This window comes from Brienomyrus brachyistius, unplaced genomic scaffold (assembly GCF_023856365.1).
Source record: "Brienomyrus brachyistius isolate T26 unplaced genomic scaffold, BBRACH_0.4 scaffold43, whole genome shotgun sequence".
Classification (NCBI taxonomy): domain Eukaryota; kingdom Metazoa; phylum Chordata; class Actinopteri; order Osteoglossiformes; family Mormyridae; genus Brienomyrus; species Brienomyrus brachyistius.
The window spans coordinates 1356514-1428602 of record NW_026042318.1 but is presented as its reverse complement, the minus strand read 5'-3'; positions in this window follow the sequence as shown (position 1 = coordinate 1428602).

Here is a 72089-nt window from a genome sequence, read left to right as displayed (position 1 = left end):
TTATAACAAGTTAGGCAAGCCACGGATTCAACCATTAAACTGCATTTTCATTCCACATTTTTTAACAGTTCTGTCCAAAATCATATTCCACCAAATCAGCCGTTACAAATTCCAATAACTTCAACCTTCAAATGTATTAAAGTTGATCTTTTTCAGTGTGTTCCTAAATCTTACGGTATAAGCAAAAGGTATAAATAAAAGATTAAGAACAATTTCCATTTGAATAGTGGAGAAGAGTCCTCATCTTTTGTACATGTCTCATGCTCAGAGTCCATCAATCGCCTGAGGAGAGAGGAGACGTGAGGATTGACTGAGTTGTTCTTCTCAGGCATCGTCCCACTTCTTTGGCTTGCAGTCTTCATGCTGCTGGTTGGATTGATTCCAATGAAACAGTTTAAACCGCAAAATCACATGAATAAAACTTACGCTGACCCTCACTGAAGCGGCCTGGTATCTGTTTCATACCTCACTTTACAACACACAGGACTTTTTTTTTAAAATTTAAAGGCACAAGTTATTTTACGTCATGGCCAACCCACGTTTGCTAGTTTAATGGCAGAAAAATAGTCAAAGCCAGGCGCCTGGTCCACAAGGGTGTACTCAGTCACTGCTGTTTTTATGGTGTAAACATGCTATAAACTAATTTTTTCAAACATTTTCTTTAAGAGCTAGGGGCGCTAGGTGGATTGCTATTATAATGATGGATTTGCCAGGCAGAAGAAAAGAATGCTTCTCTGCAGAGATACAAAAAATCTGCTTGTGCACAATGTGAAAGCGTGCGAGCAGACCATCTACAACAGCAGCAGGATTACACCAAAGTAGAGGTCTGCATTCCTGTGGAACCCACGGCAATAAAGTGCAGTGCAGGACAAACTTTCATTTTTGAATGCAGGAGCAGGAGGGAAGTGACTGATATGTTCGCAGGTAAAAAGAATGAAACAAGTGTTTTTGTTATCAAACAATTATTTATTTGCGTGAGTAAATACAAAATTATACAACAAAGTATAGCACGTTATCACAACATTACATTGTGTGAAAGCGCTTTACAGCATCCCCACCCAAAGCCCCCAGTGAGTAAGCCATAGGCGACAGTGGCAAGGAAAAACTCCCTAGAAGGAAGAAACCTTGGGAGGCACCAGACTCAAAGGGGAAGCCCAAACCTCCAGGGGCCGGCAGGGAAAGTCAAAAACACACACACCAGATAACTGCAACAGGTTCTTCTACATATCCTATACAGGGGCGTGGTACAGTGATGCAGTGGTTAAAACTGTTAACTCACACCTCTGGGGACATTCATCCATTTTCTGAAACCGCTTCTCCTGTTCAGCGTTGCTCCAGCTGACAGCTTTTGCAATTCATCTGTATCTGAATGAGGAAAAACAACATACAGGCAATACAATGGAGCTGTCAGTCACTCCTGGCACATGGAATACAGTTCTGCACTGACACCTCCGCAATGAACAATTGCATTATAGCATAGGAAACTAGTTAACTTTCACATAAAATTTAGATATAATCAAAACAGAAGCCTGGAACAATTTTAAATTTTACTAAATGGCAATATACTGATTTTAGTCACCAAACAAACTTTACAGGACTTGCTTCACTACTTTTATTTGTGTTTCTTACAATACATCTGCCCTCTCCTGGTCTGGTGGAATATCATTGCTGTAGGCAGCACCGAGCGAAACCACCCGCATCCGCAGTAGAATGCAACGTGAAAGCGCACGCGGAAAAGTAAAATATCACCTAGACTTTGCGGCACAGGAAACTAGCCGACTTGCACATGAAATTTAAATTTAACCAACACAGCACCCCACAACAATGTTCACTTTATTTAAAGGAAATGAACTAATTTACTCACTAGCAAGCGCAATAATGTACTTAAACGCAGGAAAGCGCACGCGGAAAAGTTAAATGTCAACTACACTTTGCGCATAAAATTTAAATATAATTAACATAGTAGCCCGGAACAAAATCACTTTATTTAAAAGCAATATACTGACTTTACTCATCAAACATATTTTAATATACATGCAAATTTGACAAATACTAAATAATAAGATAAATTATCCGATAAAATGGGAGCAGAATGGCAACCCACCTTGGTGCAGAAAACAAGTGAAGCCGCGTCTTTCAAACCGGCAGCGTCCCACGTGCCGAGGAGTCAAATGTAATCAAGCAACACGGCCCACACATTAAATAATAACATCATAATAATTATAGTTCTTGTATAATTATTCTATACATTATTCTATAATTAGATGAACAGACTTTTATAAGTTAAGTTGTACACCGAGAACAGTATACAACAGCATAAGCATATAACCCTTAAAGGTTTATTAATTAAAAATCACACATTCATCCTGCTTAACATAAAACAATGACTTAAAGAGACTTAATTGTGAAATGAACGCTACTGTCCGAGGGTATTTATCTCCACAAATCGCTATGGAACATAATGTCTTAAATACTCAGATTTTCAGAATGACAGAATCTTAACATTTTAAATTTTGTTTTGCGATACCGATACGTAGTGATATTGGTATGTGGAACAACGTTAAACTGTAGTTAGATTAAGTGCGTATTCACAATTTACCCGTTTGCCTTTTATCGTGACTGAGCACAATCCCCCACCCCAGCTGGTCTGCACTCCCCACATTGCAATTAACGATCCAGACCTCAGCGCTTTTGTTACCGTGGGACTTTGTTGCGTTGAAGAAAACATTAAAATGAAGTCTGAGGAATGTTACATGACACAGCTAAAATGCAAAAACTCTCTCTGGTGTAATTCACTGCATAAAACCAATAGTCTTAAGTGTGGTGCCTTCTTCATAACACTCCCTGACTTTTGTATTCGTGACCATGAGATACTGTGGCCTTTTCTTCCTTCATTTGACTAGTGTTCCTCCCTTTCCTCCCAGCCTTGGTTGGTGGTTCAGGCAGCATCACCTTCTTTTAATAGACCCAGGTTTATCCATCCATCCATTTTCCAAACCACTAATCATACTGGGTCGTGGGGGGTCCGGAGCCTATCCCAGAAGCAATGGGCACGAGGCAGGGAACAACCCAGGATGGGGGGCCAGCCCATTGCAGGGCACACTCACACACCATTCACTCACACATGCACACCTAGGGGCAATTTAGCAACTCCAATTAGCCTCAGCATGTTTTTGGACTGTGGGGGGGAAACCGGAGTACCCGGAGAAAACCCCACGACGACATGGAGAGAACATGCAAACTCCACACACATGTGATCCAGGCAGAGACTCGAACCTGGGTCACCCAGGTGTCATTTATTTTGAAATTCGGTTCAAGTGCAGAAAATGTTCTAGCAGAAGTCTTGGACAATCTCTGAATTACACAGAAATCTGACTTCTTCTGAAGCTGTGAGAAATTGTTCTTCTGTAATTGTTGCATTGATATTTGTTGATGTGCGTGTGCCCTCCTTGAGCAGTAAAGGGGAGATCACATGCAGAGCTGATTTTCTGTAGTTTCTTAGTCTAAATAAAAATTAAATATTCTCTTCATATAGGCTGGACATTTCTAGAAAAGAGCCAATTAGTTATTTCTAGAAAAATATATGGAGCCAATGAAAGGACCTGACGTCATAGTAGCACAGATCACTGTCCATGGTTCTGAATACTCTACTTGTTGGGCTGGCGCTGAACAAATAGGATAACCGGCCACCGTGTCCGTGTGCCTCCACTGATTGGCCCCCTGACATATAATTATTTTTAACACTGAAGGGGAGAAAGATCATACAGGAAATTAGTTAACAGTAATTAGCAATCACTTATAGTTCTCATTTATAATGATGTAAATAAAAAAAAAATAATATATATATATATATATATATATATATATATATATATATATCATTAAAAACAAAATATAATCCTGATTTAATGTATCCCTTCTGCTCTTAAAAAAGCACAATATGTCTGAAAGACAAATATGTCTATTACTCTACATGTTTTAATAATTTTGTTAATATTACCTAATTTGCTTATCTTATTTTCTGTAATCACTCTGCATTAAAGCAATTTTTAAAACTAGCTGTGAAATTGATGATTCTGTTGTTATTCTGACTGTTGTTGCCCTGGTGCCTTAGGATACGTCTGTCTAAACATAAGTGAGGGGATGGATGCACTATTCTATGGAGGCCTCTGAAGAGAATAAATGATCCCAATATTATATTGAGAGAGATGGTTAAATCAGAGCTGGATAAGATTTTAACAACGCTGAGCTATTAGTTAAGTTCTTCCCAAACGAGCTTGATGGGCCGAATGGGCTCCTCTAATTTGTAAATTTCTTATGTTCTAAGATATACAGTACTGTGCAAAAGTCTTAGGCAGTCCAAAGAAATGTTTAAAGCTGTTTATCTGGGTAGCAAGTGTACTTTGGCTTAGAACAAATAACACAATTTAACATTAGAACGTGTAAATTAAGAGGAACACAATAAAAACTATTAATAATTTCTTCTCTTTTCTAAAAAGATACTGATATCTAGTCGGATGGCTAGATGAACACCGCTTCAGTTCCCAAACTTCTCCTCAGGGGCACCTCAGCCGTTCCATGATTTTGACAGATTGACTAGCTGTATGAGGTGTGCTAGTGGCCAAGTCAAAAAATACATGGCTGCACTGGACGGTCGCTACAAATACTAGGATGATGTTAGCAGAGGTTCTGAAATGGCTAAGCTGAGACACTTTGACAGGCATAATATCATAGTTTTACACCAACACGAGGACAATCTAAACATTGTTTTCTTTGCCTGCCTAAGATTTTTGCACAGTGCTGTACATGGAAGTCTCAATTCAACCCTATCCTTTCCTAAGTGCCATACTTCTGTTGAAAAAAGAAAATTACAGATTGGAAACCTTTTAATAAAGAAACTGTGATAGAAAATTCTTGATTATGCTAATCAGTAATCAATAATGGAATATAGATGATTATGCAAAATGCATTACCTAATCAGTAATTAACAATTGAGTTTACAATGTGTTGTTGATTTACACATAGTGGTTGAAACAATGTAATTTACTTGTCATTAATTGAATGTATCAAACAAGAATGCAAATCTGCTTAAGTAAGAAATTTCTATTTTCTATAGAGGAACTAACATGTTTGCCATATATTGCTTGTTCGGCAAGAGGCCCAGGTCAAAGCAAAGGCATGACCTGAGAAGTAAGCTGTTGCAGAAGATATTATAAAATGAATGCATGGTATTGGATAACATAAAATGTAGAAAAAGAGAACAACGAGTCCTAGAATAATATAGCAAAAGGAAAAGTCCCAAATAGATAGACTTGTTCTAAGCTGATAGGTGGACCTTGAAAACGTAGAAGAAACTGGTATCTCCAAATGGCCAAACTTTCTTTGAACTGCCTGGACCTTGAAAGGCAGAAGTAACTGGAACGTCCAAAAATCCGATTTGTCCTTGATTTGTCAGATGACTGTCGCATTTTAGGCCATAAAAGATGTATGCATTTGTTGCTCAGGGAGCAGAACACAAGACGCATGATTGCTGAGTGTCTGTTCCCTATGAGCTCATCGAATAATAAAGTTCTGTCAAACACTTAAACATCGGACTTCGAGAAATTTCTTCCACAAAACACTCTGTTCTCGTTAACAATTTTTCAGTTATAAATTCCATATTATACACTTTCTTTCCTCTTTCTTTCCATTGTACTGTCGTGGGTGTCTGGGGTTTTAGCCAGGAGATCGTTATCATCCTCCTGGCAATTACAAGAAGAACTCTCTGTAATACAACCTTATTTTCATGCACTATATTCTGTGGCATAATTCCTAGTATGAAATGAGCTGGTTCAAGTGGTAATTTTATGTTCAAACATTTTTTTTATCTCTTCCTGTATATTTTGCCAGTACTCTGACAGTTTTGGACAATCCCAAAAAATGTGGGTGTGGTCTCCTACCAGGTCACAACCCCTCCAATAAACCCCTGATTTGAGGTGTTGCCAAACGTAGAGGTGAGAAGGGGAGTCTTAAAGTATCTCATCTTAACTTTCCAATCAAATTCCCACCATGTAGGACTGTTTGTTATTCTGTGTCCTTCTTTACATGAATGAGTCCAATCTTCATCATTAATGATAGTATTCATCTCTAGTTTCCATTTCTCTTTGATATTAACACTGTTGACTCTTTTTGTAATATTTTATAAATATATGATATAAGGTTCTTTTTAACCAATCCTTTAATTGTTAATATAAACAATATATTTGTTGACTGTAGGTATCTAAAACAGTTGGGCACTGGGAGGCCACATTTGTTTCTAAGATGTTCGAAGGACATTAGATCTCCTCCATTACACAACTGATCCAACTGGTTAAACCTCTTTTCTCCCCATGTCTTAAACCCTGTATCTAATTTATATGGTAGAAAATCAACATCATGTGCAATTTTCATTGCTCTTGATATTGATGAAGAGCGTCCCAGCCTCTCTCTCACTTTTCAGAGTGTTTCCTATCCAAATGTTAATCATTTTATTTACTTTCCATGTATCTTGATTAAAAATAATTGCTATGTCCAGCGGCAAATTTGGGCAGATACTCTGTTCCATTCCCACCCACTGAGCCTCCCTGTCCTGGGTTATCCATACCACTACTGATATAAGTTGGGCTGCCAAGAAATAATTTTTTAAATTAGGTAAGTCCAGACCCGCGTTCTCTTTTGGGTTTAACAGTCTTTTCAGTTCAATCTTGGGTCTTTTGTTTTCCCAGGTAAATTTGGATAACCATTTATTGAGTGTTTTGAATGTGGATATAGGGACCCCTATGGGCAGGGACTGGAACATAAAGAGAAGCCTAGGTGGTATGTTCATTCTAATGCTCTCCACTCTCCCCAATAAGGATAGAGGGAGGATTTCCCATCTTTCGAGATAATTCTTTATTTCACATAGTAATTTACCATAATTAGTTTTGTATAAGTATGACATACCAAGGATCCCTAGGTATCTAAAGCCATAACTGTGGAATCGAAATTTAATATTTGCGAGCTTTAATGCAAAAACTTTCTCTGTAGTATACGTGTGGGTAGGTTACTGTAAAATTTGGACGAATCTTAAACTTAAAGCAACAGTAAGGTGTAGCGATCAGGGAGTTCAGTATAGGACTAAACATGCAAGGGAAGAAGTAGATAATTAGTGAAACTTTTGACCGGGCTGGAGATCTGAGGATTCATACACAGATGTATGGCACAGCAGATATTTTTGTCTGCTTTTGAGATGGTTGACGTGACATATTTTCCGACGCGCGCTCTCTGTCCACTGGTGGGAGTGTGCTCACCTGTCTGCATCGGGGCGGAAGTCCGCCATGCGCAATACAGAGAGCAGAGGAGAATTGTAAAGGCGCGACCATGTAGAGACAAAAATGACAAGCTTTTGCGTAAATAAGATAAATAGCATAAGGCTATTTAGTTTGTTTAATAAAAGGACAATGTATAGACTTGTTCTATAGGAAAAGTAACCTTAAGAACATAAGAATTTTACAAACGAGAGGAAGCCATCCGGCCCATCAAGCACTTTTGGGGAAAACTTACCTAACAGCTTAGAGTTGGTAAAATCTTATCTAGCTCTGATTTAAAGGAACCCAGGGTTTTAGCTTGCGCTACACTAGTAGGAAGACTATTCCATACTCTAACTACACGCTGTGTAAAGAAGTGCTTCCTCAAATTCGTTTTAAAATGTTCTCCCGCTAAATTCCACTTGTGGCCACGAGTTCTAGTATGTCATGTCACTCGCCATCCAGACCTGTTAGAATCTTATATACCTGGATCATGCCCCCACTTAGTCTCCTTTGCTCGAGGCTGAACAGATTCAGCTCAACTAACCTGTTCTCATAAGACATTCCTCTAAGACTGGGAATCATTCTCATAGCCCTACGTTGCACCTTTTCCAAGGCAGCAATGTCCATCTTAAGGTATGGTGACCAAACCTGCACACAATATTCTAGGTGGGGTCTTACCAAGGAATTATATAATCGTAGCATCACTTCCTTTGACTTAAACTCCACACAGCTAGAGATGTAACCCAACATTCTATTTGCCTTTTTTATTACTTCCCCACACTGACGAGAGTGGAACATGAAAGCATCAACATACGCACTGAGGTCATTCTCATAATCAGCTAACTTTATTTCAGTGAAACCCATAAAATATCTGTACTTTATATTTCTGCTCCCTGCATGGATAGCCTTACATTTATCTACTTTAAATTTCATCTGCCATGTATCAGCCCAGTTGCTAATTAAATCCTATTGTAGTCTCTCCGCTGATAGATCAGTATCTGCTACATCACTCACCTTGGTATCATCAGCAAATTTAACCATTTTACTGTATGTACTGATGTCAATATCATTGGCGCAAATTAGGAACAATAGTGGTCCTAAAATTGAACCCTATGGTATCCCACAATGAACGCAGGTCCACTGTGACATTATGCCTCTAATAACTACCCACTGCTTCCTGTCTGTAAACCAGTTTTCAATCCAGGCTGATACAGTTTGTAAAAACCCTGTAGCTTTGAGCTTAAGGACTTCTGGAAATCTAATAATTCAATGAATCTACATGGTGCTGAGTTATTTGTGTTCTCTACTGTGAACACCCGTGTAAAATAATCATTAAATTCATTTACTATATCAATTTCATTTTTAATTATAAACCCCTTACTATCCTGTAAATTAGTGATTTCAGCTTTTAGACTCTTTTGGAGATAAAACATCGGAAGAAACTTTTAATGTCATTCTTAGCTTCCAATTCATTCCTTTCTACATTCCTCTTATTGAGTCTAATGTTATTTTTTAACTCAACCTGTAGACTCCTGCTTTATTTTGCCCTTCTCCTCCGGACTTTATTCTTAATTTCCTTAGTAAACCACCTTGGTTGTAGTTTCCTAGATTTAGTGTTGCTGGAAACAGGTATGAAGTCCTCTTGCACTTGCAACAATGTCCTTTTACAAAATTCCCATGCCTCTTCAACCGTTTTGCTATTTAACTTGTTTACAGTTTCTAATTTCAGTCTCATACCATTAAAGTTTGCCTTCCTCACAATATATTTTTTTCTTTTGGATTTTGCTCTTCCGACACGAAAATTAGCCTGAAATTTAACCATGTTATGCTCATTACTGTCCAGTGGTTCTAAAACCTCTAATTTTCCAATCCTAACCTGGTTATTAGAGAAAAGAAGATCTATAATGGCTTCTCCCCTGGTAGGGGTATTAAACTGAGTAAAAAAACAATCCTGTACCACTTCCACCATCTCGAGTTCATTTACAGAAGAGCCAGAGACTGTGTCCCACTGTATCCCTGGTAAATTAAAATCACCCATAACCACCACATCATTTTTATTACTCATAATCCTGATGTCGTCATATAACATTTTGCTTTCCTCTGCAGCTACATTAGGTGTCTATAACAAACACTGACAATTAGGCCATTTGAGTCTTTAGCATCTATTTTAGCATCTGTCATTTCCGTACTGGGCATCTTCCCAGTGGGCTGAGGGCTACGGGGACCTTCAGAATTCATTATGCCCCCCCCCCCGCTCCCCATTATGTACTGGGGATCCCAAAGTGGAGGGGTGGGTTTGAGTCCCATCTAGGATGACTCCTTCTCTTTATCATATTGATTGTTGCGATGAACCAAGGCAGTAGAAAGTGTAACAGGAAGCTTCATCACCATACCAGGTCTGAGGCTTAGAACGGCCATGTCCTCTGCTGGGTCTCACTTTGTCTATGGCCAACAGCTTTTACCTGCTTGTCATGCATACATTAGGCATCGCTTGAGGAAGGCTCATGCTGCACCTCACGGGGGCTTTATAACCTAGGGTCTCTGAAAAGAAGCACTAAGTACCATTATGTGTGTCCAGAGCCCCTTTGCTGTTTAAAGTTTGGCGCAGAGGAAGTGAGCTGGGCCCATAACCCAGAGGTCGATGGATTGAAACCATTCTCTGCTATGTTGTCTGTCTTTTCTTATGCCAAGTTTAACTAACTTGTTTAAGTGCTTCACACCAACTTGCTGATCTTTCCTTCATTAAGGCTCTTATCCCCTAGTGTTCAGAGGTTTTCAAAGGGGGGTGTTTTCCCCCCCTTTCCTCAGCTCTTCTTTGAAACTCTGCTTCTAAGGTCAGCATCCCAGACACCTTTTCACTGATGTTGATGACACTGATAGAGATGGTGAAACATGGCACCAAGATAGAAGAATGAGTGAAGTACCAAGTACTCTAAAGTGTGTTATGATACCCTTTGCTATTTAAAGTAGAAACACTGAGGAAAGACTCAGCTGGTCATTGTTCTACTACCTGCAAGCCGATCATTAGTGCATCTCCAGCCAACCGCCTCTGCTGTTTTACAAAATTCACAGCTAATCAGTTCAAAAATTTGTCAGACTTTTTCATTTTCTGTTGGGATTTAAACCCCTGACCACTAGATGGCAGTGTTGTCTTCTATCTTCAGCCATCTGACTCATCCACTCCAACGTAAACAGAGTCAAAAACCAAAACGGCAGTGCATGCAGAAACAGCGGCCTGGAGCTTTTCAATGCTACGCTGTTGTTGTGTAATATCTAACAATGTGCTAGTGATGGGAATTCCGGCTCTTTTAAGAGATCCGGCTCTTCTGGCTCGGCTCACTTAAAAGAGCCGGCTCTTTCGACTCCCAAGTGGCTCTTCAGATTTTCTTTGGTGCTTAAATGAATTTATTACCAGAAATAATGTAAAATTATTAGTGAAATGAATTACTATGGTTGGAAATCACACACAATCATTTTAGACAATTCCTCATCAATTGTGTTCTGTTTGCAGAAACTGTCTCATAGAGCTCTAGGTTGTAGGTCTAGGTGGTTGTGGTGCTGTACTGGATGACGGTGTAGACATTGACAAACTGCAGTAGACAAACTGTCACTTTCCTTAGTAGCAGGTTCACTTGCTTGTCTTTTTTCTTCCCACTGCACTGATGGATGTACAGTTCTCATGTGCCAATGCAGGTTATTTGTAGAACCTGTTTGATATGAGATTTTAACCTTGCAAGCTCTACACTCTGCCTTTGTATTATCAATGCAATTGAAATGTATCCAAATTTTACTTTGCGTTTCCTACAGTCACTCATTTTGTCGCGCACATCTCCTTCCTTCCTGTTTCTCTCTCAGTGCATGTGATTGCTGTATTTGTCTATGGGTGCGTTCGACTTCACACAGCCATTTGCAGTGCTTGCTTAAAGCAGTGCATTGTGGTCCCAACGCAATGCATCATGGTTAGATTTTTTTGTCCGACTTCAGCCGGCGCTGCAAAATGTTACCATCCGTGACCATGTCACATGGTACAAAAACCTCACGAGAGCAAGACGACTTAAGACTTAAATCCCAAGTCGAACGCACCCTGTAGCACCGCCCCTCCCCCCCCTGCTCAGTGCAGACACACATCGTGTAGTTGACCAATCCGTGCGGGTGGAAAAAATAGAGAAAGAAAAAAAGCGGCTCTGACTCCGGCTCACAGGCAGGAGCCGGCTCCGATCGTTCACTTCGAAGAACCGGCTCCGAGAGCCGTTTTGTTCGCAACCGACTCATCACTACAATGTGCTACTGGTTTCTTTGCTTCCAGCACCAGAATTTTTTCTTTATTTTTATTCTTTTTTATTTTTGGTGTATGTATCTTTAGCCTTTAAATGTATTTTTTCTGTATTTATGCTCTATAAGTGTTAGTCTATAGTTTTATGCATACTATGGCGTCTACAGGCTTGCTCCAAATGACATCTCATTGTATTTTCAGTGACAATAAAAGCATCTCACTTTATCCAAGGTTGGAGGTAGGGTAAGGGTGCACCGATAAAGTTTAGCTTTAGCAAACCTAGCAAAGAGTGCTTCGTTACAGGATGCAAGACGGCCAGGCCCACGGGCAGCCTGGCCCACTCATTTCTGATTGGTCAGAAATTACACTGTCTCTCAGATCTGATTCGTTGACTATTTGCTCTATGTATTTCTCCATGAAAATTAGCAACACTTGAGTCGCTCGGGCTGGCCGTGGCAGGGACCATGACCTGGCCGTATTGCAATCTGCAATGAGGCATCGTTGAACTCTGACGCATCTGGCGCGAGACTCAGGCTGTCAGATCATATGCAGGGGACACATAACTGGTATGAGAAATGTCTTGTAGCAGCGCAAATGAGTATTTATGTTATGTGCATTCGCGCTGTTATGACAAAGAATCACTGTGCATTCTAGCCTTCATGTCCAGAACGAAGTACAAATTAGCCACATAAATGTTAACATGCACGGTAATTTTTTTGTCGTTACGTGAATGCACATAAAACAAATACGCATTTGCGCTGCTAACAAGGAATTGCCGCGCGTGTACGGGGAATGCGCCATGCGCCCCTGACTGTATGTATAGTAGGCCTATATTGTACAATGAATTATATATTTAAGTCGGGCAATACAGGTAGCGACTCCAATGACAGGACTGGGGAAACATACTTTGATGTGGAGTTAAATACATAGGACTAATGAAAACAAGTGGAAACTGCTAATAACATCGGGATTTCACACGAGGTTAACGAGGGAGCGTGGCACACCGGAGGAGCGGACAAGCGGGGCATGATAATTGTAAGATAGTCCAACAATTCAAGGTGGTCTGTCACTCAGTACTGGAAGGCAGAACACAGTTCTGCATGCAAAGGTCGGCGTCAGTGGACCTGCAGCAGCATACCTGTAAGTTTACATAACTGCAAGCTGCCTGTAAACCCTGCTGACTTGTTTGTACAAGAGTCTATGACAGGTTACTGGTGATTTAATATGACATTACTAGGAATACAATGCATTGTATATGAAATAAAGTTACGTCAAAAAAGCAGACATACTGGAGCAAAACTAAATATACTAAAAATGTTTGTTTATGAAGGGTGTTTGAAAAATGTCATTTGATATTATTCACCAAATTTGATGTCGTTAGTGTAATTTATGTTGAACTTTAATTGTAAATTGTGACAAAACCAGACATGTGGTGGCAAATTGGAAGCCATATTCTGAAACTACAGAAAAAACTGTAGAACATGCACTTGTTTTTTGTTAAATCACCTAACAAAACATTTTAAAATGTCGCCCAGTGTATTATATGTCTATATTATATCTTTATTTAGGCCATATGTGCTCTTGATGTGTTATTTCTCAGTGAGCTGGAGGGATTTGACAAATACATCCTTTTAGAAATGTGTGAGGAAGTAAGTTCTTTTCTTTTTGAAAAGTAGTGTATCTGTAAGGTTTGTGGCACAACAGAGAAATTAAATATTTTATTTGACTCCTTAAGGTCAAGACTCTGGTCTCCAGCTCACAGCTCTCTGTTACATTTCCATGGCCATTTTGTCCGATAGTATTATTGGATTTTTCTGTGCTATATTTGTATGTGTAGTTATTGTCTGCTGTATAAATCATTATAAATAAGTTTCTTTTCCTTGTGATGTCTCTGCTTAATAGTATTAAATAGGAGTAAAAGAAACCGCAGTTTTCTCAGTAATGTATTTCATGATATTTTCCCAACAAAACCCATGTTTGCATTCAAGTTTCTGTCACAGTTTGTACATAATATTTGCAACAACCATTATAAAAATTTTGCTGAATTTGTACTACAAGCCTCTCCAGTCCCAAATCCAAATTCATATATGATATCTTTGTATATGTGTGTATCAACATTCCTACAAAACCATGAGTTACATAATATATCCAAATGTAGGGAATTTCAGTGTGAGTCCTGACGTCCTATGCGTACTGCTGTACTTGCCCTACACAAGGTGAGTTTATATTAGTCACAGAAACATCTTAGCCAGTCATTACTGTGTAGTCGTCACATGTTGAACCCCTTGTTTTTGGTCTGTGAGGGTATAAAATGTCTCTCCTTTGTTACCTACAGTGAGGCTGACATTTGGTTAACTGAAATATACATTAATATAAATTTAAAAGGAAGACATTTTTATCCAAATCCACATTAATATGATGGGGGGAAAAATGTTCTAGTCATATAGGTGTAATGAACTTGTAATGAATGTTGCAAGGCTGTACTTCAGCTTCCCACATACAAGTGCGTAACTGATTATACATTATAAGAGGTATGAATAAAAAGACGTACATGAAGACTGTAATCTCAAGTGATCAACAGTAAACCTTCCTTAATGATATAACGGCATTTAACACCTCTGTAAGATAAAGACAAAGTTTCAGACAAGGCTGGAGAAAGTCAGGCAAAATCTTTCACTTTTACCTTTTTATTTAGATCATTCATCCTAAAGCTCTTGACTTGATAGGTTATTCAGATTATTTTCTACAGATTAGTATGAAGTCTCTCCTGTATTTAATTTGGTACATCAGAGTGAAGAAGGATAAACCCTCGTGTTTAATGTATAGAAGTGGCAATGGTTTGTTAGATTGCATATGTGATGTATGTGTAACTGAAGGCAAGCAGAAGTGCAGCTTTCTGATTGGTGCATGCATGTATATCTCTGATTGGTGGATTACACTTCTAATCAAACATAAGTCTTAAAAAGCGTCATTGACACAGCTGTGTAATTGATAAGGTAGGGTTACTGGGTTACTGACACAGGGGCGATTTCTGCCGAGTGTGTGTTAGGCTTTGCTAACTCTAACATGACAAGCGGAACATTCTGTCCTTCTCTTTTTCACTGTTTTCACTCTTCCAATTAACACTCTTTCCCTCTCTCACTCTGTCGCAGTGACTGCTGGGGGTGGATGGGGCGTGTGAGAGTGTGCGGTAGCCACTTGTGGCTAGTGCGAAAGCTCTGTGTGAATTTCACAGCAAATTTGCCAGTGTTAAATTAACACTGCATACTGTTTTTATAATTCTCACCTAATCAGCGTTACATTTAACACTTTGTAGAGTGCAATGCGTGTTGTTGTATAGTGTTAAATTTTATTAGCTCTTATAGTGTTCATTTGACACTATAGAGTGTTAGATCACTGAAACTCCACCTCTTCCCAGAATTCAAGCCCATATAAGTGACACACAGGTGCATAATGGGTGGCTTATGTCTGGGGCAGCTAAGTACTGTGTTTGATTAACCCACCGTCATGAAAAAGAGCAAAAAAGCAATAAGGTCTCTTGGTATGTAAACTTTAAATAATGTTAACTTTGATTTTTCTGAAGATCAGCACACTGTGTTTTGGTAAGCTGAATACATGCTTCTTCTTGATTCTTGCCTTACATGTGCTATGAAGTTGGGATTGGGTTAGAGAATGAATGTTTTAAAAATGTAATTATTAATTTCCTTTTTAAGCATGTATTAAACAATTTCCTTGCACTGGTATAAGAGTAAACTAATTAAGCTTTCTTGCAATCATCTGCAGTATGCAAGTGAATAAAATGTATGGTACCGTTCTTGGGGAAAACCAGGGAGAATCCACTGTGAAACAGCACTCTGCAAATTCTCTAAATGTGTTCCTAATGATAAGGCCAAGACTGGTAATCAAATTAGTCTCTCAGCAGGAGTGTTAGTGTAAAAGTAATGCCTATTAAAACAGATTATAAAGCTTGTTAGAATGCATGACATAATTATTAGCAGGGCTCAGAGAAGGTGAGGGCTCCCCTAGTGGCTACAGGAGTGCATTTTCCCTAAAGCAGATATAATGGGTGGTGGCCTTGTTGCTTTTAGACCACAACTTTGGATAGAAGAACAAATCAAATTATTTTGCTCATTTAATATTCAGATTGTTTATTGGGCTTAAATTTTAGAACACACCATGTTTTAGGATGGTATGTCATGGATATTAGTCTCTACCACATTTTAATGTTACAAATCTAGACCTTTTCCTATGCTTGAATTGATGTGTGCCAGGTGGTCTGAATAGTATAGTACTTATGATAGGTGTGTGATCCCAGAGGAATTTATGTGGATTCTGTTCAATGTGGCAAGTACATACAATACTGACATTTTTCCTGGGAGATGGTTTTACTCAGATTTATCATCCATTAGTATTTGCCTTATCATGGTATTTCTATCTAGCTCAAGAAAACTTCTTCAGAGAGCATCAATCGCTCACTAACCTACCAAAGCAGACCCCAGGAAAAATAATTCTAATAACTGCCCTACAAGCTTTACTAATATTTCTTATACTTGCTTTATTGAACACCATCATGGTGGATAAAAAAAAAATACAAATCTGTTGAAAGGCTGTACCATACCATGGTATGCAAATAAACATCCAGCATCATTACAGGGAAGTGGGTGGTACCAGGAGCTGCATAGCAAAGGTGTCGCAACTCTTGTAACATGTTTCCACATATAAAGCCCATCAACCAAGGTCAGAATGGGTGACCAAAATCGGCTTAGATCAACAAATACACCACACCTACAATTGAAAGATACAAGTACAAACTTTTTTCTGACAAAAGACTAACGTAAAAACCATACGCAATAAAAAGCAAGGTGCCGCTTAACAAATTAACACATGGGTCTTTGGTTTTCAAAAACAATCAGCACTGAGCTATAAAGACTTTGATGCACAATAAGAAAAGGCTGAGGGGGCCTTTTTGGTCAGAGTCTTTCTCATGATGGTTGGTAAATAAGGACAGTTCGTGCGGGCAGGCAAACAAGAAACAGGCTGGAAGCCACAAATCAGGTCAAACGAGGGGTTTAATGGAAACGAAGGCACGGACATTCACTAACATCAGGTAACATAGGACGCTAACTTACATCAATGACGGACAAGGGGAACAGGTCAGACCAGGACTTAAAACACACAGAGACTAATCAAAGTAACAGACAAAGCTGGAGACGATCAGGGAAGCACACATGGGTAATCAGGGGGCGTGGCACACATGAGGAGCGGACGGGCCGGGCATGACATGTATGATCAGCAGGGTTTAAATATGAGTACAGTCGAATCTATTTCAATACATCTATATTGTACAGCACAATACGTTATACAGCACTATACACTATATACAATATCTATATAGTATCTAAGTAGTATTGCATTTGTAAAATCCAACTAGAAAACCCTTTGTCTCATGCTGTCTTGCCATGCTTCCCTGAAGATAATACTTGTCAAATTGGAACGAGTGTCTTCTGTTCAAGTAATTTAGCTGTATATAGCTTGATGAAAAATGGCAGGACCACAATTCCTGTCAATTAGCATAGCACCGCGCTAACAGACCGTCGCTGCTCTGGGTAAAATTGTTCTGAAACGTGTAGGAATTATTAGCTCAGGTAAATTTTTATATCTCCACCAATATGTTTTAAAATTAATTAACTTTAATTATTATTGAATGCTGATTATTAACCCATTGTTATGCTGAATGGTCGGCTCCTCCACACTCAATTTGCGAATCCCCGTGAGTCTGTTAGTGTGCCACTTAAATGGGATTTACTAATTACCAGTATCGCTTAGTAACCTGGGTTAGAAGGCTTGTCCAGAGAGCTGCATCACCAGGCAATGTAAACATTGCGAAGCTCCCCTGATGGTCGTGGAGAGAGAGTCTCGCGATATTTCAGGCGAATTTGAGGTTTCAGAGCTTAGTAGCCAGATCGCACATAGGCAGGGACTATTGTGAGCATTCAATGAACGGAGGCAGAAGTTGTGTAAAAGACATGCATTTATTCCTAGCTAACACTACAACTAACATAAGACAGACATTACACTTAACACAAACAACAAACACGAAATAACGGAATAGAAACAAACAGTGTAATTATGGAAATGCAATGACCAGATTTAAATGAGTAACCTTAAAAGGGAAATACTGTTCTGCAAAGCAAGCACAGTTTGTGTGAACACGACCCTAACGTCATATAGCAGGTTAAAAACAGCTTAGGTTGTTAGAATAAAAGGAAGTTGGTTTACTTGTTTGCAGAGTGGGGGGGGGGTCTTGGCAGTTGGTTGCAGAGACTGATGAGCTGACGGGTGATGGCACTCAGGGAGCCGCGGCGTTTGCAGCAGTTGTTGGAGTGGAGCCCCTTTGATCTCTGCAGATTTGCATTATTGTTTGATACATTCAATTAATGACAAGTAAATTACATTGTTTCAACCACTATGTGTAAATCAACAACACAATTATAAACTTAATTGTTAATTACTGATTAGGTAATGCATTTTGCATAACATCTATATTTCATTATTGATCACTGATTAACATAATCAAGAATTTTCTATCACACTCCCCCCTTTGATACAATATGTCAAATTTTGTATCACACCATCGTTTCACTGTCAGTATCTTCCTCAGGGAGGAACAATTCTTTAAAACCTATGTAGTCGCCGCCATCAGTGGAGATTGTTGTCTCCTCTGAGCACTGCACACAGTCAGCCCTGGCAGGGAGTGCCGGTGGAGCGGCACCAATAGTATCAGTCCATTTTCCTTTGTCTTCCTCATTTCTCCAGCGGTGGTGCAGTGCGTCGACAGTGAGACAGATGAGCCCATGCAGTCACTCCTTCAACTTTCACAGCGTGTGGGGTGGCCAGCAGGACTTGGAATGGTCCTCTCCAGCGGGGTTGGTTCCAGTGGTTGCGTCTCAGGTCCTTGATCAGCACCCACTCCCCGGGTCGGACGAGCAATGTGTTCGGTCCCGCTGCTGGCTCAGTAGCGGCTTTGACCTGCTGATGGAGCTCCTTCAGAGTCTCCTGTAAGCTAGACAGATAGGTTAACAGATCGCCATCTACAGTTTCTAAGTTCACCCGTCCCCCTGGATACGGGACTGGCATTGGTCGTCCTGTCAATATTTCATGTGGTGCCAATCCTGTCTGCTGGTGTGGGCGGCCTCTCATTGCCCCCAACACAATCGGCAGGGCTGTCACCCAATCTAGTCCCGTGTCACTACACAGTTTTGCCAATTTTAATTTCAGAGTCTGGTTTGCTCTTTCAACAATCCCTCCACTCTGCGGGTGATAAGCGCAGTAGTGTCGAAGGTCGGTTTGGAACCACTCAGAGAGCTTGTGGACCACCTGATTAGAGAAATGTGTACCATTGTCAGTGGTAATACGGGCTGGAACACCCCATCGTGGGGTTATCTCTTTTAACAGATTTTTCGCAACTATCTGGGCCGTTGCTTGCTTGGCCGGGAAGGCTTCCACCCATCTGGAAAAGAGATCAACAACCACCAGACAATAACGATAACCTCTACAGGGTGTTAGTTCTATGAAATCCATCTGCAAATGTTGGAAAGGACCCTCAGCTGGAGGAGTTGTGGCAGTTGGTGGCTTCAATGCACGACCCATGTTGTGAGTCATACATGTGGAACACCTGGAAATGAAAGTTTGAGCATAAGCCGTGAATGAAGGGGCGGCCCAGAGTCTCTGGACCAACTGAACCATTGAATCGCGTGAGGCATGGTCCAATCCATGGGCCACCTTTGCCAGTCCTGGAAAGGCAGACTTTGGGAGGAAAGGAAGGTTAGTTGTTTGTTCCCTCCAGTCCCCATCACTCCCCAACACTCCAGCTTTCCGTTTCCAGTGTCCTTTTTCCTCCGGCGTTGCCCCTGTCTGCAGGAGAGAAAGGTCAGCAGGATTAGTAGTAATGCACATCATCAACTTAAGTTCATATGCTAACTTTTTCTATTCCATCCTATCTTACCCATTCTAATCCTACCACATCCTATTCTATCTTACAATTGGCATTCCTATCCTACCTTATCCTACTCTATTATATCTTAGCCGTTCCTATCCTATCTTATCCTATCCTACACATTCTTATCCTACATAATCCTATTCTATCTTACCTTAGCCATTCCTATCCTATCTTGGACTATTCTATCATACCTTAGCCATTTTTATCCTACCTTATCTTATTCTATCTTATATTAGCCGTTCCTATACTACCTTATCCTATCATATCTTTGCCATTTTCATCCTACCAAATCCTATTCTATCTTAGCATACCCGTTGCTATCCTACCAAATGCTATCTTAGCCGTTCCTATCTTATACGATTCTATCATACCTCAGCTGTTCCTATCGTACCTTATCCTATTCTATCTTATATTACTCTTTCCTAACCAGCTTATTCTATCATATCTTAGCCGTTCCTATGCTACCTTATCCTATTCTATCTTACCTTTATCCATTCCTATCCTACCTTATCCTATCCTATAATGTCTTAGCCGTTCATATGCTACCACATCCTATTCTATCATACCTTAGCCATTCCTATCCTACCTTATCATATTCTGTCTTATATTAGCCGTTCCAAACCAGCTTATTCCCTCATATCTTAACCGTTCCTATACTACCTTATCCTATTTTATCAAATCTTAGCCATTCTTATCCTACCACATCCTACTCTCTTACCTTACCCGTTACTATCCTACCTAATGCTATCTTAGCCGTTCCTATCTTATCCGATTATATCATACCTTAGCCGTTCCTAACCTATCTTATCCTATCTTACACATTCTTATCCTACCACATCCTATTCTATCTTGCCCTAGTCATTCCAATCCTACCTTATACTATTCTATCTCATATTACTCTTTCCTAACCAGCTTATTTTATCATATCTTAGCCGTTCCTATGCTACCTTATCCTATTCTATCTTACCTTTAGCCATTGCTATCGTACCTTATTCTATTCTATCATATCTTAGCCGTTCATATACTACCTTATTCTATTCCATCCTATCTTACCCATTCTAATCCAACCACATGCTATTCTATCTTACAATTGGCATTCCTATCCTACCTTATCCTATTCTATCATATCTTAGCCGTTCCTATCCTACCTTATTCTATCTTACACATTCTTATCCGACCACATCCGATTCCATCTTACCTTAACCATTCCTATCCTACCTTACCCTATTCTATCATATCTTACCCGTTCCTTTCCTACCTCATCCTATTCCATCCTATCTTACCCATTCTAATCCTACCACATCCTATTCTATGTTAAAATTGGCATTCCTATCATACCTTATCCTATTCTATTATATCTTAGCCGTTCCTATCCTATCTTATCCTATCCTACACATTCTTATCCTACCACATCATATCCTATCTTACCTTAACCATTCCTATGCTACCTTATCCTATTCAATCTTACCTTAGCCATTCCTATCCTATCTTGGCCTATTCTATCATACCTTAGCCATTTTCATCCTACCACATCCTATTCTATCTTAGCTTACCCGTTGCTATCCTACCTAATTCTATCTTAGCCGTTCCTATCTTATACGATTCTATAATACCTCAGCTGTTCCTATCCTACCTTATACTATTCTATCTTAAATTACTCCTTACTAACCAGCATATTCTATCATATCTTAGCCGTTCCTATGCTACCTAATCCTATTCTATATTACCTTCAGCCATTGCTATCCTACCTTATTCTATTCTATCATATCTTAGCCGTTCATATGCTACCTTATTCTATTCCATCCTATCTTACCCATTCTAATCCTACCACATGCTATTCTATCTTACAATTGGCATTCCTATCCTACCTTATCCTATTCTTTTATATCTTAGCCGTTCCTATCCTACCTTATCCTATCTTACACATTCTTATCCTACCACATCCTATCCTATCTTACCTTAACCATTCCTATCCTACCTTACCCTTTTCTATCATATCTTACCCGTTCCTTTCCTACCTTATCCTATTCCATCCTATCTTACACATTCTAATCCTACCATATCCTATTCTATCTTACAATTGGCATTCCTATCCTACCTTATCCTATTCTATTATATCTAAGCCGTTCCTATCCTACCTTATCCTATCTTACACATTCTTATCCTACCACATCCTATTCTATCTTACCTTAACCATTCCTATCCTACCTTATCCTATTCTATTATATCTTAGCCGTTCCAATCCTATCTTATCCTATCCTACACATTCTTATCCTACCACATCATATCCTATCTTACCTTAACCATTCCTATCCTACCTTATCCTATTCAATCTTACCTTAGCCATTCCTATCCTATCTTGGCCTATTCTATCATACCTTAGCCATTTTTATCCTACCTTATCTTATTCTATCTTAGCTTAACCGTTGCTATCCTACCTAATTCTATCTTAGCCATTCCTATCTTATACGATTCTATCATACCTCAGCTGTTCCTATCGTACCTTATCCTATTCTATCTTAAATTACTCTTTACTAACCAGCATATTCTATCATATCTTAGCCGTTCCTATGCTACCTTATCCTATTCTATATTACCTTCAGCCATTGCTATCCTACCTTAATCTATTCTATCATATCTTAGCCGTTCATATGCTACCTTATTCTATTCTATCATATCTTAGCCGTTCATATGCTACCTTATTCTATTCCATCCTATCTTACCCATTCTAATCCTACCACATGCTATTCTATCTTACAATTGGCATTCCAATCCTACCTTATACTATTCTATCTTAAATTACTCTTTACTAACCAGCATATTCTATCATATCTTAGCCGTTCCTATGCTACCTTATCCTATTCTATCTTACCTTTAGCCATTGCTATCCTACCTTATTCTATTCTATCTTGCAATTGGCATTCCTATCCTACCTTATCCTATTCTATCATATCTTAGCCGTTCCTATCCTACCTTATCCTATCTTACACATTCTTATCCTACCACATCCTATTCTATCTTACCTTAACCATTCCTTTCCTACCTTATTCTATTCCATCCTATCTTACCCATTCTAATCCTAACACATGCTATTCTATCTTACAATTGGCATTCCTATCCTACCTTATCCTATTCTTTTATATCTTAGCCGTTCCTATCCTATCTTATCCTATCCTACACATTCTTATCCTACCACATCCTATTATATCTTGCCCTAGTCATTCCAATCCTACCTTATACTATTCTGTCTCATATTACTCTTTCCTAACCAGCTTATTTTATCATATCTTAGCCGTTCCTATGCTACCTTATCCTATTCTATCTTACCTTTAGCCATTGCTATCGTACCTTATTCTATTCTATCATATCTTAGCCGTTCATATGCTACCTTATTCTATTCCATCCTATCTTACCCATTCTAATCCAACCACATGCTATTCTATCTTACAATTGGCATTCCTATCCTACCTTATCCTATTCTTTTATATCTTAGCCGTTCCTATCCTATCTTATCCTATCCTACACATTCTTATCCTACTACATCCTATCCTATCTTACCTTAACCATTCCTATCCTACCTTAACCTATTCTATCATATCTTACCCGTTCCTTTCCTACCTTATCCTATTCCATCCTATCTTACCCATTCTAATCCTACCACATCCTACTCTATCTTACCTTACCCGTTACTATCCTACCTAATGCTATCTTAGCCGTTCCTATCTTATCCGATTATATCATACCTTAGCCGTTCCTAACCTATCTTATCCTATCTTACACATTCTTATCCTACCACATCCTATGCTATCTTGCCCTAGTCATTCCAATCCTACCTTATACTATTCTATCTCATATTACTCTTTCCTAACCAGCTTATTTTATCATATCTTAGCCGTTCCTATGCTACCTTATCCTATTCTATCTTACCTTTAGCCATTGCTATCGTACCTTATTCTATTCTATCATATCTTAGCCGTTAATATACTACCTTATTCTATTCCATCCTATCTTACCCATTCTAATCCAACCACATGCTATTCTATCTTACAATTGGCATTCCTATCCTACCTTATCCTATTCTATCATATCTTAGCCGTTCCTATCCTACCTTATTCTATCTTACACATTCTTATCCGACCACATCCGATTCCATCTTACCTTAACCATTCCTATCCTACCTTACCCTATTCTATCATATCTTACCCGTTCCTTTCCTACCTCATCCTATTCCATCCTATCTTACCCATTCTAATCCTACCACATCCTATTCTATCTTAAAATTGGCATTCCTATCATACCTTATCCTATTCTATTATATCTTAGCCGTTCCTATCCTATCTTATCCTATCCTACACATTCTTATCCTACAACATCCAATCCTATCTTACCTTAACCATTCCTATCCTACCTTATCCTATTATATCTTACCTTAGCCATTCCTATCCTATCTTGGCCTATTCTATCATACCTTAGCCATTTTTATCCTACCTTATCTTATTCTATCTCATATTAGCCGTTCCTATACTACCTTATCCTATCATGTCCTTGCCATTTTCATCCTAGCAAACCCTATTCTATCTTAGCTTACCCGTTGCTATCGTACCTAATGCTATCTTAGCCGTTCCTATCTAATCCGATTATATCATACCTTAGCCGTTCCTAACCTACCTTATCCTATCTTATACATTCTTATCCTACCACATCCTATTCTATCTTGCCCTAGTCATTCCAATCCTACCTTATACTATTCTATCTCAAATTACTCTTTCCTAACCAGCATATTCTATCATATCTTATCCGTTCCTATGCTACCTTATCCTATTCTATCATATCTTACCCGTTCCTTTCCTACCTAATCCTATTCCATCCTATCTTACCCATTCTAATCCTACCACATCCTATTCTATCTTACAATTGGCATTCCTATCATACCTTATCCTATTCTATTATATCTTAGCCGTTCCTATCCTATCTTATCCTATCTTACACATTCTTATCCTACCACATCCTATTCTATCTTGCCCTAGTCATTCCAATCCTACCTAATACTATTCTATATTAAATTACTCTTTACTAACCAGCATATTCTATCATATCTTAGCCGTTCCTATCCTATCTTATCCTATCCTACACATTCTTATCCTACCACATCATATCCTATCTTACCTTAACCATTCCTATGCTACCTTATCCTATTCTATCTTACCTTAGCCATTCCTATCCTATCTTGGCCTATTCTATCATACCTTAGCCATTTTCATCCTACCACATCCTATTCTATCTTAGCTTACCCGTTGCTATCCCACCTAATTCTATCTTAGCCGTTCCTATCTTATACGATTCTATAATACCTCAGCTGTTCCTATCCTACCTTATACTAATCTATCTTAAATTACTCTTTACTAACCAGCATATTCTATCATATCTTAGCCGTTCCTATGCTACCTTATCCTATTCTATATTACCTTCAGCCATTGCTATCCTACCTTATTCTATTCTATCATATCTTAGCCGTTCATATGCTACCTTATTCTATTCCATCCTATCTTACCCATTCTAATCCTACCACATGCTATTCTATCTTACAATTGGCATTCCTATCCTACCTTATCCTATTCTTTTATATCTTAGCCGTTCCTACCCTACCTTATACTATCTTACACATTCTTATCCTACCACATCCTATCCTATCTTACCTTAACCATTCCTATCCTACCTTACCCTTTTCTATCATATCTTACCCGTTCCTTTCCTACCTTATCCTATTCCATCCTATCTTACACATTCTAATCCTACCATATCCTATTCTATCTTACAATTGGCATTCCTATCCTACCTTATCCTATTCTATTATATCTAAGCCGTTCCTATCCTACCTTATCCTATCTTACACATTCTTATCCTACCACATCCTATTCTATCTTACCTTAACCATTCCTATCCTACCTTATCCTATTCTATTATATCTTAGCCGTTCCAATCCTATCTTATCCTATCCTACACATTCTTATCCTACCACATCATATCCTATCTTACCTTAACCATTCCTATCCTACCTTATCCTATTCTATCTTACCTTCGCCATTCCTATCCTATCTTGGCCTATTCTATCATACCTTATCCTATTCTATTATATCTTAGCCGTTCCTATCCTATCTTATCCTATCCTACACATTCTTATCCTACAACATCCTATCCTATCTTACCTTAACCATTCCTATCCTACCTTATCCTATTCAATCTTACCTTAGCCATTCCTATCCTAGCTTGGCCTATTCTATCATACCTTAGCCATTTTTATCCTACCTTATCTTATTCTATCTTAGCTTAACCGTTGCTATCCTACCTAATTCTATCTTAGCCATTCCTATCTTATACGATTCTATCATACCTCAGCTGTTCCTATCGTACCTTATCCTATTCTATCTTATATTACTCTTTCCTAACCAGCTTATTCTATCATATCTTAGCCGTTCCTATGCTACCTTATCCTGTTCTATCTTACCTTAGCCATCCCTATGCTACCTTCTCCTATTCTATCTTACCTTTATCCATTCCTATCCTACCTTATCCTATCCAATAATATCTTAGCCGTTCATATGCTACCACATCCTATGCTATCATACCATAGCCATTCCTATCCTACCTTTTCATATTCTACCTTTTCATATTCACATCCTACTCTATCTTACCTTACCCGTTGCTATCCTACCAAATGCTATCTTAGCCGTTCCTATCTTATACGATTATATCATACCTTAGCCGTTCCTAACCTACCTTATCCTATCTTACACATTCTTATCCTACCACATCGTATTCTATCTTGCCCTAGTCATTCCAAACCTACCTTATACTATTCTATCTTAAATTACTCTTTACTAACCAGCATATTCTATCATATCTTAGCCGTTCCTATGCTACCTTATCCTATTCTATATTACCTTTAGCCATTACTATCCTACCTTATTCTATTCTATCATATCTTAGCCGTTCATATGCTACCTTATTCTATTCCATCCTATCTTACCCATTCTAATCCTACCACATGCTATTCTATCTTACAATTGGCATTCCAATCCTACCTTATACTATTCTATCATTAAATTACTCTTTACTAACCAGCATATTCTATCATATCTTAGCCGTTCCTATGCTACCTTATCCTATTCTATCTTACCTTTAGCCATTGCTATCCTACCTTATTCTATTCTATCTTGCAATTGGCATTCCTATCCTACCTTATCCTATTCTATCATATCTTAGCCGTTCCTATCCTACCTTATCCTATCTTACACATTCTTATCCTACCACATCCTATTCTATCTTACCTTAACCATTCCTTTCCTACCTTATTCTATTCCATCCTATCTTACCCATTCTAATCCTAACACATGCTATTCTATCTTACAATTGGCATTCCTATCCTACCTTATCCTATTCTTTTATATCTTAGCCGTTCCTATCCTATCTTATCCTATCCTACACATTCTTATCCTACCACATCCTATTATATCTTGCCCTAGTCATTCCAATCCTACCTTATACTATTCTGTCTCATATTACTCTTTCCTAACCAGCTTATTTTATCATATCTTAGCCGTTCCTATGCTACCTTATCCTATTCTATCTTACCTTTAGCCATTGCTATCGTACCTTATTCTATTCTATCATATCTTAGCCGTTCATATGCTACCTTATTCTATTCCATCCTATCTTACCCATTCTAATCCAACCACATGCTATTCTATCTTACAATTGGCATTCCTATCCTACCTTATCCTATTCTTTTATATCTTAGCCGTTCCTATCCTATCTTATCCTATCCTACACATTCTTATCCTACTACATCCTATCCTATCTTACCTTAACCATTCCTATCCTACCTTAACCTATTCTATCATATCTTACCCGTTCCTTTCCTACCTTATCCTATTCCATCCTATCTTACCCATTCTAATCCTACCACATCCTACTCTATCTTACCTTACCCGTTACTATCCTACCTAATGCTATCTTAGCCGTTCCTATCTTATCCGATTATATCATACCTTAGCCGTTCCTAACCTATCTTATCCTATCTTACACATTCTTATCCTACCACATCCTATGCTATCTTGCCCTAGTCATTCCAATCCTACCTTATACTATTCTATCTCATATTACTCTTTCCTAACCAGCTTATTTTATCATATCTTAGCCGTTCCTATGCTACCTTATCCTATTCTATCTTACCTTTAGCCATTGCTATCGTACCTTATTCTATTCTATCATATCTTAGCCGTTAATATACTACCTTATTCTATTCCATCCTATCTTACCCATTCTAATCCAACCACATGCTATTCTATCTTACAATTGGCATTCCTATCCTACCTTATCCTATTCTATCATATCTTAGCCGTTCCTATCCTACCTTATTCTATCTTACACATTCTTATCCGACCACATCCGATTCCATCTTACCTTAACCATTCCTATCCTACCTTACCCTATTCTATCATATCTTACCCGTTCCTTTCCTACCTCATCCTATTCCATCCTATCTTACCCATTCTAATCCTACCACATCCTATTCTATCTTAAAATTGGCATTCCTATCATACCTTATCCTATTCTATTATATCTTAGCCGTTCCTATCCTATCTTATCCTATCCTACACATTCTTATCCTACAACATCCAATCCTATCTTACCTTAACCATTCCTATCCTACCTTATCCTATTATATCTTACCTTAGCCATTCCTATCCTATCTTGGCCTATTCTATCATACCTTAGCCATTTTTATCCTACCTTATCTTATTCTATCTCATATTAGCCGTTCCTATACTACCTTATCCTATCATGTCCTTGCCATTTTCATCCTAGCAAACCCTATTCTATCTTAGCTTACCCGTTGCTATCGTACCTAATGCTATCTTAGCCGTTCCTATCTAATCCGATTATATCATACCTTAGCCGTTCCTAACCTACCTTATCCTATCTTATACATTCTTATCCTACCACATCCTATTCTATCTTGCCCTAGTCATTCCAATCCTACCTTATACTATTCTATCTCAAATTACTCTTTCCTAACCAGCATATTCTATCATATCTTATCCGTTCCTATGCTACCTTATCCTATTCTATCATATCTTACCCGTTCCTTTCCTACCTAATCCTATTCCATCCTATCTTACCCATTCTAATCCTACCACATCCTATTCTATCTTACAATTGGCATTCCTATCATACCTTATCCTATTCTATTATATCTTAGCCGTTCCTATCCTATCTTATCCTATCTTACACATTCTTATCCTACCACATCCTATTCTATCTTGCCCTAGTCATTCCAATCCTACCTAATACTATTCTATATTAAATTACTCTTTACTAACCAGCATATTCTATCATATCTTAGCCGTTCCTATCCTATCTTATCCTATCCTACACATTGTTATCCTACCACATCATATCCTATCTTACCTTAACCATTCCTATGCTACCTTATCCTATTCTATCTTACCTTAGCCATTCCTATCCTATCTTGGCCTATTCTATCATACCTTAGCCATTTTCATCCTACCACATCCTATTCTATCTTAGCTTACCCGTTGCTATCCCACCTAATTCTATCTTAGCCGTTCCTATCTTATACGATTCTATAATACCTCAGCTGTTCCTATCCTACCTTATACTAATCTATCTTAAATTACTCTTTACTAACCAGCATATTCTATCATATCTTAGCCGTTCCTATGCTACCTTATCCTATTCTATATTACCTTCAGCCATTGCTATCCTACCTTATTCTATTCTATCATATCTTAGCCGTTCATATGCTACCTTATTCTATTCCATCCTATCTTACCCATTCTAATCCTACCACATGCTATTCTATCTTACAATTGGCATTCCTATCCTACCTTATCCTATTCTTTTATATCTTAGCCGTTCCTACCCTACCTTATACTATCTTACACATTCTTATCCTACCACATCCTATCCTATCTTACCTTAACCATTCCTATCCTACCTTACCCTTTTCTATCATATCTTACCCGTTCCTTTCCTACCTTATCCTATTCCATCCTATCTTACACATTCTAATCCTACCATATCCTATTCTATCTTACAATTGGCATTCCTATCCTACCTTATCCTATTCTATTATATCTAAGCCGTTCCTATCCTACCTTATCCTATCTTACACATTCTTATCCTACCACATCCTATTCTATCTTACCTTAACCATTCCTATCCTACCTTATCCTATTCTATTATATCTAAGCCGTTCCAATCCTATCTTATCCTATCCTACACATTCTTATCCTACCACATCATATCCTATCTTACCTTAACCATTCCTATCCTACCTTATCCTATTCTATCTTACCTTCGCCATTCCTATCCTATCTTGGCCTATTCTATCATACCTTATCCTATTCTATTATATCTTAGCCGTTCCTATCCTATCTTATCCTATCCTACACATTCTTATCCTACAACATCCTATCCTATCTTACCTTAACCATTCCTATCCTACCTTATCCTATTCAATCTTACCTTAGCCATTCCTATCCTAGCTTGGCCTATTCTATCATACCTTAGCCATTTTTATCCTACCTTATCTTATTCTATCTTAGCTTAACCGTTGCTATCCTACCTAATTCTATCTTAGCCATTCCTATCTTATACGATTCTATCATACCTCAGCTGTTCCTATCGTACCTTATCCTATTCTATCTTATATTACTCTTTCCTAACCAGCTTATTCTATCATATCTTAGCCGTTCCTATGCTACCTTATCCTGTTCTATCTTACCTTAGCCATCCCTATGCTACCTTCTCCTATTTTATCTTACCTTTATCCATTCCTATCCTACCTTATCCTATCCAATAATATCTTAGCCGTTCATATGCTACCACATCCTATGCTATCATACCATAGCCATTCCTATCCTACCTTTTCATATTCTACCTTTTCATATTCACATCCTACTCTATCTTACCTTACCCGTTGCTATCCTACCAAATGCTATCTTAGCCGTTCCTATCTTATACGATTATATCATACCTTAGCCGTTCCTAACCTACCTTATCCTATCTTACACATTCTTATCCTACCACATCGTATTCTATCTTGCCCTAGTCATTCCAAACCTACCTTATACTATTCTATCTTAAATTACTCTTTACTAACCAGCATATTCTATCATATCTTAGCCGTTCCTATGCTACCTTATCCTATTCTATATTACCTTTAGCCATTACTATCCTACCTTATTCTATTCTATCATATCTTAGCCGTTCATATGCTACCTTATTCTATTCCATCCTATCTTACCCATTCTAATCCTACCACATGCTATTCTATCTTACAATTGGCATTCCAATCCTACCTTATACTATTCTATCTTAAATTACTCTTTACTAACCAGCATATTCTATCATATCTTAGCCGTTCCTATGCTACCTTATCCTATTCTATCTTACCTTTAGCCATTGCTATCCTACCTTATTCTATTCTATCTTGCAATTGGCATTCCTATCCTATCTTATCCTATTCTATCATATCTTAGCCGTTCCTATCCTATCTTATCCTATCCTACACATTCTTATCCTACCACATCATATCCTATCTTACCTTAACCATTCCTATGCTACCTTATCCTATTCTATCTTACCTTAGCCATTCCTATCCTATCTTGGCCTATTCTATCATACCTTAGCCATTTTCATCCTACCACATCCTATTCTATCTTAGCTTACCCGTTGCTATCCCACCTAATTCTATCTTAGCCGTTCCTATCATATACGATTCTATAATACCTCAGCTGTTCCTATCCTACCTTATACTATTCTATCTTAAATTACTCTTTACTAACCAGCATATTCTATCATATCTTAGCCGTTCCTATGCTACCTTATCCTATTCTATATTACCTTCAGCCATTGCTATCCTACCTTATTCTATTCTATCATATCTTAGCCGTTCATATGCTACCTTATTCTATTCCATCCTATCTTACCCATTCTAATCCTACCACATGCTATTCTATCTTACAATTGGCATTCCTATCCTACCTTATCCTATTCTTTTATATCTTAGCCGTTCCTACCCTACCTTATACTATCTTACACATTCTTATCCTACCACATCCTATCCTATCTTACCTTAACCATTCCTATCCTACCTTATCCTATTCTATTATATCTTAGCCGTTCCAATCCTATCTTATCCTATCCTACACATTCTTATCCTACCACATCATATCCTATCTTACCTTAACCATTCCTATCCTACCTTATCCTATTCTATCTTACCTTCGCCATTCCTATCCTATCTTGGCCTATTCTATCATACCTTATCCTATTCTATTATATCTTAGCCGTTCCTATCCTATCTTATCCTATCCTACACATTCTTATCCTACAACATCCTATCCTATCTTACCTTAACCATTCCTATCCTACCTTATCCTATTCAATCTTACCTTAGCCATTCCTATCCTATCTTGGCCTATTCTATCATACCTTAGCCATTTTTATCCTACCTTATCTTATTCTATCTTAGCTTAACCGTTGCTATCCTACCTAATTCTATCTTAGCCATTCCTATCTTATACGATTCTATCATACCTCAGCTGTTCCTATCGTACCTTGTCCTATTCTATCTTATATTACTCTTTCCTAACCAGCTTATTCTATCATATCTTAGCCGTTCCTATGCTACCTTATCCTGTTCTATCTTACCTTAGCCATCCCTATGCTACCTTCTCCTATTCTATCTTACCTTTATCCATTCCTATCCTACCTTATCCTATCCAATAATATCTAAACCGTTCATATGCTACCACATCCTATGCTATCATACCATAGCCATTCCTATCCTACCTTTTCATATTCTACCTTTTCATATTCACATCCTACTCTATCTTACCTTACCCGTTGCTATCCTACCAAATGCTATCTTAGCCGTTCCTAACTTATACGATTATATCATACCTTAGCCGTTCCTAACCTACCTTATCCTATCTTACACATTCTTATCCTACCACATCGTATTCTATCTTGCCCTAGTCATTCCAAACCTACCTTATACTATTCTATCTTAAATTACTCTTTACTAACCAGCATATTCTATCATATCTTAGCCGTTCCTATGCTACCTTATCCTATTCTATATTACCTTTAGCCATTACTATCCTACCTTATTCTATTCTAACATATCTTAGCCGTTCATATGCTACCTTATTCTATTCCATCCTATCTTACCCATTCTAATCCTACCACATGCGATTCTATCTTACAATTGGCATTCCAATCCTACCTTATACTATTCTATCTTAAATTACTCTTTACTAACCAGCATATTCTATCATATCTTAGCCGTTCCTATCCTATCTTATCCTATCCTACACATTCTTATCCTACCACATCATATCCTATCTTACCTTAACCATTCCTATGCTACCTTATCCTATTCTATCTTACCTTAGCCATTCCTATCCTATCTTGGCCTATTCTATCATACCTTAGCCATTTTCATCCTACCACATCCTATTCTATCTTAGCTTACCCGTTGCTATCCCACCTAATTCTATCTTAGCCGTTCCTATCTTATACGATTCTATAATACCTCAGCTGTTCCTATCCTACCTTATACTAATCTATCTTAAATTACTCTTTACTAACCAGCATATTCTATCATATCTTAGCCGTTCCTATGCTACCTTATCCTATTCTATATTACCTTCAGCCATTGCTATCCTACCTTATTCTATTCTATCATATCTTAGCCGTTCATATGCTACCTTATTCTATTCCATCCTATCTTACCCATTCTAATCCTACCACATGCTATTCTATCTTACAATTGGCATTCCTATCCTACCTTATCCTATTCTTTTATATCTTAGCCGTTCCTACCCTACCTTATACTATCTTACACATTCTTATCCTACCACATCCTATCCTATCTTACCTTAACCATTCCTATCCTACCTTACCCTTTTCTATCATATCTTACCCGTTCCTTTCCTACCTTATCCTATTCCATCCTATCTTACACATTCTAATCCTACCATATCCTATTCTATCTTACAATTGGCATTCCTATCCTACCTTATCCTATTCTATTATATCTAAGCCGTTCCTATCCTACCTTATCCTATCTTACACATTCTTATCCTACCACATCCTATTCTATCTTACCTTAACCATTCCTATCCTACCTTATCCTATTCTATTATATCTTAGCCGTTCCAATCCTATCTTATCCTATCCTACACATTCTTATCCTACCACATCATATCCTATCTTACCTTAACCATTCCTATCCTACCTTATCCTATTCTATCTTACCTTCGCCATTCCTATCCTATCTTGGCCTATTCTATCATACCTTATCCTATTCTATTATATCTTAGCCGTTCCTATCCTATCTTATCCTATCCTACACATTCTTATCCTACAACATCCTATCCTATCTTACCTTAACCATTCCTATCCTACCTTATCCTATTCAATCTTACCTTAGCCATTCCTATCCTAGCTTGGCCTATTCTATCATACCTTAGCCATTTTTATCCTACCTTATCTTATTCTATCTTAGCTTAACCGTTGCTATCCTACCTAATTCTATCTTAGCCATTCCTATCTTATACGATTCTATCATACCTCAGCTGTTCCTATCGTACCTTATCCTATTCTATCTTATATTACTCTTTCCTAACCAGCTTATTCTATCATATCTTAGCCGTTCCTATGCTACCTTATCCTGTTCTATCTTACCTTAGCCATCCCTATGCTACCTTCTCCTATTCTATCTTACCTTTATCCATTCCTATCCTACCTTATCCTATCCAATAATATCTTAGCCGTTCATATGCTACCACATCCTATGCTATCATACCATAGCCATTCCTATCCTACCTTTTCATATTCTACCTTTTCATATTCACATCCTACTCTATCTTACCTTACCCGTTGCTATCCTACCAAATGCTATCTTAGCCGTTCCTATCTTATACGATTATATCATACCTTAGCCGTTCCTAACCTACCTTATCCTATCTTACACATTCTTATCCTACCACATCGTATTCTATCTTGCCCTAGTCATTCCAAACCTACCTTATACTATTCTATCTTAAATTACTCTTTACTAACCAGCATATTCTATCATATCTTAGCCGTTCCTATGCTACCTTATCCTATTCTATATTACCTTTAGCCATTACTATCCTACCTTATTCTATTCTATCATATCTTAGCCGTTCATATGCTACCTTATTCTATTCCATCCTATCTTACCCATTCTAATCCTACCACATGCTATTCTATCTTACAATTGGCATTCCAATCCTACCTTATACTATTCTATCTTAAATTACTCTTTACTAACCAGCATATTCTATCATATCTTAGCCGTTCCTATGCTACCTTATCCTATTCTATCTTACCTTTAGCCATTGCTATCCTACCTTATTCTATTCTATCTTGCAATTGGCATTCCTATCCTACCTTATCCTATTCTATCATATCTTAGCCGTTCCTATCCTACCTTATCCTATCTTACACATTCTTATCCTACCACATCCTATTCTATCTTACCTTAACCATTCCTTTCCTACCTTATTCTATTCCATCCTATCTTACCCATTCTAATCCTAACACATGCTATTCTATCTTACAATTGGCATTCCTATCCTACCTTATCCTATTCTTTTATATCTTAGCCGTTCCTATCCTATCTTATCCTATCCTACACATTCTTATCCTACCACATCCTATTATATCTTGCCCTAGTCATTCCAATCCTACCTTATACTATTCTGTCTCATATTACTCTTTCCTAACCAGCTTATTTTATCATATCTTAGCCGTTCCTATGCTACCTTATCCTATTCTATCTTACCTTTAGCCATTGCTATCGTACCTTATTCTATTCTATCATATCTTAGCCGTTCATATGCTACCTTATTCTATTCCATCCTATCTTACCCATTCTAATCCAACCACATGCTATTCTATCTTACAATTGGCATTCCTATCCTACCTTATCCTATTCTTTTATATCTTAGCCGTTCCTATCCTATCTTATCCTATCCTACACATTCTTATCCTACTACATCCTATCCTATCTTACCTTAACCATTCCTATCCTACCTTAACCTATTCTATCATATCTTACCCGTTCCTTTCCTACCTTATCCTATTCCATCCTATCTTACCCATTCTAATCCTACCACATCCTACTCTATCTTACCTTACCCGTTACTATCCTACCTAATGCTATCTTAGCCGTTCCTATCTTATCCAATTATATCATACCTTAGCCGTTCCTAACCTATCTTATCCTATCTTACACATTCTTATCCTACCACATCCTATGCTATCTTGCCCTAGTCATTCCAATCCTACCTTATACTATTCTATCTCATATTACTCTTTCCTAACCAGCTTATTTTATCATATCTTAGCCGTTCCTATGCTACCTTATCCTATTCTATCTTACCTTTAGCCATTGCTATCGTACCTTATTCTATTCTATCATATCTTAGCCGTTAATATACTACCTTATTCTATTCCATCCTATCTTACCCATTCTAATCCAACCACATGCTATTCTATCTTACAATTGGCATTCCTATCCTACCTTATCCTATTCTATCATATCTTAGCCGTTCCTATCCTACCTTATTCTATCTTACACATTCTTATCCGACCACATCCGATTCCATCTTACCTTAACCATTCCTATCCTACCTTACCCTATTCTATCATATCTTACCCGTTCCTTTCCTACCTCATCCTATTCCATCCTATCTTACCCATTCTAATCCTACCACATCCTATTCTATCTTAAAATTGGCATTCCTATCATACCTTATCCTATTCTATTATATCTTAGCCGTTCCTATCCTATCTTATCCTATCCTACACATTCTTATCCTACAACATCCAATCCTATCTTACCTTAACCATTCCTATCCTACCTTATCCTATCCTATCTTACCTTAACCATTCCTATCCTACCTTAACCTATTCTATCATATCTTACCCGTTCCTTTCCTACCTTATCCTATTCCATCCTATCTTACCCATTCTAATCCTACCACATCCTACTCTATCTTACCTTACCCGTTACTATCCTACCTAATGCTATCTTAGCCGTTCCTATCTTATCCGATTATATCATACCTTAGCCGTTCCTAACCTATCTTATCCTATCTTACACATTCTTATCCTACCACATCCTATGCTATCTTGCCCTAGTCATTCCAATCCTACCTTATACTATTCTATCTCATATTACTCTTTCCTAACCAGCTTATTTTATCATATCTTAGCCGTTCCTATGCTACCTTATCCTATTCTATCTTACCTTTAGCCATTGCTATCGTACCTTATTCTATTCTATCATATCTTAGCCGTTAATATACTACCTTATTCTATTCCATCCTATCTTACCCATTCTAATCCAACCACATGCTATTCTATCTTACAATTGGCATTCCTATCCTACCTTATCCTATTCTATCATATCTTAGCCGTTCCTATCCTACCTTATTCTATCTTACACATTCTTATCCGACCACATCCGATTCCATCTTACCTTAACCATTCCTATCCTACCTTACCCTATTCTATCATATCTTACCCGTTCCTTTCCTACCTCATCCTATTCCATCCTATCTTACCCATTCTAATCCTACCACATCCTATTCTATCTTAAAATTGGCATTCCTATCATACCTTATCCTATTCTATTATATCTTAGCCGTTCCTATCCTATCTTATCCTATCCTACACATTCTTATCCTACAACATCCAATCCTATCTTACCTTAACCATTCCTATCCTACCTTATCCTATTATATCTTACCTTAGCCATTCCTATCCTATCTTGGCCTATTCTATCATACCTTAGCCATTTTTATCCTACCTTATCTTATTCTATCTCATATTAGCCGTTCCTATACTACCTTATCCTATCATGTCCTTGCCATTTTCATCCTAGCAAACCCTATTCTATCTTAGCTTACCCGTTGCTATCGTACCTAATGCTATCTTAGCCGTTCCTATCTAATCCGATTATATCATACCTTAGCCGTTCCTAACCTACCTTATCCTATCTTATACATTCTTATCCTACCACATCCTATTCTATCTTGCCCTAGTCATTCCAATCCTACCTTATACTATTCTATCTCAAATTACTCTTTCCTAACCAGCATATTCTATCATATCTTATCCGTTCCTATGCTACCTTATCCTATTCTATCATATCTTACCCGTTCCTTTCCTACCTAATCCTATTCCATCCTATCTTACCCATTCTAATCCTACCACATCCTATTCTATCTTACAATTGGCATTCCTATCATACCTTATCCTATTCTATTATATCTTAGCCGTTCCTATCCTATCTTATCCTATCTTACACATTCTTATCCTACCACATCCTATTCTATCTTGCCCTAGTCATTCCAATCCTACCTAATACTATTCTATATTAAATTACTCTTTACTAACCAGCATATTCTATCATATCTTAGCCGTTCCTATGCTACCTTATCCTATTCTATATTACCTTCAGCCATTGCTATCCTACCTTATTCTATTCTATCATATCTTAGCCGTTCATATGCTACCTTATTCTATTCCATCCTATCTTACCCATTCTAATCCTACCACATGCTATTCTATCTTACAATTGGCATTCCTATCCTACCTTATCCTATTCTTTTATATCTTAGCCGTTCCTACCCTACCTTATACTATCTTACACATTCTTATCCTACCACATCCTATCCTATCTTACCGTAACCATTCCTATCCTACCTTACCCTTTTCTATCATATCTTACCCGTTCCTTTCCTACCTTATCCTATTCCATCCTATCTTACACATTCTAATCCTACCATATCCTATTCTATCTTACAATTGGCATTCCTATCCTACCTTATCCTATTCTATTATATCTAAGCCGTTCCTATCCTACCTTATCCTATCTTACACATTCTTATCCTACCACATCCTATTCTATCTTACCTTAACCATTCCTATCCTACCTTATCCTATTCTATTATATCTTAGCCGTTCCAATCCTATCTTATCCTATCCTACACATTCTTATCCTACCACATCATATCCTATCTTACCTTAACCATTCCTATCCTACCTTATCCTATTCTATCTTACCTTCGCCATTCCTATCCTATCTTGGCCTATTCTATCATACCTTATCCTATTCTATTATATCTTAGCCGTTCCTATCCTATCTTATCCTATCCTACACATTCTTATCCTACAACATCCTATCCTATCTTACCTTAACCATTCCTATCCTACCTTATCCTATTCAATCTTACCTTAGCCATTCCTATCCTAGCTTGGCCTATTCTATCATACCTTAGCCATTTTTATCCTACCTTATCTTATTCTATCTTAGCTTAACCGTTGCTATCCTACCTAATTCTATCTTAGCCATTCCTATCTTATACGATTCTATCATACCTCAGCTGTTCCTATCGTACCTTATCCTATTCTATCTTATATTACTCTTTCCTAACCAGCTTATTCTATCATATCTTAGCCGTTCCTATGCTACCTTATCCTGTTCTATCTTACCTTAGCCATCCCTATGCTACCTTCTCCTATTCTATCTTACCTTTATCCATTCCTATCCTACCTTATCCTATCCAATAATATCTTAGCCGTTCATATGCTACCACATCCTATGCTATCATACCATAGCCATTCCTATCCTACCTTTTCATATTCTACCTTTTCATATTCACATCCTACTCTATCTTACCTTACCCGTTGCTATCCTACCAAATGCTATCTTAGCCGTTCCTATCTTATACGATTATATCATACCTTAGCCGTTCCTAACCTACCTTATCCTATCTTACACATTCTTATCCTACCACATCGTATTCTATCTTGCCCTAGTCATTCCAAACCTACCTTATACTATTCTATCTTAAATTACTCTTTACTAACCAGCATATTCTATCATATCTTAGCCGTTCCTATGCTACCTTATCCTATTCTATATTACCTTTAGCCATTACTATCCTACCTTATTCTATTCTATCATATCTTAGCCGTTCATATGCTACCTTATTCTATTCCATCCTATCTTACCCATTCTAATCCTACCACATGCTATTCTATCTTACAATTGGCATTCCAATCCTACCTTATACTATTCTATCTTAAATTACTCTTTACTAACCAGCATATTCTATCATATCTTAGCCGTTCCTATCCTATCTTATCCTATCCTACACATTCTTATCCTACCACATCATATCCTATCTTACCTTAACCATTCCTATGCTACCTTATCCTATTCTATCTTACCTTAGCCATTCCTATCCTATCTTGGCCTATTCTATCATACCTTAGCCATTTTCATCCTACCACATCCTATTCTATCTTAGCTTACCCGTTGCTATCCCACCTAATTCTATCTTAGCCGTTCCTATCTTATACGATTCTATAATACCTCAGCTGTTCCTATCCTACCTTATACTATTCTATCTTAAATTACTCTTTACTAACCAGCATATTCTATCATATCTTAGCCGTTCCTATGCTACCTTATCCTATTCTATATTACCTTCAGCCATTGCTATCCTACCTTATTCTATTCTATCATATCTTAGCCGTTCATATGCTACCTTATTCTATTCCATCCTATCTTACCCATTCTAATCCTACCACATGCTATTCTATCTTACAATTGGCATTCCTATCCTACCTTATCCTATTCTTTTATATCTTAGCCGTTCCTACCCTACCTTATACTATCTTACACATTCTTATCCTACCACATCCTATCCTATCTTACCTTAACCATTCCTATCCTACCTTATCCTATTCTATTATATCTTAGCCGTTCCAATCCTATCTTATCCTATCCTACACATTCTTATCCTACCACATCATATCCTATCTTACCTTAACCATTCCTATCCTACCTTATCCTATTCTATCTTACCTTCGCCATTCCTATCCTATCTTGGCCTATTCTATCATACCTTATCCTATTCTATTATATCTTAGCCGTTCCTATCCTATCTTATCCTATCCTACACATTCTTATCCTACAACATCCTATCCTATCTTACCTTAACCATTCCTATCCTACCTTATCCTATTCAATCTTACCTTAGCCATTCCTATCCTATCTTGGCCTATTCTATCATACCTTAGCCATTTTTATCCTACCTTATCTTATTCTATCTTAGCTTAACCGTTGCTATCCTACCTAATTCTATCTTAGCCATTCCTATCTTATACGATTCTATCATACCTCAGCTGTTCCTATCGTACCTTGTCCTATTCTATCTTATATTACTCTTTCCTAACCAGCTTATTCTATCATATCTTAGCCGTTCCTATGCTACCTTATCCTGTTCTATCTTACCTTAGCCATCCCTATGCTACCTTCTCCTATTCTATCTTACCTTTATCCATTCCTATCCTACCTTATCCTATCCAATAATATCTTAGCCGTTCATATGCTACCACATCCTATGCTATCATACCATAGCCATTCCTATCCTACCTTTTCATATTCTACCTTTTCATATTCACATCCTACTCTATCTTACCTTACCCGTTGCTATCCTACCAAATGCTATCTTAGCCGTTCCTATCTTATACGATTATATCATACCTTAGCCGTTCCTAACCTACCTTATCCTATCTTACACATTCTTATCCTACCACATCGTATTCTATCTTGCCCTAGTCATTCCAAACCTACCTTATACTATTCTATCTTAAATTACTCTTTACTAACCAGCATATTCTATCATATCTTAGCCGTTCCTATGCTACCTTATCCTATTCTATATTACCTTTAGCCATTACTATCCTACCTTATTCTATTCTAACATATCTTAGCCGTTCATATGCTACCTTATTCTATTCCATCCTATCTTACCCATTCTAATCCTACCACATGCGATTCTATCTTACAATTGGCATTCCAATCCTACCTTATACTATTCTATCTTAAATTACTCTTTACTAACCAGCATATTCTATCATATCTTAGCCGTTCCTATCCTATCTTATCCTATCCTACACATTCTTATCCTACCACATCATATCCTATCTTACCTTAACCATTCCTATGCTACCTTATCCTATTCTATCTTACCTTAGCCATTCCTATCCTATCTTGGCCTATTCTATCATACCTTAGCCATTTTCATCCTACCACATCCTATTCTATCTTAGCTTACCCGTTGCTATCCCACCTAATTCTATCTTAGCCGTTCCTATCTTATACGATTCTATAATACCTCAGCTGTTCCTATCCTACCTTATACTATTCTATCTTAAATTACTCTTTACTAACCAGCATATTCTATCATATCTTAGCCGTTCCTATGCTACCTTATCCTATTCTATATTACCTTCAGCCATTGCTATCCTACCTTATTCTATTCTATCATATCTTAGCCGTTCATATGCTACCTTATTCTATTCCATCCTATCTTACCCATTCTAATCCTACCACATGCTATTCTATCTTACAATTGGCATTCCTATCCTACCTTATCCTATTCTTTTATATCTTAGCCGTTCCTACCCTACCTTATACTATCTTACACATTCTTATCCTACCACATCCTATCCTATCTTACCTTAACCATTCCTATCCTACCTTATCCTATTCTATTATATCTTAGCCGTTCCAATCCTATCTTATCCTATCCTACACATTCTTATCCTACCACATCATATCCTATCTTACCCTAACCATTCCTATCCTACCTTATACTATTCTATCTTAAATTACTCTTTACTAACCAGCATATTCTATCATATCTTAGCCGTTCCTATGCTACCTTATCCTATTCTATATTACCTTTAGCCATTACTATCCTACCTTATTCTATTCTATCATATCTTAGCCGTTCATATGCTACCTTATTCTATTCCATCCTATCTTACCCATTCTAATCCTACCACATGCTATTCTATCTTACAATTGGCATTCCAATCCTACCTTATACTATTCTATCTTAAATTACTCTTTACTAACCAGCATATTCTATCATATCTTAGCCGTTCCTATGCTACCTTATCCTATTCTATCTTACCTTTAGCCATTGCTATCCTACCTTATTCTATTCTATCTTGCAATTGGCATTCCTATCCTACCTTATCCTATTCTATCATATCTTAGCCGTTCCTATCCTACCTTATCCTATCTTACACATTCTTATCCTACCACATCCTATTCTATCTTACCTTAACCATTCCTATCCTACCTTACCCTTTTCTATCATATCTTACCCGTTCCTTTCCTACCTTATTCTATTCCATCCTATCTTACCCATTCTAATCCTAACACATGCTATTCTATCTTACAATTGGCATTCCTATCCTACCTTATCCTATTCTTTTATATCTTAGCCGTTCCTATCCTATCTTATCCTATCCTACACATTCTTATCCTACCACATCCTATTATATCTTGCCCTAGTCATTCCAATCCTACCTTATGCTATTCTGTCTCATATTACTCTTTCCTAACCAGCTTATTTTATCATATCTTAGCCGTTCCTATGCTACCTTATCCTATTCTATCTTACCTTTAGCCATTGCTATCGTACCTTATTCTATTCTATCATATCTTAGCCGTTCATATGCTACCTTATTCTATTCCATCCTATCTTACCCATTCTAATCCAACCACATGCTATTCTATCTTACAATTGGCATTCCTATCCTACCTTATCCTATTCTTTTATATCTTAGCCGTTCCTATCCTATCTTATCCTATCCTACACATTCTTATCCTACTACATCCTATCCTATCTTAACCATTCCTATCCTACCTTAACCTATTCTATCATATCTTACCCGTTCCTTTCCTACCTTATCCTATTCCATCCTATCTTACCCATTCTAATCCAACCACATCCTATTCTATCTTACATTTGGCATTCCTATCCTATCTTATCCTATTCTTTTATATCTTAGCCGTTCCTATCCTATCTTATCCTATCCTACACATTCTTATCCTACAACATCCTATCCTATCTTACCTTAACCATTCCTATCCTACCTTATCCTATTCTATCTTACCTTAGCCATTCCTATCCTATCTTGGCCTATTCTATCATACCTTAGCCATTTTTATCCTATCTTATCTTATTCTATCTCATATTAGCCGTTCCTATACTACCTTATCCTATCATGCCTTTGCCATTTTCATCGTACCATATCCTATTCAATCTTAGCTTACCCGTTGCTATCGTACCTAATGCTCTTAGCCGTTCCTATTTAATCCGATTATATCATACCTTAGCCGTTCCTAACCTACCTTATCCTATCTTACACATTCTTATCCTACCACATCCTATTCTATCTTGCCCTAGTCATTCCAATCCTACCTTATACTATTCTATCTCAAATTACTCTTTCCTAACCAGCATATTCTATCATATCTTATCCGTTCCTATGCTACCTTATCCTATTCTATCATATCTTACCCGTTCCTTTCCTACCTCATCCTATTCCATCCTATCTTACACATTCTTATCCTACCACATCCTATTCTATCTTGCCCTAGTCATTCCAATCCTACCTAATACTATTCTATATTAAATTACTCTTTACTAACCAGCATATTCTATCATATCTTAGCCGTTCCTATCCTATCTTATCCTATCCTACACATTCTTATCCTACCACATCATATCCTATCTTAACTTAACCATTCCTATGCTACCTTATCCTATTCTATCTTACCTTAGCCATTCCTATCCTATCTTGGCCTATTCTATCATACCTTAGCAATTTTCATCCTACCACATCCTATTCTATCTTAGCTTACCCGTTGCTATCCTACCTAATTCTATCTTAGCCGTTCCTATCTTATACGATTCTATAATACCTCAGCTGTTCCTATCCTACCTTATACTATTCTATCTTAAATTACTCTTTACTAACCAGCATATTCTATCATATCTTAGCCGTTCCTATGCTACCTTATCCTATTCTATATTACCTTCAGCCATTGCTATCCTACCTTATTCTATTCTATCATATCTTAGCCGTTCATATGCTACCTTATTCTATTCCATCCTATCTTACCCATTCTAATCCTACCACATGCTATTCTATCTTACAATTGGCATTCCTATTCAACCTTATCCTATTCTTTTATATCTTAGCCGTTCCTATCCTACCTTATCCTATCTTACACATTCTTATCCTACCACATCCTATCCTATCTTACCTTAACCATTCCTATCCTACCTTACCCTTTTCTATCATATCTTACCCGTTCCTTTCCTACCTTATCCTATTCCATCCTATCTTACACATTCTAATCCTACCATATCCTATTCTATCTTACAATTGGCATTTCTATCCTACCTTATCCTATTCTATTATATCTTAGCCGTTCCTATCCTATCTTATCCTATCCTACACATTCTTATCCTACAACATCCTACCCTATCTTACCTTAACCATTCCTATCCTACCTTATCCTATTCTATCTTACCTTAGCCATTCCTATGCTACCTTCTCCTATTCTATCTTACTTTTATCCATTCCTATCCTACCTTATCCAATCCTATAATATCTTAGCCGTTCATATGCTACCACATCCTATTCTATCTTGCCCTAGTCATTCCAATCCTACCTTATGCTATTCTGTCTCATATTACTCTTTCCTAACCAGCTTATTTTATCATATCTTTGCCGTTCCTATGCTACCTTCTCCTATTCTATCTTACCTTAGCCATTCCTATGCTACCTTCTCCTATTCTATCTTACCTTTATCCATTCCTATCCTACCTTATCCTATCCTATAATGTCGTAGCCGTTCATATGCTACCACATCCTATTCTATCATACCTTAGCCATTCCTATCCTATCTTATCTTATTCTGTCTCATATTAGCCGTTCCAAACCAGCTTATTCCCTCATATCTTAGCCGTTCCTATACTACCTTATCCTATTTTATCATATCTTAGCCATTCTTATCCTACCACATCCTGCTCTATCTTACCTTACCCGTTGCTATCCAACCAAATGCTATTTAAGCCGTTCCTATCTTATCCGATTATATCATACCTTAGCCGTTCGTAACCTACCTTATCTTATCTTACACATTCTTATCCTACCACATCCTATTCTATCTTGCCCTAGTCATTCCAATCCTACCTTATACTATTCTATCTCATATTACTATTTCCTAACCAGCTTATTCTATCATATCTTAGCCGTTCCTATGCTACCTTATCCTATTCTATCTTACAATTGGCATTCCTATCCTACCTTATCCTATTCTATCTTACCTTAACCATTCCTATCCTACCTTAGCCTATACTATCATATCTTACCCGTTCCTTTCCTACCTTATCCTATTCCATCCTATCTTACCCATTCTTATCCTACCACATCCTATCCTATCTTACCTTAACCTTTCCTATCCTACCTTATCCTATTCTATCTTACCTTAGCCATTCCTATCCTATCTTGGCCTATTCTATCATACCTTAGCCATTTTTATCCTACCTTATCTTATTCTATCTTATATTAGCCGTTCCTATACCACCTTATCCTATCATATCTTTGCCATTTTCATCCTACCACATCCTATTCTATCTTAGCTTACCCGTTGCTATCCTACCTAATGCTATCTTAGCCGTTCCTATCTTATACGATTCTATCATACCTCAGCTGTTCCTATCGTACCTTATCCTATTCTATCTTATATTACTCTTTCCTAACCAGCTTATTCTATCACATCTTAGCCGTTCCTATGCTACCTTATCCAATTCTATCTTTCCTTTAGCCATTGCTATCCTACCTTATTGTATTCTATCATATCTTAGCCGTTCATATGCTACCTAATTCTATTCCATCCTATCTTACCCATTCTAATCCTACCACATGCTATTCTATCTTACAATTGGCATTCCTATCCTACCTTATCCTATTCTATCATATCATAGCCATTCCTGTCCTACCTTATCCTATCTTACACATTATTATCCTACCACATCCTATTCTATCTTACCTTAACCATTCCTATCCTACCTTATCCTATTCTATCTTACCTTCGCCATTCCTATCCTATCTTGGCCTATTCTATCATACCTTATCCTATTCTATTATATCTTAGCCGTTCCTATCCTATCTTATCCTATCCTACACATTCTTATCCTACAACATCCTATCCTATCTTACCTTAACCATTCCTATCCTACCTTATCCTATTCAATCTTACCTTAGCCATTCCTATCCTATCTTGGCCTATTCTATCATACCTTAGCCATTTTTATCCTACCTTATCTTATTCTATCTTAGCTTAACCGTTGCTATCCTACCTAATTCTATCTTAGCCGTTCCTATCTTATACGATTCTATCATACCTCAGCTGTTCCTATCGTACCATATCCTATTCTATCTTATATTACTCTTTCCTAACCAGCTTATTCTATCATATCTTTGCCGTTCCTATGCTACCTTCTCCTATTCTATCTTACCTTAGCCATTCCTATGCTACCTTCTCCTATTCTATCTTACCTTTATCCATTCCTATCCTACCTTATCCTATCCTATAATGTCGTAGCCGTTCATATGCTACCACATCCTATTCTATCATACCTTAGCCATTCCTATCCTATCTTATCTTATTCTGTCTCATATTAGCCGTTCCAAACCAGCTTATTCCCTCATATCTTAGCCGTTCCTATACTACCTTATCCTATTTTATCATATCTTAGCCATTCTTATCCTACCACATCCTGCTCTATCTTACCTTACCCGTTGCTATCCAACCAAATGCTATTTAAGCCGTTCCTATCTTATCCGATTATATCATACCTTAGCCGTTCGTAACCTACCTTATCTTATCTTACACATTCTTATCCTACCACATCCTATTCTATCTTGCCCTAGTCATTCCAATCCTACCTTATACTATTCTATCTCATATTACTATTTCCTAACCAGCTTATTCTATCATATCTTAGCCGTTCCTATGCTACCTTATCCTATTCTATCTTACAATTGGCATTCCTATCCTACCTTATCCTATTCTATCTTACCTTAACCATTCCTATCCTACCTTAGCCTATACTATCATATCTTACCCGTTCCTTTCCTACCTTATCCTATTCCATCCTATCTTACCCATTCTTATCCTACCACATCCTATCCTATCTTACCTTAACCTTTCCTATCCTACCTTATCCTATTCTATCTTACCTTAGCCATTCCTATCCTATCTTGGCCTATTCTATCATACCTTAGCCATTTTTATCCTACCTTATCTTATTCTATCTTATATTAGCCGTTCCTATACCACCTTATCCTATCATATCTTTGCCATTTTCATCCTACCACATCCTATTCTATCTTAGCTTACCCGTTGCTATCCTACCTAATGCTATCTTAGCCGTTCCTATCTTATACGATTCTATCATACCTCAGCTGTTCCTATCGTACCTTATCCTATTCTATCTTATATTACTCTTTCCTAACCAGCTTATTCTATCACATCTTAGCCGTTCCTATGCTACCTTATCCAATTCTATCTTTCCTTTAGCCATTGCTATCCTACCTTATTGTATTCTATCATATCTTAGCCGTTCATATGCTACCTAATTCTATTCCATCCTATCTTACCCATTCTAATCCTACCACATGCTATTCTATCTTACAATTGGCATTCCTATCCTACCTTATCCTATTCTATCATATCATAGCCATTCCTGTCCTACCTTATCCTATCTTACACATTATTATCCTACCACATCCTATTCTATCTTACCTTAACCATTCCTATCCTACCTTAGCCTATTCTATCATATCTTACCCGTTCCTTTCCGACCTTATCCTATTCCATCCTATCTTACCCATTCTAATCCTACCACATCCTATCCTACCTTATCCTATTCTATTATATCTTAGCCGTTCCTATCCTATCTTATCCTATACTACACATTCTTATCCTACCACATCCTATCCTATCTTACCTTAACCATTCCTATCCTACCTTACCCTTTTCTATCATATCTTACCCGTTCCTTTCCTACCTTATCCTATTCCATCCTATCTTACACATTCTAATCCTACCATATCCTATTCTATCTTACAATTGGCATTCCTATCCTACCTTATCCTATTCTATTATATCTAAGCCGTTCCTATCCTACCTTATCCTATCTTACACATTCTTATCCTACCACATCCTATCCTATCTTACCTTAACCATTCCTATCCTACCTTACCCTTTTCTATCATATCTTACCCGTTCCTTTCCTACCTTATCCTATTCCATCCTATCTTACACATTCTAATCCTACCATATCCTATTCTATCTTACAATTGGCATTCCTATCCTACCTTATCCTATTCTATTATATCTAAGCCGTTCCTATCCTACCTTATCCTATCTTACACATTCTTATCCTACCACATCCTATTCTATCTTACCTTAACCATTCCTATCCTACCTTATCCTATTCTATTATATCTTAGCCGTTCCAATCCTATCTTATCCTATCCTACACATTCTTATCCTACCACATCATATCCTATCTTACCTTAACCATTCCTATCCTACCTTATCCTATTCTATCTTACCTTCGCCCTTCCTATCCTATCTTGGCCTATTCTATCATACCTTATCCTATTCTATTATATCTTAGCCGTTCCTATCCTATCTTATCCTATCCTACACATTCTTATCCTACAACATCCTATCCTATCTTACCTTAACCATTCCTATCCTACCTTATCCTATTCAATCTTACCTTAGCCATTCCTATCCTATCTTGGCCTATTCTATCATACCTTAGCCATTTTTATCCTACCTTATCTTATTCTATCTTAGCTTAACCGTTGCTATCCTACCTAATTCTATCTTAGCCATTCCTATCTTATACGATTCTATCATACCTCAGCTGTTCCTATCGTACCTTATCCTATTCTATCTTATATTACTCTTTCCTAACCAGCTTATTCTATCATATCTTAGCCGTTCCTATGCTACCTTATCCTGTTCTATCTTATCTTAGCCATCCCTATGCTACCTTCTCCTATTCTATCTTACCTTTATCCATTCCTATCCTACCTTATCCTATCCAATAATATCTTAGCCGTTCATATGCTACCACATCCTATGCTATCATACCATAGCCATTCCTATCCTACCTTTTCATATTCTACCTTTTCATATTCACATCCTACTCTATCTTACCTTACCCGTTGCTATCCTACCAAATGCTATCTTAGCCGTTCCTATCTTATACGATTATATCATACCTTAGCCGTTCCTAACCTACCTTATCCTATCTTACACATTCTTATCCTACCACATCGTATTCTATCTTGCCCTAGTCATTCCAATCCTACCTCATACTATTCTATCTTAAATTACTCTTTACTAACCAGCATATTCTATCATATCTTAGCCGTTCCTATGCTACCTTATCCTATTCTATATTACCTTTAGCCATTACTATCCTACCTTATTCTATTCTATCATATCTTAGCCGTTCATATGCTACCTTATTCTATTCCATCCTATCTTACCCATTCTAATCCTACCACATGCTATTCTATCTTACAATTGGCATTCCAATCCTACCTTATACTATTCTATCTTAAATTACTCTTTACTAACCAGCATATTCTATCATATCTTAGCCGTTCCTATCCTACCTCATCCTATCTTACACATTCTTATCCTACCACATCCTATTCTATCTTACCTTAACCATTCCTATCCTACCTTACCCTTTTCTATCATATCTTACCCGTTCCTTTCCTACCTTATTCTATTCCATCCTATCTTACCCATTCTAATCCTAACACATGCTATTCTATCTTACAATTGGCATTCCTATCCTACCTTATCCTATTCTTTTATATCTTAGCCGTTCCTATCCTATCTTATCCTATCCTACACATTCTTATCCTACCACATCCTATTATATCTTGCCCTAGTCATTCCAATCCTACCTTATGCTATTCTGTCTCATATTACTCTTTCCTAACCAGCTTATTTTATCATATCTTAGCCGTTCCTATGCTACCTTATCCTATTCTATCTTACCTTTAGCCATTGCTATCGTACCTTATTCTATTCTATCATATCTTAGCCATTCATATGCTACCTTATTCTATTCCATCCTATCTTACCCATTCTAATCCAACCACATGCTATTCTATCTTACAATTGGCATTCCTATCCTACCTTATCCTATTCTTTTATATCTTAGCCGTTCCTATCCTATCTTATCCTATCCTACACATTCTTATCCTACTACATCCTATCCTATCTTAACCATTCCTATCCTACCTTAACCTATTCTATCATATCTTACCCGTTCCTTTCCTACCTTATCCTATTCCATCCTATCTTACCCATTCTAATCCTACCACATCCTATTCTATCTTACATTTGGCATTCCTATCCTATCTTATCCTATTCTATTATATCTTAGCCGTTCCTATCCTATCTTATCCTATCCTACACATTCTTATCCTACAACATCCTATCCTATCTTACCTTAACCATTCCTATCCTACCTTATCCTATTCTATCTTACCTTAGCCATTCCTATCCTATCTTGGCCTATTCTATCATACCTTAGCCATTTTTATCCTATCTTATCTTATTCTATCTCATATTAGCCGTTCCTATACTACCTTATCCTATCATGCCTTTGCCATTTTCATCGTACCATATCCTATTCAATCTTAGCTTACCCGTTGCTATCGTACCTAATGCTCTTAGCCGTTCCTATTTAATCCGATTTTATCATACCTTAGCCGTTCCTAACCTACCTTATCCTATCTTACACATTCTTATCCTACCACATCCTATTCTATCTTGCCCTAGTCATTCCAATCCTACCTTATACTATTCTATCTCAAATTACTCTTTCCTAACCAGCATATTCTATCATATCTTATCCGTTCCTATGCTACCTTATCCTATTCTATCATATCTTACCCGTTCCTTTCCTACCTCATCCTATTCCATCCTATCTTACCCATTCTAATCCTACCACATCCTATTCTATCTTACAATTGGCATTCCTATCATACCTTATCCTATTCTATTATATCTTAGCCGTTCCTATCCTATCTTACACATTCTTATCCTACCACATCCTATTCTATCTTGCCCTAGTCATTCCAATCCTACCTAATACTATTCTATATTAAATTACTCTTTACTAACCAGCATATTCTATCATATCTTAGCCGTTCCTATCCTATCTTATCCTATCCTACACATTCTTATCCTACCACATCATATCCTATCTTAACTTAACCATTCCTATGCTACCTTATCCTATTCTATCTTACCTTAGCCATTCCTATCCTATCTTGGCCTATTCTATCATACCTTAGCCATTTTCATCCTACCACATCCTATTCTATCTTAGCTTACCCGTTGCTATCCTACCTAATTCTATCTTAGCCGTTCCTATCTTATACGATTCTATAATACCTCAGCTGTTCCTATCCTACCTTATACTATTCTATCTTAAATTACTCTTTACTAACCAGCATATTCTATCATATCTTAGCCGTTCCTATGCTACCTTATCCTATTCTATCTTACCTTTATCCATTCCTATCCTACCTTATACTATCCTGTAATATCTTAGCTGTTCATATGCTACCACATCCTATTCTATCATACCTTAGCCATTCCTATCCTACCTTATCTTACTCTGTCTTATATTAGCCGTTCCAAACCAGCTTATTCCCTCATATCTTAGCCGTTCCTATACTACCTTATCCTATTTTATCATATCTTAGCCAATCTTATCCTACCACATCCTACTCTATCTTACCTTACCCGTTGCTATCGTACCAAATGCTATCTTAGCCGTTCCTATCTTATCCGATTATATCATACCTTAGCCGTTCCTAACCTACCTTATCCTATCTTAAACATTCTTATCCTACCACATCCTATTCTATCTTGCGCTAGTCATTACAATCCTACCTTATACTATTCTTTCTCATATTACTCTTTCCTAACCAGCTTATTCTATCATATCTTAGCCGTTCCTATGCTACCTTATCCTATATTATCATATCTTAGCCATTCTTAACCTACCACATCCTACTCTATCTTACTTTACCCGTTGCTATCCTACCAAATGCTATCTTAGCTGTTCCTATCTAATCCGATTATATCATTCCTTAGCCATTCCTAACCTACCTTATCCTATTCTTTTATATCTTAGCCGTTCCTATCCTATCTTATCCTATACTACACATTCTTATCCTACCACATCCTATTCTATCTTGCCCTAGTCATTCCAATCCTACCTTATACTATTCTATCTCATATTACTCTATCCTAACCAGCTTATTCTATCATATATTAGCCGCTCCTATGCTACCTTATCCAATTCTATCTTACCTTTAGCCATTGCTATCCTACCTTATTCTATTCTATCATATCTTAGCCGTTCATACGCTACCTTATTCTATTCCATCCTATCTTACCCATTCTAATCCTACCACATGCTATTCTATCTTATAATTGGCATTCCTATTCTACCTTATCCTATTCTTTTATATCTTAGCCGTTCCTATCCTATCTTATCCTATACTACACATTCTTATCCTACCACATCCTATCCTATCTTACCTTAACCATTCCTATCCTACCTTATCCTATTCTATCTTACCTTAGCCATTCCTATCCTATCTTGGCCTATTCTATCATACCTTAGCCATTTTTATCCAACCTTATCTTATTCTATCTCATATTAGCCGTTCCAATACTACCTTATCCTATCATATCTTTGCCATTTTCATCCTACCACATCCTATTCTAACTTCGCGTACCCATTGCTATCCTACCTAATGATATCTTAGCCATGCCTGTCTTATACGTTTCTATCATACCTCAGCTGTTCCTATCAGACCTTATCCTATTCTATCTTATATTACTCTTTCCTAACCAGCTTATTCTATCATATCTTAGCCGTTCCTATGCTACCTTATCCTATTCTATCTTACCTTAGCCATTCCTATGCTACCTTCTCCTATTCTATCTTACCTTTATCCATTCCTATCCTACCTTATCCTATCCTGTAATATCTTAGCCGTTCATATGCAACCACATCCTATTCTATCATACCTTTATCCATTCCTATCCTACCTTATCCTATCCTGTAATATCTTAGCCGTTCATATGCAACCACATCCTATTCTATCTTACCTTTATCCATTCCTATCCTACCTTATCTTATTCTGTCTTATATTAGCCGTTCCAAACCAGCTTATTCCCTCATATCTTAACCGTTCTTATACTACCTTATCCTATTTTATCATATCTTAGCCATTCTTATCCTGCCACATCCTACTCTCTTACCTTACCCGTTGCTATCCTACCAAATGCTATCTTAGCCGTTCCTATCTCATCCGATTATATCATACCTTAGCCATTCCTAACCTACCTTATCCTATCTTACACATTCTTATCCTACCAAATCCTATTCTGTCTTGACCTAGTCATTCCAATCCTACGTTATACTATTCTATCTCATATTACTCTTTCCTAACCAGCTTATTCTATCATATCTTAGCCGTTCCTATGCTACCTTATCCAATTCTATCTTACCTTTAGCCATTGCTATCCTACCTTATTCTATTCTATCATATATTAGCCGTTCATATGCTACCTTATTCTATTCCATCCTATCGTACCCATTCTAATCCTACCACATGCTATTCTATCTTACAATTGGCATTCCTATTCTACCTTATCCTATTCTTTTATATCTTAGCCGTTCCTATCCTATCTTATCCTATACTACATATTCTTATCCTACCACATCCTAATCTATCTTGCCCTAATCATTCCAATCCTACCTTATACTATTCTATCTCATATTACTCTATCCTAACCAGCTTATTCTATCATATATTAGCCACTCCTATGCTACCTTATCCAATTCTATCTTACCTTTAGCCATTGCTATCCTACCTTATTCTATTCAATCATATCTTAGCCATTCATATGCTACCTTATTCTATTCCATCCTATCTTACCCATTCTAATCCTACCACATGCTATTCTATCTTACAATTGGCATTCCTATTCTACCTTATCCTATTCTTTTATATCTTAGCCGTTCATATCCTATCTTATCCTACACTACACATTCTTATCCTACCACATCCTATTCTATCTTGCCCTAATCATTCCAATCCTACCTTATACTATTCTATCTCATATTACTCTATCCTAACCAGCTTATTCTATCATATATTAGCCACTCCTATGCTACCTTATCCAATTCTATCTTACCTTTAGCCATTGCTATCCTACCTTATTCTATTCAATCATATCTTAGCCATTCATATGCTACCTTATTCTATTCCATCCTATCTTACCCATTCTAATCCTACCACATGCTATTCTATCTTACAATTGGCATTCCTATTCTACCTTATCCTATTCTTTTATATCTTAGCCGTTCATATCCTATCTTATCCTACACTACACATTCTTATCCTACCACATCCTATTCTATCTTGCCCTAATCATTCCAATCCTACCTTATACTATTCTATCTCATATTACTCTATCCTAACCAGCTTATTCTATCATATCTTAGCCGTTCCTATGCTACCTTATCCAATTCTATCATTCCTTTAGCCATTGCTATCCTACCTTATTCTATTCTATCATATATTAGCCGTTCATATGCTACCTTATTCTATTCCATCCTATCGTACCCATTCTAATCCTACCACATGCTATTCTATCTTACAATTGGCATTCCTATTCTACTTTATCCTATTCTTTTATATCTTAGCCGTTCCTATCCTATCTTATCCTATACTACATATTCTTATCCTACCACATCCTAATCTATCTTGCCCTAGTCATTCCAATCCTACCTTATACTATTCTATCTCATATTACTCTATCCTAACCAGCTTATTCTATCATATATTAGCCGCTCCTATGCTACCTTATCCAATTCTATCTTACCTTTAGCCATTGCTATCCTACCTTATTCTATTCTATCATATCTTAGCCGTTCATATGCTACCTTATTTAATTCCATCCTATCTTACCCATTCTAATCCTACCACATGCTATTCTATCTTACAATTGGCATTCCTATTCTACCTTATCCTATTCTTTTATATCTTAGCCGTTCATATCCTATCTTATCCTATACTACACATTCTTATCCTACCACATCCTATTCTATCTTGCCCTAATCATTCCAATCCTACCTTATACTATTCTATCTCATATTACTCTATCCTAACCAGCTTATTCTATCATATATTAGCCACTCCTATGCTACCTTATCCAATTCTATCTTACCTTTAGCCATTGCTATCCTACCTTATTCTATTCAATCATATCTTAGCCATTCATATGCTACCTTATTCTATTCCATCCTATCTTACCCATTCTAATCCTACCACATGCTATTCTATCTTACAATTGGCATTCCTATTCTACCTTATCCTATTCTTTTATATTTTAGCCGTTCCTATCCTATCTTATCCTATCTTACACATTCTTATCCTACCACATCCTATTCTATCTTACGTTAACCATTCCTATCCTATCTTGGCCTATTCTATCATACCTTAGCCATTTTTATCCTACCTTATCTTATTCTATCTTATATTAGCCATTCCAAACTAGCTTATTCTATCATATCTTAGCCGTTCCTATACTACCTTATCCTACCATATCTTTGCCCTTTTCATCCTACCACATCCTATTCTATCTTACCCTACCCGTTGCTATCCCACCTAATGCCATCTTAGCCGTTACTATCTTATCCGATTCTACCATACCTTAGCCGTTCACATACTACCTTATCCTATCTTACACATTCTTATCCTACCACATCCTATTCTATCTTACCTTAGTCATTCCTATCCTACCTTATACTATTCTATTTATATGACTCTTTCCTAACCAGCTTATTCTATCATATCATAGCCATTCCTATATTACGTTATCCTATTCTATCTTACCTTAGCCATTCCTATCCTACCTTGCCCTATTATATCATATCTTAGCCATTCTTATCCTACCACATCCTATTCTATCTTACCTTAGCCATTCCTATCCTATCTTGGCCTATTCTATCATACCTTGGCCATTCTTATCCTGCCTCATCTTATTCTGTCTTATATTAGCCGTTCGAAACCAGCTTATTCTATCATATTTTAGCCGTACCTATCCTACCTTATGTTATTCCATCATACCTTAGCCGTTCCTATCATACCTTATCCTATTCTATCTTATATTGGCCATTCTAAACCAACTTATTGTATCATAGCTTAGTCGTTCCTATACTACCTAATCCTTTTCTATCTTATTTTAGCAGTTCCAAACCAGCTTATTCTATCATATATTAGCCGCTCCTATGCTACCTTATCCAATTCTATCTTACCTTTAGCCATTGCTATCCTACCTTATTCTATTCTATCATATCTTAGCCGTTCATATGCTACCTTATTCTAATCCATCCGATCTTACCCATTCTAATCCTACCACATGTAATTCTATCTTACAATTGGCATTCCTATTCTACCTTATCCTATTCTTTTATATCTTAGCCGTTCCTAACCTATCTTATCCTATCCTACACATTCTTATCCTACCTCATCCTATCCTATCTTACCTTAACCATTCCTATCCTACCTTAGCATATTCTACCATATTTTACACGTTCCTTTCCTACCTCATCCTATTCCATCCTATCTTACCCATTCTAATCCTACCACATCCTATTCTATCTTACAATTGGCATTCCTATCCTACCTTATCCTATTCTATTATATCTTAGCCGTTCCTATCCTATCTTATCCTATCCTACACATTCTTATCCTACCACATCCCATCCTATCTTACCTTAACCATTCCTATCCTACCTTATCCTATTCTATCTTACCTTCGCCATTCCTATCCTATCTTGGCCTATTCTATCATACCTTAGCCATTTTTATCCTACCTTATCTTATTCTATCTCATATTAGCCGTTCCTATACCACCTTATCCTATCATATCTTTGCCATTTTCATCATACCATATCCTATTCTTTCTTAGCTTACCCGTTGCTATCCTACCTAATGCTATCTTAGCCGTTCCTATCTTATACGATTCTATCATACCTCAGCTGTTCCAATCCTACGTTATATTATTTTATCTCATATTAGTCTTTCCTAACCAGCTTATTCTATAATATCTTAGCCGTTCCTATGCTACCTTATCCTGTTCTATCTTACCTTAGACATCCCTATGCTACCTTCTCCTATTCTATCTTACCTTTATCCATTCCTATCCTACCTTATCCTATCCTGTAATATCTTAGCCGTTCATATGCTACCACATCCTATTCTATCATACCTTAGCCATTCCTATCCTACCTTATCTTATTCTGTCTTATATTAGCCGTTCCAAACCAGCTTATTCCCTCATATCTTAGCCGTTCCTATACTACCTTATCCTATTTTATCATATCTTAGCCATTCTTATCCTACCACATCCTACTCTATCTTACCTTACCCGTTGCTATCGTACCAAATGCTATCTTAGCCGTTCCTATCTTATCCGATTACATCATACCTTAGCCGTTCCTAACCTACCTTATCCTATCTTACACATTCTTATCCTACCACATCCTATTCTATCTTGCGCTAGTCATTACAATCCTACCTTATACTATTCTATCTCATATTACTCTTTCCTAACCAGCTTATTCTATCATATCTTAGCCGTTCCTATGCTACCTTATCCTATATTATCATATCTTAGCCATTCTTATCCTACCACATCCAACTCTATCTTACTTTACCCGTTGCTATCCTACCAAATGCTATCTTACTTGTTCCTATCTAATCCGATTATATCATTCCTTAGCCATTCCTAACCTACCTTATCCTATTCTTTTATATCTTAGCCGTTCCTATCCTATCTTATCCTATACTACACATTCTTATCCTACCACATGCTATTGTATCTTGCCCTAGTCATTCCAATCCTACCTTATACTATTCTATCTCATATTACTCTATCCTAACCAGCTTATTCTATCATATATTAGCCGCTCCTATGCTACCTTATCCAATTCTATCTTACCTTTAGCCATTGCTATCCTACCTTATTCTATTCTATCATATCTTAGCCGTTCATACGCTACCTTATTCTATTCCATCCTATCTTACCCATTCTAATCCTACCACATGCTATTCTATCTTATAATTGGCATTCCTATCCTACCTTATCCTATTCTATTATATCTTAGCCGTTCCTCTCCTATCTTATCCTATACTACACATTCTTATCCTACCACATCCTATCCTATCTTACCTTAGCCATTCCTATCCTATCTTGGCCTATTCTATCATATCTTAGCCATTTTTATCCTACCTTATCTTATTCTATCTCATATTAGCCGTTCCTATACTACCTTATCCTATCATATCTTTGCCATTTTCATCCTACCACATCCTATTCTATCTTCGCGTACCCATTGCTATCCTACCTAATAATATCTTAGCCATGCCTGTCTTATACGTTTCTATCATACCTCAGCTGTTCCTATCATACCTCATCCTATTCTATCTTATATTACTCTTTCCTAACCAGCTTATTCTTTTATATCTTAGCCGTTCCTATGCTACCTTATCCTATTCTATCTTACCTTAGCCATTCCTATGCTACCTTCTCCTATTCTATCTTACCTTTATCCATTCCTGTCCTACCTTATCCTATCCTATAATATCTTAGCCGTTCATATGCTACCACATCCTATTCTATCATACCTTAGCCATTCCTATCCTACCTTATCTTATTCTGTCTTATATTAGCCGTTCCAAACCAGCTTATTCTCTCATATCTTAACCGTTCCCATACTACCTTATCCTATTTTATCATATCTTAGCCATTCTTATCCTACCACATCCTACTCTCTTACCTTATCCGTTGCTATCCTACCAAATGCTATCTTAGCCGTTCCTATCTCATCCGATTATGTCATACCTTAGCCGTTCCTAACCTACTTTATCCTATCTTACACATTCTTATCCTACCACATCCTATTATATCTTGCCCAAGTCATTCCAATCCTACCTTATACTATTCTATCTCATATTATTCTTTGCTAACCAGCTTATTCTATCATATCTAAGCCATTCCTATGCTACCTTATCCAATTCTATCTTACCTTTAGCCATTGCTATCCTACCTTATTCTATTCTATCATATCTTAGCCGTTCATATGCTACCTTATTCTAATCCATCCGATCTTACCCATTCTAATCCTACCACATGTAATTCTATCTTACAATTGGCATTCCTATTCTACCTTATCCTATTCTTTTATATCTTAGCCGTTCCTAACCTATCTTATCCTATCCTACACATTCTTATCCTACCTCATCCTATCCTATCTTACCTTAACCATTCCTATCCTACCTTAGCATATTCTACCATATTTTACACGTTCCTTTCCTACCTCATCCTATTCCATCCTATCTTACCCATTCTAATCCTACCACATCCTATTCTATCTTACAATTGGCATTCCTATCCTACCTTATCCTATTCTATTATATCTTAGCCGTTCCTATCCTATCTTATCCTATCCTACACATTCTTATCCTACCACATCCCATCCTATCTTACCTTAACCATTCCTATCCTACCTTATCCTATTCTATCTTACCTTCGCCATTCCTATCCTATCTTGGCCTATTCTATCATACCTTAGCCATTTTTATCCTACCTTATCTTATTCTATCTCATATTAGCCGTTCCTATACCACCTTATCCTATCATATCTTTGCCATTTTCATCATACCATATCCTATTCTTTCTTAGCTTACCCATTGCTATCCTACCTAATGCTATCTTAGCCGTTCCTATCTTATACGATTCTATCATACCTCAGCTGTTCCAATCCTACGTTATATTATTTTATCTCATATTAGTCTTTCCTAACCAGCTTATTCTATAATATCTTAGCCGTTCCTATGCTACCTTATCCTGTTCTATCTTACCTTAGACATCCCTATGCTACCTTCTCCTATTCTATCTTACCTTTATCCATTCCTATCCTACCTTATCCTATCCTGTAATATCTTAGCCGTTCATATGCTACCACATCCTATTCTATCATACCTTAGCCATTCCTATCCTACCTTATCTTATTCTGTCTTATATTAGCCGTTCCAAACCAGCTTATTCCCTCATATCTTAGCCGTTCCTATACTACCTTATCCTATTTTATCATATCTTAGCCATTCTTATCCTACCACATCCTACTCTATCTTACCTTACCCGTTGCTATCGTACCAAATGCTATCTTAGCCGTTCCTATCTTATCCGATTACATCATACCTTAGCCGTTCCTAACCTACCTTATCCTATCTTACACATTCTTATCCTACCACATCCTATTCTATCTTGCGCTAGTCATTACAATCCTACCTTATACTATTCTATCTCATATTACTCTTTCCTAACCAGCTTATTCTATCATATCTTAGCCGTTCCTATGCTACCTTATCCTATATTATCATATCTTAGCCATTCTTATCCTACCACATCCAACTCTATCTTACTTTACCCGTTGCTATCCTACCAAATGCTATCTTACTTGTTCCTATCTAATCCGATTATATCATTCCTTAGCCATTCCTAACCTACCTTATCCTATTCTTTTATATCTTAGCCGTTCCTATCCTATCTTATCCTATACTACACATTCTTATCCTACCACATGCTATTGTATCTTGCCCTAGTCATTCCAATCCTACCTTATACTATTCTATCTCATATTACTCTATCCTAACCAGCTTATTCTATCATATATTAGCCGCTCCTATGCTACCTTATCCAATTCTATCTTACCTTTAGCCATTGCTATCCTACCTTATTCTATTCTATCATATCTTAGCCGTTCATACGCTACCTTATTCTATTCCATCCTATCTTACCCATTCTAATCCTACCACATGCTATTCTATCTTATAATTGGCATTCCTATCCTACCTTATCCTATTCTATTATATCTTAGCCGTTCCTCTCCTATCTTATCCTATACTACACATTCTTATCCTACCACATCCTATCCTATCTTACCTTAGCCATTCCTATCCTATCTTGGCCTATTCTATCATATCTTAGCCATTTTTATCCTACCTTATCTTATTCTATCTCATATTAGCCGTTCCTATACTACCTTATCCTATCATATCTTTGCCATTTTCATCCTACCACATCCTATTCTATCTTCGCGTACCCATTGCTATCCTACCTAATAATATCTTAGCCATGCCTGTCTTATACGTTTCTATCATACCTCAGCTGTTCCTATCATACCTCATCCTATTCTATCTTATATTACTCTTTCCTAACCAGCTTATTCTTTTATATCTTAGCCGTTCCTATGCTACCTTATCCTATTCTATCTTACCTTAGCCATTCCTATGCTACCTTCTCCTATTCTATCTTACCTTTATCCATTCCTGTCCTACCTTATCCTATCCTATAATATCTTAGCCGTTCATATGCTACCACATCCTATTCTATCATACCTTAGCCATTCCTATCCTACCTTATCTTATTCTGTCTTATATTAGCCGTTCCAAACCAGCTTATTCTCTCATATCTTAACCGTTCCCATACTACCTTATCCTATTTTATCATATCTTAGCCATTCTTATCCTACCACATCCTACTCTCTTACCTTATCCGTTGCTATCCTACCAAATGCTATCTTAGCCGTTCCTATCTCATCCGATTATGTCATACCTTAGCCGTTCCTAACCTACTTTATCCTATCTTACACATTCTTATCCTACCACATCCTATTATATCTTGCCCAAGTCATTCCAATCCTACCTTATACTATTCTATCTCATATTATTCTTTGCTAACCAGCTTATTCTATCATATCTAAGCCATTCCTATGCTACCTTATCCAATTCTATCTTACCTTTAGCCATTGCTATCCTACCTTATTCTATTCTATCATATCTTAGCCGTTCATATGCTACCTTATTCTAATCCATCCGATCTTACCCATTCTAATCCTACCACATGTAATTCTATCTTACAATTGGCATTCCTATTCTACCTTATCCTATTCTTTTATATCTTAGCCGTTCCTAACCTATCTTATCCTATCCTACACATTCTTATCCTACCTCATCCTATCCTATCTTACCTTAACCATTCCTATCCTACCTTAGCATATTCTACCATATTTTACACGTTCCTTTCCTACCTCATCCTATTCCATCCTATCTTACCCATTCTAATCCTACCACATCCTATTCTATCTTACAATTGGCATTCCTATCCTACCTTATCCTATTCTATTATATCTTAGCCGTTCCTATCCTATCTTATCCTATCCTACACATTCTTATCCTACCACATCCCATCCTATCTTACCTTAACCATTCCTATCCTACCTTATCCTATTCTATCTTACCTTCGCCATTCCTATCCTATCTTGGCCTATTCTATCATACCTTAGCCATTTTTATCCTACCTTATCTTATTCTATCTCATATTAGCCGTTCCTATACCACCTTATCCTATCATATCTTTGCCATTTTCATCATACCATATCCTATTCTTTCTTAGCTTACCCGTTGCTATCCTACCTAATGCTATCTTAGCCGTTCCTATCTTATACGATTCTATCATACCTCAGCTGTTCCAATCCTACGTTATATTATTTTATCTCATATTAGTCTTTCCTAACCAGCTTATTCTATAATATCTTAGCCGTTCCTATGCTACCTTATCCTGTTCTATCTTACCTTAGACATCCCTATGCTACCTTCTCCTATTCTATCTTACCTTTATCCATTCCTATCCTACCTTATCCTATCCTGTAATATCTTAGCCGTTCATATGCTACCACATCCTATTCTATCATACCTTAGCCATTCCTATCCTACCTTATCTTATTCTGTCTTATATTAGCCGTTCCAAACCAGCTTATTCCCTCATATCTTAGCCGTTCCTATACTACCTTATCCTATTTTATCATATCTTAGCCATTCTTATCCTACCACATCCTACTCTATCTTACCTTACCCGTTGCTATCGTACCAAATGCTATCTTAGCCGTTCCTATCTTATCCGATTACATCATACCTTAGCCGTTCCTAACCTACCTTATCCTATCTTACACATTCTTATCCTACCACATCCTATTCTATCTTGCGCTAGTCATTACAATCCTACCTTATACTATTCTATCTCATATTACTCTTTCCTAACCAGCTTATTCTATCATATCTTAGCCGTTCCTATGCTACCTTATCCTATATTATCATATCTTAGCCATTCTTATCCTACCACATCCAACTCTATCTTACTTTACCCGTTGCTATCCTACCAAATGCTATCTTACTTGTTCCTATCTAATCCGATTATATCATTCCTTAGCCATTCCTAACCTACCTTATCCTATTCTTTTATATCTTAGCCGTTCCTATCCTATCTTATCCTATACTACACATTCTTATCCTACCACATGCTATTGTATCTTGCCCTAGTCATTCCAATCCTACCTTATACTATTCTATCTCATATTACTCTATCCTAACCAGCTTATTCTATCATATATTAGCCGCTCCTATGCTACCTTATCCAATTCTATCTTACCTTTAGCCATTGCTATCCTACCTTATTCTATTCTATCATATCTTAGCCGTTCATACGCTACCTTATTCTATTCCATCCTATCTTACCCATTCTAATCCTACCACATGCTATTCTATCTTATAATTGGCATTCCTATCCTACCTTATCCTATTCTATTATATCTTAGCCGTTCCTCTCCTATCTTATCCTATACTACACATTCTTATCCTACCACATCCTATCCTATCTTACCTTAGCCATTCCTATCCTATCTTGGCCTATTCTATCATATCTTAGCCATTTTTATCCTACCTTATCTTATTCTATCTCATATTAGCCGTTCCTATACTACCTTATCCTATCATATCTTTGCCATTTTCATCCTACCACATCCTATTCTATCTTCGCGTACCCATTGCTATCCTACCTAATAATATCTTAGCCATGCCTGTCTTATACGTTTCTATCATACCTCAGCTGTTCCTATCATACCTCATCCTATTCTATCTTATATTACTCTTTCCTAACCAGCTTATTCTTTTATATCTTAGCCGTTCCTATGCTACCTTATCCTATTCTATCTTACCTTAGCCATTCCTATGCTACCTTCTCCTATTCTATCTTACCTTTATCCATTCCTGTCCTACCTTATCCTATCCTATAATATCTTAGCCGTTCATATGCTACCACATCCTATTCTATCATACCTTAGCCATTCCTATCCTACCTTATCTTATTCTGTCTTATATTAGCCGTTCCAAACCAGCTTATTCTCTCATATCTTAACCGTTCCCATACTACCTTATCCTATTTTATCATATCTTAGCCATTCTTATCCTACCACATCCTACTCTCTTACCTTATCCGTTGCTATCCTACCAAATGCTATCTTAGCCGTTCCTATCTCATCCGATTATGTCATACCTTAGCCGTTCCTAACCTACTTTATCCTATCTTACACATTCTTATCCTACCACATCCTATTATATCTTGCCCAAGTCATTCCAATCCTACCTTATACTATTCTATCTCATATTATTCTTTGCTAACCAGCTTATTCTATCATATCTAAGCCATTCCTATGCTACCTTATCCAATTCTATCTTACCTTTAGCCATTGCTATCCTACCTTATTCTATTCTATCATATCTTAGCCGTTCATATGCTACCTTATTCTAATCCATCCGATCTTACCCATTCTAATCCTACCACATGTAATTCTATCTTACAATTGGCATTCCTATTCTACCTTATCCTATTCTTTTATATCTTAGCCGTTCCTAACCTATCTTATCCTATCCTACACATTCTTATCCTACCTCATCCTATCCTATCTTACCTTAACCATTCCTATCCTACCTTAGCATATTCTACCATATTTTACACGTTCCTTTCCTACCTCATCCTATTCCATCCTATCTTACCCATTCTAATCCTACCACATCCTATTCTATCTTACAATTGGCATTCCTATCCTACCTTATCCTATTCTATTATATCTTAGCCGTTCCTATCCTATCTTATCCTATCCTACACATTCTTATCCTACCACATCCCATCCTATCTTACCTTAACCATTCCTATCCTACCTTATCCTATTCTATCTTACCTTCGCCATTCCTATCCTATCTTGGCCTATTCTATCATACCTTAGCCATTTTTATCCTACCTTATCTTATTCTATCTCATATTAGCCGTTCCTATACCACCTTATCCTATCATATCTTTGCCATTTTCATCATACCATATCCTATTCTTTCTTAGCTTACCCATTGCTATCCTACCTAATGCTATCTTAGCCGTTCCTATCTTATACGATTCTATCATACCTCAGCTGTTCCAATCCTACGTTATATTATTTTATCTCATATTAGTCTTTCCTAACCAGCTTATTCTATAATATCTTAGCCGTTCCTATGCTACCTTATCCTGTTCTATCTTACCTTAGACATCCCTATGCTACCTTCTCCTATTCTATCTTACCTTTATCCATTCCTATCCTACCTTATCCTATCCTGTAATATCTTAGCCGTTCATATGCTACCACATCCTATTCTATCATACCTTAGCCATTCCTATCCTACCTTATCTTATTCTGTCTTATATTAGCCGTTCCAAACCAGCTTATTCCCTCATATCTTAGCCGTTCCTATACTACCTTATCCTATTTTATCATATCTTAGCCATTCTTATCCTACCACATCCTACTCTATCTTACCTTACCCGTTGCTATCGTACCAAATGCTATCTTAGCCGTTCCTATCTTATCCGATTACATCATACCTTAGCCGTTCCTAACCTACCTTATCCTATCTTACACATTCTTATCCTACCACATCCTATTCTATCTTGCGCTAGTCATTACAATCCTACCTTATACTATTCTATCTCATATTACTCTTTCCTAACCAGCTTATTCTATCATATCTTAGCCGTTCCTATGCTACCTTATCCTATATTATCATATCTTAGCCATTCTTATCCTACCACATCCAACTCTATCTTACTTTACCCGTTGCTATCCTACCAAATGCTATCTTACTTGTTCCTATCTAATCCGATTATATCATTCCTTAGCCATTCCTAACCTACCTTATCCTATTCTTTTATATCTTAGCCGTTCCTATCCTATCTTATCCTATACTACACATTCTTATCCTACCACATGCTATTGTATCTTGCCCTAGTCATTCCAATCCTACCTTATACTATTCTATCTCATATTACTCTATCCTAACCAGCTTATTCTATCATATATTAGCCGCTCCTATGCTACCTTATCCAATTCTATCTTACCTTTAGCCATTGCTATCCTACCTTATTCTATTCTATCATATCTTAGCCGTTCATACGCTACCTTATTCTATTCCATCCTATCTTACCCATTCTAATCCTACCACATGCTATTCTATCTTATAATTGGCATTCCTATCCTACCTTATCCTATTCTATTATATCTTAGCCGTTCCTCTCCTATCTTATCCTATACTACACATTCTTATCCTACCACATCCTATCCTATCTTACCTTAGCCATTCCTATCCTATCTTGGCCTATTCTATCATATCTTAGCCATTTTTATCCTACCTTATCTTATTCTATCTCATATTAGCCGTTCCTATACTACCTTATCCTATCATATCTTTGCCATTTTCATCCTACCACATCCTATTCTATCTTCGCGTACCCATTGCTATCCTACCTAATAATATCTTAGCCATGCCTGTCTTATACGTTTCTATCATACCTCAGCTGTTCCTATCATACCTCATCCTATTCTATCTTATATTACTCTTTCCTAACCAGCTTATTCTTTTATATCTTAGCCGTTCCTATGCTACCTTATCCTATTCTATCTTACCTTAGCCATTCCTATGCTACCTTCTCCTATTCTATCTTACCTTTATCCATTCCTGTCCTACCTTATCCTATCCTATAATATCTTAGCCGTTCATATGCTACCACATCCTATTCTATCATACCTTAGCCATTCCTATCCTACCTTATCTTATTCTGTCTTATATTAGCCGTTCCAAACCAGCTTATTCTCTCATATCTTAACCGTTCCCATACTACCTTATCCTATTTTATCATATCTTAGCCATTCTTATCCTACCACATCCTACTCTCTTACCTTATCCGTTGCTATCCTACCAAATGCTATCTTAGCCGTTCCTATCTCATCCGATTATGTCATACCTTAGCCGTTCCTAACCTACTTTATCCTATCTTACACATTCTTATCCTACCACATCCTATTATATCTTGCCCAAGTCATTCCAATCCTACCTTATACTATTCTATCTCATATTATTCTTTGCTAACCAGCTTATTCTATCATATCTAAGCCATTCCTATGCTACCTTATCCAATTCTATCTTACCTTTAGCCATTGCTATCCTACCTTATTCTATTCTATCATATCTTAGCCGTTCATATGCTACCTTATTCTAATCCATCCGATCTTACCCATTCTAATCCTACCACATGTAATTCTATCTTACAATTGGCATTCCTATTCTACCTTATCCTATTCTTTTATATCTTAGCCGTTCCTAACCTATCTTATCCTATCCTACACATTCTTATCCTACCTCATCCTATCCTATCTTACCTTAACCATTCCTATCCTACCTTAGCATATTCTACCATATTTTACACGTTCCTTTCCTACCTCATCCTATTCCATCCTATCTTACCCATTCTAATCCTACCACATCCTATTCTATCTTACAATTGGCATTCCTATCCTACCTTATCCTATTCTATTATATCTTAGCCGTTCCTATCCTATCTTATCCTATCCTACACATTCTTATCCTACCACATCCCATCCTATCTTACCTTAACCATTCCTATCCTACCTTATCCTATTCTATCTTACCTTCGCCATTCCTATCCTATCTTGGCCTATTCTATCATACCTTAGCCATTTTTATCCTACCTTATCTTATTCTATCTCATATTAGCCGTTCCTATACCACCTTATCCTATCATATCTTTGCCATTTTCATCATACCATATCCTATTCTTTCTTAGCTTACCCGTTGCTATCCTACCTAATGCTATCTTAGCCGTTCCTATCTTATACGATTCTATCATACCTCAGCTGTTCCAATCCTACGTTATATTATTTTATCTCATATTAGTCTTTCCTAACCAGCTTATTCTATAATATCTTAGCCGTTCCTATGCTACCTTATCCTGTTCTATCTTACCTTAGACATCCCTATGCTACCTTCTCCTATTCTATCTTACCTTTATCCATTCCTATCCTACCTTATCCTATCCTGTAATATCTTAGCCGTTCATATGCTACCACATCCTATTCTATCATACCTTAGCCATTCCTATCCTACCTTATCTTATTCTGTCTTATATTAGCCGTTCCAAACCAGCTTATTCCCTCATATCTTAGCCGTTCCTATACTACCTTATCCTATTTTATCATATCTTAGCCATTCTTATCCTACCACATCCTACTCTATCTTACCTTACCCGTTGCTATCGTACCAAATGCTATCTTAGCCGTTCCTATCTTATCCGATTACATCATACCTTAGCCGTTCCTAACCTACCTTATCCTATCTTACACATTCTTATCCTACCACATCCTATTCTATCTTGCGCTAGTCATTACAATCCTACCTTATACTATTCTATCTCATATTACTCTTTCCTAACCAGCTTATTCTATCATATCTTAGCCGTTCCTATGCTACCTTATCCTATATTATCATATCTTAGCCATTCTTATCCTACCACATCCAACTCTATCTTACTTTACCCGTTGCTATCCTACCAAATGCTATCTTACTTGTTCCTATCTAATCCGATTATATCATTCCTTAGCCATTCCTAACCTACCTTATCCTATTCTTTTATATCTTAGCCGTTCCTATCCTATCTTATCCTATACTACACATTCTTATCCTACCACATGCTATTGTATCTTGCCCTAGTCATTCCAATCCTACCTTATACTATTCTATCTCATATTACTCTATCCTAACCAGCTTATTCTATCATATATTAGCCGCTCCTATGCTACCTTATCCAATTCTATCTTACCTTTAGCCATTGCTATCCTACCTTATTCTATTCTATCATATCTTAGCCGTTCATACGCTACCTTATTCTATTCCATCCTATCTTACCCATTCTAATCCTACCACATGCTATTCTATCTTATAATTGGCATTCCTATCCTACCTTATCCTATTCTATTATATCTTAGCCGTTCCTCTCCTATCTTATCCTATACTACACATTCTTATCCTACCACATCCTATCCTATCTTACCTTAGCCATTCCTATCCTATCTTGGCCTATTCTATCATATCTTAGCCATTTTTATCCTACCTTATCTTATTCTATCTCATATTAGCCGTTCCTATACTACCTTATCCTATCATATCTTTGCCATTTTCATCCTACCACATCCTATTCTATCTTCGCGTACCCATTGCTATCCTACCTAATAATATCTTAGCCATGCCTGTCTTATACGTTTCTATCATACCTCAGCTGTTCCTATCATACCTCATCCTATTCTATCTTATATTACTCTTTCCTAACCAGCTTATTCTTTTATATCTTAGCCGTTCCTATGCTACCTTATCCTATTCTATCTTACCTTAGCCATTCCTATGCTACCTTCTCCTATTCTATCTTACCTTTATCCATTCCTGTCCTACCTTATCCTATCCTATAATATCTTAGCCGTTCATATGCTACCACATCCTATTCTATCATACCTTAGCCATTCCTATCCTACCTTATCTTATTCTGTCTTATATTAGCCGTTCCAAACCAGCTTATTCTCTCATATCTTAACCGTTCCCATACTACCTTATCCTATTTTATCATATCTTAGCCATTCTTATCCTACCACATCCTACTCTCTTACCTTATCCGTTGCTATCCTACCAAATGCTATCTTAGCCGTTCCTATCTCATCCGATTATGTCATACCTTAGCCGTTCCTAACCTACTTTATCCTATCTTACACATTCTTATCCTACCACATCCTATTATATCTTGCCCAAGTCATTCCAATCCTACCTTATACTATTCTATCTCATATTATTCTTTGCTAACCAGCTTATTCTATCATATCTAAGCCATTCCTATGCTACCTTATCCAATTCTATCTTACCTTTAGCCATTGCTATCCTACCTTATTCTATTCTATCATATCTTAGCCGTTCATATGCTACCTTATTCTAATCCATCCGATCTTACCCATTCTAATCCTACCACATGTAATTCTATCTTACAATTGGCATTCCTATTCTACCTTATCCTATTCTTTTATATCTTAGCCGTTCCTAACCTATCTTATCCTATCCTACACATTCTTATCCTACCTCATCCTATCCTATCTTACCTTAACCATTCCTATCCTACCTTAGCATATTCTACCATATTTTACACGTTCCTTTCCTACCTCATCCTATTCCATCCTATCTTACCCATTCTAATCCTACCACATCCTATTCTATCTTACAATTTGCATTCCTATCCTACCTTATCCTATTCTATTATATCTTAGCCGTTCCTATCCTATCTTATCCTATCCTACACATTCTTATCCTACCACATCCCATCCTATCTTACCTTAACCATTCCTATCCTACCTTATCCTATTCTATCTTACCTTCGCCATTCCTATCCTATCTTGGCCTATTCTATCATACCTTAGCCATTTTTATCCTACCTTATCTTATTCTATCTCATATTAGCCGTTCCTATACCACCTTATCCTATCATATCTTTGCCATTTTCATCATACCATATCCTATTCTTTCTTAGCTTACCCGTTGCTATCCTACCTAATGCTATCTTAGCCGTTCCTATCTTATACGATTCTATCATACCTCAGCTGTTCCAATCCTACGTTATATTATTTTATCTCATATTAGTCTTTCCTAACCAGCTTATTCTATAATATCTTAGCCGTTCCTATGCTACCTTATCCTGTTCTATCTTACCTTAGACATCCCTATGCTACCTTCTCCTATTCTATCTTACCTTTATCCATTCCTATCCTACCTTATCCTATCCTGTAATATCTTAGCCGTTCATATGCTACCACATCCTATTCTATCATACCTTAGCCATTCCTATCCTACCTTATCTTATTCTGTCTTATATTAGCCGTTCCAAACCAGCTTATTCCCTCATATCTTAGCCGTTCCTATACTACCTTATCCTATTTTATCATATCTTAGCCATTCTTATCCTACCACATCCTACTCTATCTTACCTTACCCGTTGCTATCGTACCAAATGCTATCTTAGCCGTTCCTATCTTATCCG